Source organism: Plecotus auritus (assembly GCF_963455305.1).
Source record: "Plecotus auritus genome assembly, chromosome: 6".
Classification (NCBI taxonomy): Eukaryota; Metazoa; Chordata; class Mammalia; order Chiroptera; family Vespertilionidae; genus Plecotus; species Plecotus auritus.
In genome coordinates this window covers 76,320,040-76,392,128 of record NC_137773.1, presented here as the reverse complement: position 1 = coordinate 76,392,128, position 72,089 = coordinate 76,320,040, and the positions used below count along the sequence as shown (strand labels likewise).

The 72,089-nt window shown below is 43.7% G+C and overlaps 1 protein-coding gene and 1 long non-coding RNA gene across 2 annotated transcripts; one reads left to right on the top strand and one right to left on the bottom strand.

The window, feature by feature from the left end:
• Positions 1 to 45,989: 45,989 nt before the first annotated feature.
• Positions 45,990 to 55,514, bottom strand: LOC308250252. The gene is made up of 3 exons (XR_013960836.1): positions 55,337 to 55,514; positions 54,824 to 54,935; positions 45,990 to 47,947 (listed from the first exon to the last, which is right to left on the bottom strand). It is a non-coding gene; the product is annotated as an uncharacterized lncRNA (long non-coding RNA).
• A 1,056-nt stretch (positions 55,515 to 56,570) lies between these two features.
• On the top strand, positions 56,571 to 59,370 carry HAND2 (heart and neural crest derivatives expressed 2; the record flags this gene model as incomplete). The annotated part of the gene is made up of 2 exons (XM_080674381.1): positions 56,571 to 57,125; positions 58,472 to 59,370. 2 exons carry the CDS (start codon positions 56,571 to 56,573, stop codon positions 58,568 to 58,570), a joined length of 654 nt encoding a protein of 217 aa, XP_080530507.1. The 3' UTR covers positions 58,571 to 59,370.
• Positions 59,371 to 72,089: the final 12,719 nt, after the last annotated feature.

Here is a 72,089-nt window from a genome sequence, read left to right as displayed (position 1 = left end):
ACGAGAGAATAAAAAAATGTATACATCAAACAAAAGAAATTTGCATCTCAGCATTTTGCAATTATATGATAATTTATTACATCTGTGCTCTTAAGTCTTCTTTGCAGATTGTGTGTTTTTTTTTTAATTTCTTTATTGATTAAGGTATTACATATGTGTCCTTGTTCCCCCATTACCCCTCACTCCCATTCATGCTCCCACCCCCCTGTTGTCTGTGTCCATTGATTAGGCTTACATGCATGCATATAAGTCCTTTGGTTGATCTCTCCCCCTTACCCCCACCCTCCCCTACCTTCCCTGAGGTTTGACGTTCTGATTGATGTTTCTCTGTCTCTGGATCTATTTTTGTTCATCAGTTTATGTTGTTCATTATATTCCACAAATGAGTGAGATCATGTGATATTTATCTTTCTCTGCCTGGCTTATTTCACTTAGCACAATGCTCTCCATCTCAATCCATGTTGTTGCAAATGGTAAGAACTCCTTCTTTTTTACCACAGCGTAGTATTCCATTGTGTAGATGTACCATAGTTTTCTAATCCACTCATCTGCTGATGGGCACTTAGGCTGTTTCCAAATCTTAGCTATGGTGAATTGTGCTGCTATGAACATAGGGGTGCATATATCCTTTCTGATTCATGTTTCTAGTTTCTTGGGATATATTCCTAGAAGTGGGATCACTGGGTCAAATGGGAGTTCCATTTTTAGTTTTTTGAGGAAACTCCATACTGCAGATCAGTGTTTTGATAAACTCATTAAAAATAAATGCACAGTTAAATCAAATATTAGCTGCATAATCTGGTGTGTGCTTATCCCTTCCTGTGCCTGTAAACTCCAAGGTGCCTGTGCTCCTCAGCGAGGCCTAGAGTATAGTGCAATTTACTCCCCAGCCTGCACCCCGCCCTCTGCGTTGTGGGTTTGGGAAATGTCAGAAAAAGATCAGAGCAAAGATCCTGCTACTTTCTATTCCAAGCCTCTGGTCTTAACCTTCAAGGAAACAGGTTAAGGTTAGTTATGACTTGATCGTTCTATGTGATATTTGTCATCAGTGACTGGCTTCACAGAAGCACAGACCCAAAGAGTTTTAGAAATGGACTGGAGGAGTGTCATCCACTGCTGGCGATGTGAGGAATTTATAAATTTTATCAGCCTGGCTTTTAAAAGTCCTGGCAAGTTCAACAGTCAGAGGTAGAGGTTTCCTGTGAGCCCCCTTAATCACCAGAGAGGCTGCAGGACTGCACATCTGAGGAAAGCTATTCAAATCAAAACGTGGCTGTGCCGCGCCAGCACAGCCAAGGGTTTGGCAAGCCTGAGGGAGGGCTGACGAAGGATGAAGAAGACAGACAATGAGAATACGCTGGGTGGATCTTCTGTGCCTGGCTGAGACCACAGAACAGATCCAGACTGCAAGCTGAGCCTTTATTTTATAGTCAGAGGTAAACAAGGTAGTGGTCACCATAGTTACAATGTTCTTGTGAGTTTCACTTGTTTTGGCAGCACTTGTTGCATCTCCCACAGCCCATTAGCTACCCAGGAAAGATCTAGGGAGCATCATAAGGTCAAGCTTAATTATGCTAAAAGGGCTATGCCCTCTAAGCTGGGACTTGTTTGCAGCTTTGCCAGCAGGTCAGTCCGAAACTTAACCCTATAACCGCTCCCTACACGTGGCCACATCACTTTCACACAAAGAAATCTGGGAAACATAAAGGAAAATTGTGGCTTTCATATATATATATATATATATATAATGTAGATATATATATATATCCCTGGAATAACTGATTTGAACCACTTTGGCTACTTGTTCAAGGAAATCCCACTTACACTACCATCTCTTACACTCAGTAAACTTTCCTCACGCTTCCATAATAACCTTTGCTAATTTTACACCATTGTCTTCTCAGCTATCTGAATAAGAAAGCAGGTTTTGCCAAAGCAAACTTGAAGTTACCTCGGTTTTGACCTTTGGCTGGAAAGGCTTAGGAACCAGAATACCTAGGAAGAGTGAGGATCCTTCTTCTCATTCATAATTTACAGTGCTCCGTGGCACTGAACTTGTAGAAACAGTGCAGAGCCTGGTGAGCTATTAAAAGGCTCTCGCGATCACTATCAGCTGCTTTACTCGCCCACCCCTGGGGCCCCCAAGTAAAAATACAACCCGTTTGTTGTGAATAATTTTAAATATGAAATACCAGACCTTTTTGGTAGTTAGTTGTTATTTCTAATTAAAACCGAGCCTCTACGTTGCAAAATATCTTTTTGTAGGTTTTAAACCATAGAACTCTTCTTGCATGAGGACCTTGGGAAGGTTCCACATGGTTTACTGCTCTAAAAGGTATCTAGAAATGCTCAGGGCATTGTACTCTGATAAAACGCTGGGACACACAACTATGAACCTCTGAATGAAAGGTCTTCCTCTGCTTTTTCTTTTGACCCCCTATCCCATAATCCCTTTGCTGTGGTTCTGGCATCCCTTCAAAGACGCTGGGCCCAAGTGGGGCTGCACTTACTCTATTTCCTTCTGCCTCCCCCATTTCTTCCCTTGTGCTCTCTCTTTTTAGCCCCCCACTTTCCTCTTACAACTCTCTTGCCTTTGATAGAAAAATGTCTAATCTCTCTATCTTCCTACAACTTTACAGTTTTCCTGACCATGTGCCTAGGGATTTCACATATCAAATAACAAATTTGCCCGAACCGGTTTGGCTCAGTGGATAGAGCGTCGGCCTGCGGACTCAAGGGTCCCAGGTTCGATTCCGGTCAGGGGCATGTACCTGGGTTGCGGGCACATACCCGGGAGGGAATGTGCAGGAGGCAGCTGGTCGATGTTTCTCTCTCATCGATGTTTCTAACTCTCTATCCTTCTCCCTTCCTCTCTGTAAAAATCAATAAAATATATTTTAAAAAAAAACAAAAACAAATTTATCACCCTTCTTTCCTCTGTTCAAGGGAAAAGTCCCAAATTCACCTGTTGTAATTTAAAATGGCAACCCTCGTCTCAATTTTGGAGCTATCTCCACTTTGCAACTTGGGTTGATAATATTTTAGGCAGACTAAAGGAAACCTCAGATTAGTAGGTAAATCGGAGCATTACTTGTAGCCAAAGCGTTGCTTTCTTTGAATAAAAGAATAGAAGAGCTGGAAAGAATGTTGAAGGTCCACCTTAGCTCCTCTTTGGAAGATCAGAGGCCCACAGATGTTGCTTAATGTGTCCAAGGCCAGGGGCTGTTTGTGACAGAGGCAGTGACTGAGTCCAGCCCTTTCCATTATGACACAGAATTTCCCTGTGTAATGAAAAGACTCAAATCTTTGTCTTGCTTGATGGTCGCTAGTGGGAACAAAAGAAATGTTTGTATTTGTTTTCTCCTTCATCCTGAAGAAGAGAAATAATCAACTTAAAAATATGAACATGCCCTAGTTGGTCTGACTCAGTGGATAGAGCATTGGCCTGAGGTCTGAAGGGTCCCGGGTTCGATTCCAGTCAAGGGTACATGCCAGGGTTGCAGGCTCGATCCCCAATAGGGGGCGTGCAGGAGGCAAGGCAGCCTATCAGTGATTCTTTCTCATCATTGATGCTTCTATCTCTCTCTCCCTCTCCTTTCCTCTCTGAAATCAATAAAAATATTTTTAAAAATAAATACATAAAATAAACATAATTTTAGGACTGTAGAGTTTTATAGCTGATAGGAAGCTTGAACTCCGCAAGTCCATGTTCTTCACATTACATTTGAGGTAAATTGGCTTCAGGCTAGTTAGTTGGTTAGTGAAAAAACTGGGAGCAGAAGTCCAGGTTTATGACTCAACTCTACCAAATCTCCATTCACATATAACTGAGAATATGCATATTATTGGACACTGCTAGTAAACCTTTAATTTACTGTGTGCATGTGCATCTCACCTAATTACTTTGTATTCCAAGCATCTACGATATGTAATAATCAGGATGTCTCATAAATTTACTTTCAATCATTTAATTACTCCTAAAATCATGTATAAAGTCAACTCCTTTTGCTATTCTACAATGATTTCACATATCAAATATCAAATTTATCACCCTTCTGGGCAGTGGCCTAAACATATAAAATTTATTTTGTGCTGTATTTGAAGGAAAATATCCACTTTTAACTTGTTTTTTCCTATGATCACTGTAAGGCAATATTGATTTAGTTTTATATTAAGACATTTTCTGATAAATAGTTTCAACTAAAGGTTTATGAATGTTTAAGGAAAACAGCTTGTCTTCTACTCATGTTTGTTTTCACCTTTAAGAACAAAGTCCCACAAGTCAAAGTTTATAGTCAATCAAAAAAAAGTCACATTACTTTCCCATTTTAACGGTAGAACAGGGGCCTTTAACTTTCCTAGAGGCTTTGCTTTGGGGTTTATGCAGAGCAGAACTTCCTTAACGCTAGTAATCAGACCCGCAGGACACGTGTTAATTGTTCCTGACATGTAAAACTATCTACGATATCTCAGCTAATAACACCATTGCAGACATTTCACTTTTAGAAAACACAGTATTGAAACCAATTACATGTCTGTTGATTTACCTTCCCATACCTCCCCAAGACATTAGTTTAGCTCATTCCAATAATGTCAAATTTTTAATCCCAAAATTGCAGCAAAAACACTAAAATACACAACCAAGTTATCACGTATGCCATCACTGACTAAAAATACATTTGGGCTGCCAAAACCGGTTTGGCTCAGTGGATGGAGCGTCGGCCTGCAGACTGAGGGGTCCCAGGTTCGATTCCGGTCAAGGGCATGTGCCTTGGTTGCGGGCACATCCCCAGTAGGGGGTGTGCAGGAGGCAGCTGATCGATGTTTCTCTCTCATCGATGTTTCTAACTCTCTATCCCTCTCCCTTCCTCTCTGTGGAAGATCAATAAAATATATTTTTAAAAAAATACATTTGGGCAAATTATTATTTGTGCAATCCTATGGAAGCATATAATTGATACAGTTTCACCATAGCTAATAGCTTCAAATAAACATTATTTAAAGGTAAGTCACTCTCGCCCTGACCGGTTTGGCTCAGTGGATAGAGCGTTGGCCTGCGGACTGAAAGGTTCCAGGTTCGATTCCGGTCAAGGGCATGTACCTTGGTTGCGGGCACATCCCCAGTAGGGGGTGTGCAGAAGGCAGCTGATCGATGTTTCTCTCTCATCGATGTTTCTAACTCTCTATCCCTCTCCCTTCCTCTCTGTAAAAAATCAATTAAATATATTTGAAAAAAAAAAAGGTAAGTCACTCTCAAAGGTAGATTACCATTGGGTGCATTGATAATCCAGTGTAAGATGTTAGCATTTATTTCCACCCAGGCTTTGGAAGTTGTTGCATAAATGGAAGTTCTTTTTGCAAGAAATGGAAACCTACTCTGATTATCATAAGACAAAAAGCGGTGAAGAAAATTGAAAAGAAGTCTATGGAGGCCGTGGAATTGGTGGGAGGCTGGAGGATTAGGCTGGGAGAATGGCCAGGAACCCAGGGGTCCAACAGACCTGGGCAGCCAGAACCAGAGCAGTGGGCAGGCTGAGCAGGCTGCTCCAAACCCACTGCCTATGCTGCCAGGGAACACACCCTCCATCCATCCTTGCCCACTTACCCAGTTGCTGAAGATTCAAAGTCCCCGAAGACAATGTCTGATTGCCCAAACCTAAATCACACTACTTCCCTGGGGAAGAGAGGGAGGGTCTGGCCCCTTCAGTAGTTGTGCAGCTTCACCAAAAGGGACCAGGGACTATGAAAAGGGAAGTTAGATAATGGAATCACATACACAGACATACACAAATGACAAAGGCTTGTTATAAATGTGCTGATTTCACATGTGGGGTTTGTTTTTTCTTTTAAGTTTTTGAATTTGGGAAATAGTTTTCTATTCCTGATGAAGTTCACTTTGAGCTTTAGATATTTAATGCCTTGGATGGGAAACCAAATAGTTGTGCCTCACACTCATGTCTTTGCTGCACCAAGTAAGGTGTAGACAGTGCCTGGGAAGGCACATGAGCATTCCTTAATTATTGTCAGCTGAACCCAGTGGCGTTGGCAAAGCCACGCCCAGGGAACACACCTTGCCAAAAGGGCAAGGGTATTGTCAGCTTGACCTTCATTTCAGCCCATGGTGTGGGGAAGTGGTTTTAATATCTAAATCCAGCCTAGCACCAGGAATGCTCAGGGCCTACTCAAGAATGCAAATAATCTCCTTTTGTCTTGACCTTTTGGTGAAACTTCCTGGTATTTGGGATATAAAATAAACTCGCTGGATTGGCTCTAGGTCACTGTCCCTGCCTCTCCATCAGAAGAGGACGGTGGTCCCACCCGGTCCCAGCTTTTCCTTCTATCTCTATGTCTTGTCTCTTTCTTTTATTTCTCAATCCCCAGCCGCCCCTACTCAGGAACTGGACCCACTCTCTAGCCGCGTTGGACATGGAAAGAGAGAAATACCTACATTTGGCGCCCGAACAGGGACTGAGTACAGGTGTACTCATAAAAGTAAAAGTCAGGCAAGGGGATCACTCCAAGAACTGCGTGTGCCACAGATTTAAAGAAGTAAGGTAAGGAGCATATTGTTGCAAGTTGTATTAACTGGGTGTAAAATATGGGTAATTCAGGGTCTCAGGAAAGAGATTTTTACTCTCAAATGCTTAAAACTGCTCAAAGTTCAAGGATGCTCTGTTAAGCATAGTCAGATTCGTGATTTCTTAAGTTTTGTTGATGAAATGTGGGAAAAGGTCAGAAAGCAGTTGCGTGACCGATACACAGCAGAAGGTCCAGAGAAGATTCCTATTCCTACTTTAATTCGTGATGGCCTTGATCCAGCACAGGAGAGTTTAAGCATGTCTAAGCGGGATGTGGCCACGGCCTTACAGCCTACAGTGGAGGGGTGTGAATCTCTAAGAATACCACCTCCCTCCTCCGCCTCCACGTGTCGCTCCTGCGACCGCAGTCAAAAGCCCACCTGATAAAGATTTATCTCATAATTATGAGCAGGAGCTAGAGTTTGAGGCAGAGCGGAACAAGCATCATTGTGAGCAGGATAAGAAAGGTTTTGCTCACAGCTGCCCAGCCTTTACAGCTGGATGCAGGCACTTGGCTGAAAGTGACTTCGTATTTCATTTTGTTGGAGGCTCAAACTAATTGTATTAGCCTGAACCAAGTAGAAAGGATTAAAGGAATTTCTCAGCAACTGCCAATGATTTTTTATCTTAAAAAATCTTTTCCTTTCCTTAAAAAAATAAAAATAAATAAAAATTGAAATAATAATGAAAATAAAAACAGTAGACACCAGACCATCACTGAATTTCCCCCAAAGCAAGAAGGAGGTAGGGGGAGGGAGACACGTGGCGATCCAATATGGACACCCACTCTCCCAGAATGCTAATTTAAAGTTTCCTTTCTCGCCATGAAAAAGTCTTCCCACCTTAAAAATTTAGAAATGTGTCTGGAATTTCTGTGCTCATGGGGAGAGAAGCCCAGCTTAAAAACAAATGTGTGCATGTGTCCACTTTTTGGACATATTAGATAGGGTTTTAAGCTGGAGTCTCTCTGCAAAAGCTACAGAAAAAGAAAAACCCAGAACTGAGTTTTTTTGTTTTTTTTTTCTTAAGAAAAAACTTCAGAAAAAGTCTTCTCAAAAGAAATTCAAGCTAATTCCAGCGTCAGGATTCGCATTTCCATAATAAAGAGTAGTTTTTAAAATGCTAATGAACCTCAGTCAAAGTTAACTTTTAAGGCCTTCAAGAAAATAAGTAAATTTGTCTCTGTTATAGAATTTATCCAAAGTAAATGCTTTAAAATAATTATAATTGACTCTAGAACAGGGGTGGGCAAACTTTTTGACTCAAGGGCCACAATGGGTTCTTAAACTGGACCGGAGGGCCGGAACAAAAGCATGGATGGAGTGTTTGTGTGAACTAATATAAATTCAAAGTAAACATCATTACATAAAAGGGTACGGTCTTTTTTTTTTTAATTTCAATAGTCTTATTCATTTCAAACATTTTAACAAGAAGAATGTAAACACTAATTATTATAATTTGAAACTTCAAAAAATGGAGGAATCATAGCACAATAACATACCTTATATTGAAGATGGCAAAGGCAAAATAAAATTGCCTAACAAAGGAAAGGTACAAAAGCCTTTCAAATTAAACTTAAATATAATAAAATAATTTAAAACTAAAACAAATAGAAAAGAACAAAATGTGTAAACAGTAAATTAAACATTTTCTTTAGTGCAACTTCCAAATTATGCCCGGGACGTAGATGTAGATGGCAATGTAGACTGGGTTGAAAGGTTTTTGGTCTTTAAAACATCAACTTCAGTGGGAACAGTGTTGTTGGTCTCCTTTTTAGCTAATGCTCTGATACTGTGCTCTCCAGGGGCGTGTCTCCCTACATCACCACAATAACGTGTCTACGAATTCCCAGGGTGATGTCAGGGGGAGGAGTCCGCGGGCATTACAAGGAGCCTCTGGAAGATTGAGAGGTTGTTCCTTCTACTGAATGGGCGGATATAAATCTGCCCACTCAGAAGAAGGAGCTGCAGCCGTGTTTCCTGACGTTGCCATGTTAACACTGCTGCTGGTGAAGGAGCGGAGGGGAGAGCAAGAGAACCCTCCGCTCTTTCGGCTCCGCGGGCTGGATAGAACAGCCGATGGGGCCGGATCTGGCCCGCGGGCCGTAGTTTGCCCACAGCTGCTCTAGAATCTCAAAGAAATTATTGAAATGTATTAATTATAAAGATCTAAGTAGCCCAGGTAACTGGCTACACCTTTTGTTGATGGCAGAAGAAGGCTAGCTGCCCTTCCCCCAGCAGGACAGGTTGACCAGTTCCTGCCAATAGCCGTTCTTTAGGACAAGTTTGCATTTGAATACCTGCAGGCTTGCTTCTCAATTCCCCCAGGCAAAGGAAAATCATGGCCGCTTTAAAAGGTCAAGCGGCTAGGCGGGGCCTGTTAACCAAATGATAAAAACTTGTTTAATAATCTGAGCTTGCTTCCTCATGAGAAAAATCTAGAGGACAGAATTGAAGCTATTAATTGATTATGTCTTGCATTTTTCTTAAAAATATATAAGTGTTATTAATCTAGGAACTGCTAAATGTTTGACTTGCCAGCTTTAAAAGTTCAAAGTGCAAATTGAATTGGGAGAAATTATATAATTGTGGTAACTAAATGCCTAGAGTATAGCAATTTATTTTTGAGAAAATAGAATGTTGTGTTTTCTCTGATAATTAGGAATTCAAAATATGTTACTTATTTGTCTAATTAAAAAAATAGGATTAATTCTGTGATCCAGTTTAAACTTGATTGATATTCTTTGAGATAATTTAAGTATATAATCTTTAAATTATATATTTATCTTTCCAAGTATATTTCAAGACTTTGAGGATAACTTTCGGACATTTCATGGGCCCTGAAATGTTTTCAAAAGTCTGTTCTCTCTTAAAAGAAATATTTTTTAATTAAACCGTTTGATACTTGAAATCACATGGAAAGCTTTATCAAATAAAAATTAATCAATATATTTTACTTATATACATATATTAAGTGTTATGAAGGTTTTGGCCTCTAAGGAGGGCAAAATATTTCTTAAAATTCAATAGCAAAATTTTAAGACAGAATTTAAAGTAATAAAAAGCCCGTAGCCGCCTGCATTCTTAATTAAGCTAGAGGTGGGGCAACATTTGAAACTTGTGAATCAGACGTAAACATTTACTAAATTTGCTTTGCTTTTTAAACGAAGATACCTACTTTAATTACTTAAATAAATTAGCTTTTTAAATTATAATCAAGGTTTTCAGCTAAATGAAAAGCCAATATTTTTATAAACAATTCTAATAAAGACCAGAAACAGCTAGTGAGATTTTTGTTTGTCTGCAATATAAATTTGACTGTCTTTTAAAAGAATGGATTAGACAGCTGCCATGATGGCCTCATGGCTTGCCGCTCCCATGGGGGCCGCCATCTTGAAATAACAAAGGCTAACCCCATTCCTTTGAATAAGCAAATGTCTTTGTAAGCAATTTAAATAAGTCTTCTAAGAAAGTTACTGAAGGCTTCCCATAATCCTTCTGTGTATGCAAATAAGCCAAAGGGGATACTTTTTAAGAATATAATTATAAATTTAACAAAAAAAGAAATTTTAAAAATTTTAAAATCTCTTTCACTAATATTTACAGTGTAAACTAAGATTGTTGTTAAAATGTTAAATCTGACAGTAAATTAGTAGTAAACCTTACTGTAAAAGTGCTTGTAATATAGCTAGCTATTTGGCTGTACAAGCCAATATTAAGCAGCAGCCCTGCAGGTTGCTTGTTGTAAAATAAAGACAAATGTTTTTAAATAAAACTCTCTGTAGACTGAAAGTTATTTTAGAAGGAAATAAAGAGAGGTTTTCTTCAAACATCTGAAGAACTATAATTAAAAGTCTATATATTTGGCCTCTTAAACTAAAGTAAATAATTTGTGTATTTGCTTCTCTGAGAAAATATATGTAAAGTTAAAGATTAATAGCAGCAACTTAATGTCATTTACAGTTCATAACCTAGGACAAACAAAGTTAAAGTTAATAACTAAATTAACCTTATTTCAGACTAACTTAAATTGGCTAATTGAAATAAGTGAATATTCAAGAAAATTTAATTGTACTGGACAAAAAACCTGTTTCTGAAGTATTAACAAAAATTTTTATTGATAGTTCATCTCATAATAAAATTGCTTAACATGCAATGAATCCAAAGCAGTCATATTTCTGTGCAAAATTTAAAATTACCTCAGGCATTAACCATTTTTACAAATGGATCCAGTTCTGGAAAGGCTGGATCTACTGTAGCAGGGGAACAAAGGTCCTTCAAACCCCTTATATTTCAGTAGAAATACAAGTTCTTATTTATCCTTAACTGATTTTGCTACAGAGCCCATCAACCTATAGTGATAGTGCTTATGTGGTAAGTATGACCAAAATTATTGAAACAGCTACTATAGGGTACACTAATTCAGAGGAACTTTTTAATTTATTTTTCAGCCTTCAAAATGTTATTCGAGAATGACAATTTCCATGTTTTATTGAAAGCAATGTCCTCAGTGTGTTATCCACCTCCCTGTGCCAACTTTATGAGTAAATCCCTGAGGACTTAAACCTAATCAAATCTGGCAAAATGGATGTCACTCAACAGTGGAAAGAGCCAATCCTACTCTTAAAATCAATTACTAATACAAAAAGGGGGAGACGGATGTTATGTGTCACCTCAAAATAAACTCAGTCACACTCTTTGTACTTTAAAAATTTTTGAATTGTGATGCAGAGGATCGTACAGCAGGCGAAAGGCATCAGGCCTCCGGTACAATAGCCTCCACCGAGTTAGGTAGGTGGAAGGAATCATAAACCAGACAAGAGTTTTATCAGATTCAGTAATAATGTGGGGAAGAGTTAGTGTTTTATATCTTTCCAGAAGGAGCAGTGCAGCCAATTTGGGTGCCAGAGCGTTGCATGCGTCACCGCAATGGACCCAGAGAAGCACCTGTGTTCCTTCACTCAAAAGGACTGAGAGTTGCCCCATGACAGCAAAGCGGAAGAAGAAGAAAACTGAAAGCTACGCAAGGGACTGAGGTGCCAATATGGGGTCAGCTGAAGAAGTTAACGACTGAAGTGCAGCTGATAAGTAGAAAAGTGGGAAGTTGAGGCTGCTTCTTCAACCATGTTCCTGCTCATGTTAGCATCTGTTAGCTGCCAGTCTTCTGCAAAGTCTTGCACAGTCAAGTCCGAGGACTCTGAGTAAATATACACCAGAAGCAGAAGAAACTTTCTTTCATTTAGTAGCTAAAAATGTTAACATGTCTATAGTTTTGTTTTCTCTCTAATTGCTGTTTTGCATTGGCATTGTTTTGTTATTATTTAATAGCCAGAGTTTTGCTCTTGATGTTCAAGTTTTAAAATGATAACATGTATGTAGTTTGGTTTTTGCATTGGCATTGTTTGCAATTGCTTTAATATTAGAGCTTTTTCCTTGATGTTTAAATTTTACTTTTATTATAGTAGCTTAAAAACAAAAGAAGGGTGAGATGTAGACAGAGCCTGGGAAGGCACATGGGCATTCCTTAATTATTGTCAGCTGAACCCAGTGTTGTCGGCAAAGCCACACCCAGGGAACACACCTTGCCAAAAGGGCAAGGGTGTTGTCAGCTTGACCTTCATTTCAGCCCATGGTGTGGGGAAGTGGTTTTGATATCTAAATCCAGCCTAGCACCAGGAATGCTCAGGGCCTACTCAAGAATGCAAATAATCTCCTTTTGTCTTGACCTTTTGGTGAAACTTCCTGGTATTTGGGATATAAAATAAACTCGCTGGATTGGCTCTGGGTCACTGTCCCTGTCTCTCCATCAGAAGAGGACGGTGGTCCCACCTGGTCCCAGCTTTTTCCTTCTATCTCTGTGTCTTGTCTCTTACTTTTATTTCTCAATCCCCAGCCACCCCTACTCAGGAACTGGATCCGCTCTCTAACCGCACTGGACACGGAAAGAAAGAAATACCTACAGTAAAGTTCCTGGGATTTGCCTGACTTTGATCATAGAGAGAGAGAGACCTAACTGACTGTAATAGCAAAATAATCTATTCTGAGATTGTTGACCTTTTTGCTAAAAAACAAGAATCAGCCACTCTCTCAATTAGAAAGAATGTTTCCAAATTAAATTGCAGTTTTTAGTGAGATTGAATCAGATCTTTCTCATTTTTTACTCTAAGTGACTCCTGTCAGCTCATAGCTGTATTTTCTCTGTACAAATATTAAATGTAAAAGCAGTATTTTCACATAACAGTTTCACTAAATGGTGGTAAAAATGAAATCCAACATGGAACTTTACTTTTTGGGATGTTTACCACTTGCATAAAATAAAGATCAACTTTTTAAAAGGTAAAAAAATACTTAATGCATATTTGCTACCTTTTAAATTTTTTTAAAAAGTGTTCATACTAAGAATTTTACCAGATATGAGCACATTTTCATGAGATTTTTAACTATTCAAAAACTGACCCTCAGCATGGGGAATGAAGCAGGGAGAATCTGTAATCAGGTTTACTTCCTTAAAGAATTGTTTTTCTGGAAGGTGGCAGAAATGAGGAGATACTGATCAAAGGGTATAAGTTTTCAGTTAAAAGATGAATAAGTTCTGGGAATCTAATATATAGCATAGTGAGTATAGTTAATAATACTGTATTATATTTGGACATTTGCTAAGAGAGTAGATATTATATATTTGCACCACAGAAAATATGCTAACTATGTGAGGTAATGGATGTGTTAATTAACTTGATTGTGGTCATCATTTCACAATTTACTAGTATATGCATATTAAATATCATGCTGTAGTACAACTTTTTAAAAATCACACTGTACAATCAGTAAAATAAAACAATTGTTCCCCATATAAGATAATTAGAGGCTCAGTACACAAAATTTGTGCACTCGTGGGGGAGGGGTCCCTCAGCCCGGCCTGCACCCTCTCGCAGTCCAGGAGTCCTTGGACATCCTTAGCGCTGCCACAGAGGCAGGAGAGGCTCCTGCCACCGCCACTGCACTCCCCAGCCCTGAGCCCAGCTTCTGGCTGAGCGGTGCTCCCCCTGTGGGAGAGCACTGACCCCCAGGGGGCAGATCCTGCATTGAGCATCTGCCCCCTGGTGGTCAGTGTGCATCATAGCAACTGGTCATTTTGCTGTTCAGTCGACTTGCATATTAGCCTTTTATTATATAAGATAATAATATAAAGTTGATTCATATCAATAGATGCTAAATAATAAAAGCTCAATAAATATTTACTGACTAAATAAATAATAATTACATTCATATCACACTAACTGTGCCAGACATCATTCTGATTGCTTCACATATGTTCCTTCATTTCATTCCTCCAACAGCCCAATGAACTAGGTATTATATTTATAACCATGTTACAGATGAGAACACGTAGGGGTAGGACAATTAAGTAACTTGCCTTAAGATTTCTTAGGTAACCCAATAAATCTGGCTCCAGAGTCTATGCTCTAAATTGTTAAATTATAATTCCTCTCTGGATACAGATTTTTCAAGAAAGGTGATGGAAGTCCTTCCATTAATGTAATTTAAAGATAAAATATGCCCCTGGATGGGATCATTGAAACAATCCTCTACCTATCTCCAATTTTGGATCAAACGGTGTTACAATTTCATACTCTTATAGTAGAGCTCATAATTCTAGAATACAGGACCCCTTCTCCAAAAAAGTAAATATATTTAGACAATTCTCTTCAAGGTAGTTGCACATCTCTTTCACCATAACTAAGTGTGTATATTTCCTCCAATATTACTCTTGTCAAGATATGACTCTTGTCAAGGTTTTGGGGGTACAGAGATTGATCTATACAACATAGAGTTACAGCTACATAAATACATAAGAAAATTCAAAGCACTAATAATGTCATGCTTTTGATTGCCAGGTGTACTCTTAGTGGTCTGAGACAATGAAACATCTAAAGAGATATCTAATCAGAAGAGCTTAATGAGTGAAGAAATCAAATCCCTGATGGTACATTGAATTGTACATTAAAGTCCTAGTGGAGGGAGTATCAAACAGCCAACCTTTATGGCAACAAATGTCTGTATTTTGAGAAGTAGACTGAACAGTATTGAAGAAAACAGCAATTACTAAAAAGGTTTCCAGACACACTAGAATTATTGGACCCTGTTACAAACTCTAACTTCCACCATCAGTTATTACGTTCATTTGTGCCATTGACGCCTACACTCAGAGCAACTGGAACAAAAATGTTTACATTTTACCAGTGTTTTATTTTCAATTAAACATCTCAGCTGCTATTTACATAGTTGAATGGCATGGCATTTATACCATGCAATTTGATGTTATTTCTTTGTAAATATTTCTCCAACAAGAGACCTAAGTTCAAATTCGTTGTGAAAATGTCACCAAAAGTAAAATAAACTTTAATTTAACCTTGATCACAAATTATTGTTAAGCTAAAGCTGAAAACCTATAAAAATTAAAAATGGAAGGCCCAAAGGAATTAACTGGGATGCCCTTCCTGTGTCCCAGAAAGTGAATTGCTTTTGCGCTGCCTGGGCCTTTGAGACTAAGGTTGAGCTAACTCAACCAAGGTCAAGTTAATGTGGACCACAAAGCTACAGAGGGCATGGCATAGACAGTGAGGCTGTGTTCTGTGCTCTCACCTCTCAGGCCTGCAGCTCCATTCTGGAATAAGTCACAACTGGAATGTTTCACATTTCTTACTAACAGTTGCTGTTATCTGACCAAGGTCATTCATCATGGCTGGAAATCTCCTCTCCATCTGGGTCTGAAACTCCCAGGGCTAGGCAGGTCAGCATCAAATTCAGAATGGGAATAAAAACATGAAGAGGGTGTGCTGAGCTTTCTCTGTGTTGCTACCTCAGAAGACTCTCTTCCCAATCTCTCTTTAATACAAAGAGAAGCCTAAGTAAATAAACAATGTTTTAGGCTTACTTTTTAACATTTGCTTGTTGATGTCTTCCAGTTTTCCAGATGGTGATATAGAAACCTGAATTTAGGAAAAACAGGCTTTGAGGTAGAACTGGCCTTATACCCCACGATGTAAAAGCCAATAATCACAACTATGTAATGTGACTTGACAGATTCCAATCATGACATTATGTAAACCCCTCCCCCCTCCAAAAAAAAATCCACTGGCTTGGCAGACACCAGAGATGAAGATGTGGTTACCATTGTCTTTTAAATTCCCTGTAACACTAGAGGGATGAAATATCCAGCTGATGTCAGTCATTTACAATTCAGTGTGGAGTCCTTTATTACATTACTTTCCTGAGAATGCTAAATGAAATTTAAAATAAGAATTTGACAGCGGGAGAGATAATTTTTGGATAGGGGAGACATGATGTCAAAGAAACTCAAAAATTTACCAATTTTGCCTATTTACCAATTTTGCCTTGGTTTGGGGAAATGAGCTAATGCTTCCCTCCTCCATTTAGTCAGTAAACTCAAATGCTTTCAGCAGTTAGCCGGGTAACATAAATTACACAGAACCGACTATATAACGCAGAAAAGATGAGAGGGTCTGTGATGCTCTAAGGAGCACAAACCTCATCACAAGAATTACAAATCCAAACAAGGGGATGGGGGGTACAAATTGGCCAGCCCATGTGATATATGTGCAGCTGCTAGTTTCTGATCCCTAATTTAGTCCAAGCTAAAGGAAGTTCTATGCAAGAATTATATTATTCGGGAATTATATTAAACACGATTCAGTACTTTGTGATTGCTTGTTAAATCAAGAGGCCCTAGAGAGAACCCAACTGAAGGGCAAGCACTAATTGAGTTTTCTCTGATTTGTATACATTTTTCTGATGATGTGAATGGTGACTAATTTAGTTACTTGAAGAAGTCTCATGTTATGCAAAATGAATTGGCAGCATCTGAAAGGGATGTGCAGGGAAAGGCACAGAGGTAAGGGACCAGTTTAAAATTTGGAAGCTCAGAACCAGCAAGCAACGTGTTCATCAGCATTCAAATAAATGCCACTTTAAATTCTTTTCTTTTACTTCCATATCTGCCAAAAGAACACAGAATGTCCAGTGCCTCCCTCAGAATGGTATTATGAATATTAATCATGTTAGTGCCTTCCAGGTACTTTGAAGATAAAAAGGACTAATTAGTATCAAGGCATGAAGTGGCAGCCAAGACATCCATAACAATTAGAGCAAACAGGAAGGAGACACCACCGAGAAACTTGGAACCAATACAGCAATGTATTTATTTCTGCGTAAACCTTTTAATAATGAAAGCCTCTGAACTCCTCTTTAGATGAAAAGAGGCTCAACTGTGTCTTTAATTAGATCATCCCATTGGAGCACAATATAGTGATAAAGAAGATTTAATAAAGCATTTTGTCTTTTTATTACTTTGATTTGATGCAACATATCTGCTCATCCAAGCAAGATGTTTAACTTCAAAAGAAGTTCTGTCCACCCTCCCCTCTGTCCAATAAATAACTCCCAGGGGGGAAAAATACCATATATTTGGAGCATCCCCATGCTGCTGAGTGATGAAAAGATTCATCATTTTTTTCTTAACTGTGAACATGGGTCTATAATGAGTCCTACTCTTTCCTCCTATAACTGGTAGAATTTATAAGACTTTAAATGTTACTAGTTATTGATTAAAACACATGGCAAAGTAATTTTGAAAACAATATCTAACTGCTTAACAACCATAGTAAAACTTCCTGATGTGACATGATCCTGGATATGCCCATAAGATTGGAAATTTGTGGAATAAACAAAATTAAGCCATAAAACTGCTGGCATAGAATTTTCTGTATCATGACAGACTTATTCTAAACATATTTTTATGCATAGATCTATAATTAGCTTCATTGTTGAATTTAAAATTATGGCCAGGCTAAGGCTGGAAACATAAAAATAAAAGGTTTAGGAGGTCAAGGAATTGATATTTGGAATTTGTTTACTTTTTTTTTAAGTCATCTCAACAATAATATTAGCATAGATGATCAGATTAGCCAGACAACCATCCTGGGTCTATACATAAGAAAACTTCAGACAAACGTATCCAAATAAATTAGTTAACATTGATCAAGTAGTCTGGATAAAAATGAGAAGATGGACAAACCACAGAGAGGAAACCAAAAGAATATCAACAAGGACAGAAGGGGAGTGAGCAATCCAGTTAATTAATTGTCTTAACTACACTATACCTTAAAGCCATTTTGACTTTTTTTTACCTTCTTAAAAAATAGGTGGTATTAATGAATCAACAGAGAATCATGGAAGATGGCTTAAATCCTCAGATAAGCAGAAAGAAAAAAGATGTCTCAGATAAGCCTATAGGCTATAATTATTAAGTAACATAACAGAATTTCTAAGTGATTCTTATTACCTTTTTATTTTGCATAACACACACTGATTTTTTTAAAAGTCATTCCCAACATTTCTCTTCTATAAGAAAACCACTGGCTTCTATATGTGCCAACTTGAGTTCCTTACTACCTCCCTCATACCTTTGGAATCAGAGAGACCTGAATTCATAATTCAACTTCACCATTGACGGTGGCTGTAGTTTTCTTATCTGTAAAAATGGAAATAATAATACCTACGACCTGTGGTTATAGTGCAGATTGAATGAGAAAACATACATAAAATTCTTGGAAAGTAGCAGGTTCATACTCACTCACATCCCATATCCACTCACATACATGCAGACATACTCTAATCCACAAATCTGAGCTGGCATCTTGATATTCACTTGAGTGTTCTCCTACCAGTTTTCCTGAATGTGCATTTTTAGAATGTGCATTCAAGCTTACATCTAATAACTGCACATGTTCAGGTGAAAATTTGTTTTCTTATCCATTGTACATAAAGTTTCCCAATGCAATAATCCATTTATTTGGGGAGTTTTACCTGGATGTTTGGAAGCATGTAGACATAGCTTTTAACTGCAAATTTCTAGAGAATAGAGCACCTCACATGGAACGACATGACCTGAATGGTCCTGTTCCTTACAACTAAAAGGAGATAGGGTCCACCGCTAACATTGGACAGCTCCTGGGAGTCACTCCCCACCTGCAAGTGATAAAGGAAGTGTCCTGCTGACAGGCAAGATGTGGCATCCAGCAGTAGATTCTATCCCTGCACTGCCAGTCAGTGCACTCAAGAACAAAGCCAGACTTGAGGCAAATAAGGCACCAGGAGTTCAGGAAAGTTACCAAAAGGGGGATTTGAAAGATGGCATCTTAGTCAAGATCCTGTGGTTACACAGAAGAGAAGCCAACTCAATCCAGCCTAAGCAAACAAGAGACTTTCTTGGAAGGCACTGAGGTATCTAATGGAACCCAGAGATCTTTTCCAGAGAAGGGTTTTTCTTTTATATGGTGTGTGTGTGGAGGGGGGAGGGGGGTTAAATATATTTTTATTGATTTCAGAAAGGAAGGGAGAGGGAGAGAGAGAGATTAATATCGATGATGAGAGAGAATCATTGATTGGCTGCCTCCTGCATGCCCCCTACTGGGGATCAAGCCCTCAACCCAGGCATGTGCCCTTGACTGGAATAGAACCTGGGCCCCTTGAGTCCACAGGCCAACGCTCTATCCACTGAGCCAAACCTGTTAGGGCTGGTATGTGTTTTTTTAATATATTTTTATTTCTTTCATAGAGGAAGGGGGAGAGAGAGAGAGAGAGAGAGAGAGAGAGAGAGAGAGAGAGAGAGAGAGAGAGAGAGAAACATCAATGATGAGAGAGAATCATTGATCAGCCACCTCCTGCATGCTCCACACTGGGGATGGAGCCCACAACCCGGGCATGTGCCCTGACCAAGAATCGAACTGTGACCTCCTGGTTCACAGGTTGACACTCAACCATTGAGCCACACCAGTTGGGCAGAGAAGGGTTTTTCAACCTCAGGACTATTGACACTTTGCACGGGTAAATCTTTGTTGTAGAGGAAGGAGGAGGTTTTCCTGTATGCTACAGGGTGTTCAGCAGCATCACTAGCCTCTGTCTACTAAATGCAAGCAGCATTGCCCCTCCCCCAAAGTAGTAACAACCAAAACAGTCTCCTGACATTGCAAAATGTCTTCTTGGGGACAAAAATCATTCCCAGTTTAGAACCACTGGCCAAGAAGGGGAAGGCTTGCTCTGTGACACGTGGCAGAGCTGTAAGAGGGCCAGAATGGGGCGAAGGGCTCCCTAAAGCATGGGGAGCAGAACAGGGGCTAAGGTGTGCCAGGCTCTGTGTTAGTAATCTTCCCAGAATTATTTTCCCTAATCCTCCCAACAACTCAGCAAGGTAAGGACTATTAACCGATTTTATCAATGAGGAAACCAAGGATTCTGAAGTTAAGCATCTCGCTGAATTTCACACAAACAGAAATTGCCAAAACCCAGCTTAGCTCTATCAGTTGCCAATCAGGCTGGAACCAAATTAACAGAAAACCAAACTCAAATCTCAGGCCTTGAAATACCCTGATACTAAACTGACCTTACTCGATTCCTCATCAGATGTGGAGCAGATTTGTTGATGCTCATAAAATGGTATGCGATGATAAAGAATATCACAGGAAGCATTTTCTTCTGTTTAGGAAAATATTGAAGAGATTAAGAAGTTACCCCTGGCTTTAACACCAACCCTGCCTTTACAAATATCATATCTGAGTGGAAAACATCCATAGCCTCCTGTCTCCAATTCATTAGTTAACATGACTTGAATTAAATGGGAATCAGCTCTTTTGAAACCAGCGGAGATTTTGCCCATGCAGGGGAGCAAAGACTAAGGTCAGGTGCACATAAATTAAGGTGCAGAACTATGTGTGCAAGACCATAAAATCACATAGTTCTTTAATGGCAGAGTCCACATCTCCCTTATTTTGAATCTAACACTGTATGTAATACATAAAAAGCACTTAAGAAATTTTGTTGAATGAATCAATGGCTTTGAATTTCTCTAGATAATTTTAGTTAAAGAAATATACTTTCTTCCACCCATGGGAAGGATTCTGGATAATTGCCTAAACTTTTTGCTTAACTTTAACTCTATAAAAACAATCTAAGAGAGAGAGAGAGCCTTAGAATGTGTCACATTCAAATGTTTTAAAATAAATTTTGTGTTTGATGCAGTGCAGTTCACATAAAGCAATGTATCCAGCAAAACCAAAAGTAAGCATGTGTCACCAGAAAGCTGAAATGCATTAATAAATACATTGCATGCACTGGACCAAGGGTAATAGTACACAAGAGCAAAGGTCAGACAGTTGGAGACCCTGGTTTAATAGCAGGCCTTAACTGCTATTTAAATGTCACAAATGTCAGTGTTTGTCTTCAAATAGTATTACAGTAGGATTAGTGTCCTAAGCCTTGTCCCAATTTATGGAGAATCAGGGAGAATGATTCTCATCAACTTGGTCCAAAGCAAAAGAAGATTGATTTTCCTTTACCCTTGAGTCTGCTTTTATGAGTTTTCCAGACCTCACCTTTCCCAGGCTGCATCATGGATGCAAACTATCGGACTGGTTGGAGGCCATATGTCAGCAGTGAATCTGCAAGAGTTATGGCTCATTGAGAAACCAGCGAAGAAACTCCTGCCCTTCTCAGCCACCTCCTCCCGACCAGAGCTCCCTGCAAGTGTTGAAACCAGTAGCGACTCAAACACGGAACAGGTGTAGGTAGGACCCACCATGCAGAAGGCAGCAAGCAGCAGAACCGGGATGCGGAGCTCATTCTGAGTCTCCATCAGCATCGTTGGTCTTTGCTTAACTAGGAGAGGGGACATGATTCTGCAGCGCTTCCAGTCCTTATCAGAACTTACCTTTGTGGTTAATCACAGTAGCACTCATGTATTTGAGCACCTGCAAGTGCAATAGACACAACATCTCATCTCACTTAAAGCTCACAGCGCTATGTGGGTAAGTGTCACTATTGTGCCCATTCTAAATAACAAAGATATGACTAAAGGTTTCATAACATGGAAGGGCTACCTAATTCCAGGCACCTCCCTCGTAACAATTATGTAAATGGAGTGGCTTGCATAGAGGGATAAGGCAAAAAACCTCAAAGCCACAAAGCTTTATCCCTTGAAGTATTGCCCACCGGGGACTTGGAGTTCTATAGCTCAAGGGGCTGTAGTATGTGAGGCCCCAGCCTCAACTAGGACATCCAGTGGCATTCAATACCTTGAACAACCTCCAAATGAGAACAGCATCTGTCCTTGACATAGCCCTTTCCTCTTTAGAGCTTTGGACAAACCACAGGGTGATTTTCAAATAGAAGGTGGAGACTTTCCTACTACAAAGGAACAAGGGGATGTCAGAGAAGGTCATGGAAAGAGTGCTGTTGGCCTCTTCAAGCTCTCTGAGGGGAAGGCCAGGTGAACTGAGGGAAGCAGCCATCTCTCTACTCTAACCCTCTCCGTTTCCCAGGCCTTTGATAGTTACTATAATTTTAGAAAATAAATGAACTTCTAGTTGTTCTGCAGAGTGTGTGGATGTGTCATGTATGGGAAGGCTGCATGAGGCCCCAGAGGGACCACAATAAAAAAATTTGAGCAGAAGAGCCAATCAGAAAGGATATATGCATCCCTATGTTCATAGCAGCACAATTTACAATAGCTAAGATTTGGAAACAGCTTAAGTGCCCATCAGCAGATGAGTGGATTAGAAAACTGTGGTACATCTACACAATGGAATACTATGCTGCTGTAAAAAAGAAGGAATTTTTACCATTTGCAACAGCATGGATGGAACTAGAGGACATTATGCTAAGTGAAATAAGCCAGTCAGAGAAAGATAAATATCACATGATCTCACTCATTTGTGGAATATAATGAACAACATAAACTGATGGAACAAAAATAGAACCAGAGTCATAGAAGCATCAGATATACTGTCCAACCTATGAGGAAAGGTGGGGGTCAGGGGGTAAGAAGTCAACCAAAGGACTGTATGCATGCATATGAGTACAACCAATGGACACAGACAGTAGGGTGGTGAGGGCATGTGGTGGGGGGGTGGGGGGGGGGCGGCCGGAGAGAGGTCAATAGGGGGAAAAGGAGACTTATGTAATACTTTAAACAATAAAGAATTTAAATTAAATTTAAAAAGATTATCTCTTTGTCTTTAACCTTTGGCATTAATATATATATATATATATATATATATATATATTTGAACAAATAACACTACAAGGCAAGAAATTATACCCATATTAAGATCTCCAGAAAGAAAACACTCAGGGCAGCCACTAAGTTCTAAAAGAGATGTACTATTTGTTATTTCTTTCCTCATGTGAGCATGACCAGATAACACAAATAAATGATAATATAGATGCCCATTGTTGGACTACATTGACTATTAATGAAATGACCCCAAAATACTATAAGATTGATGCCACCTTGTGAAATATAGATAAATGTTTAATCAATCATAACTAGTATTTCATATACTGTGAACATAAAAATGTACAGAGCACCTACTATGTATTAGGTACATTATTAGGCACTTTTACGTAATCAGTGCTTTTCCTCACAACAGCCTTAGAAGAAACAACTGTGTCTCAGAGAAGCTATATGACTTTCTCAAAGTTCCACCACTATTTGGCTCTAAATCGGGGTCCTTAGATTCTAAAACTCTTACTCCTTTCATTTCCTCATGCTGACAGCTCAACAAGGCAAGCAGCCCAGGTGGGCAGTTGCAAAGAAGGGACTTTATGAAAAGGTCATTAAGTATAGAATTTTGTTCTGACAAAACCTTGCCTAGGTAGGTTCGGGTTGCTAATACTGGTAGTGTCCTATGTCTAGACACTTTAAGTTAGCTCTACATAGATGAAGTAAAGACTTATGTTCGAATTCTAAAATTTGCTATTGAAGAAATCAAAATTTGGTATCCAAATCAACCATCATGTCATTCTATAGAGTCTAAATTCAGCTGATAATTATTAAATGACCTCTACTTTGCTTGTGTAGAAAAGGTATTCTTCACCATTGCCATTCCTTTCCTTAAACTATCTTGTTTTTAATAGTTGATGCGTACTAATAACCCCTCTCCCTGCACACACACAAACACACACCAAGTGAAATTTTAGAAAAAGCAAGGAAGAACAACAGAATCCAAACAACTCTTATTTTATGTTTTTAAGATGAATTCATCCATACCAGGTGTTTTTTTGTTGTTGTTGTTGTTAGTTTGTTTACCATTTTTGAAAAATTTGTTTAAACTTTGCTACAATTTTTATACAAAAAGAAGACAGAAAAAAATACATCCCCAGACATGATTTTTTTAATGTAATCTTTTGTTCTGGACTTTCATGCTAAATTAGGAAAGAACTTACTACGTATTATCATCTCAAAATGATTTTTCAGGAAAAAAAAAAAGAATATAAAAGTCTTTGGAGCTTGAGTTCAAATTTATGTTGTAAAGTGACCAGACTTTTATGCTGCTATCCATGGCAGAAAACTGTATGTTCTCATCACTTCTTCTCCTCTTCTATCATAGCACACATGGACAATCTTCCTAAAAATGTTTGGGAATCAGTAGGTTCTAAAGAGTGGGTACATACTATCTGACGGAGGAGCTGCTTTACTGAAGAGAAAGAGAATGAGGAAGCCTCGTTTGAGGGCAGAGGGAGAACAGAAGAGTGGTGGCAGGGAAAATCAGGGTCCTGGAAAACTAATGTTCTTGGACTACACAAAGGCTTTTCAGTTTGTAACAAAAATCCGATTCAACTTACAAATTAACTTTTTTTTAGTTCACTAATAATCTGAAAATAATGTCTACATTAAGCAAGGAAGTAAAACCATTCAATTAAGGAATTAAAAATATCAACATGAACTAAAGAACTTTCTGATGGTAAATGTATAATAGCTCTTTTGTTAGTGTGTAAAATAAGTCCAGGGAATATTTTGATAGATTAATACTCAAATGAACAGCAAGTTAAATTTTTCCAGCACAGTAATACAGTCTGCTTTATTGAGCACCAAACAGAAAGTTGCAAACGTACCCACCGAATAACAATCTCTACACTGTTCAATTTTAGCAGGTGGAATTCCAGCTTGCCAAAAACTCAAAATTAGGAAACTGCTCTTCTAGCCATCTCCAGATTGCCAACTCTTTATTTGGTTGAACTGAAAACTGTAGGAAGATTGTCCTTAAATATGGGATCAGATCCTGAACCAAACTTTTGTTTTCTATTACATTCCAAAGAGGTCTTTATGCCAGGCAAATAATTCAACGGTGCATTATAAAATGGGTAAAGAAGGGGGATGTACTAGTAAATGCTGATCATGAGATTTCTGAAGACTGACTCTTGCTTCTGCATATTCATCTAGTTTACCCAGAAGGCAATAACGAGAATTATTAGATACATCAAAGAAAGGAGGCCCCTTTACTGGATAGAATAAAATAAAGCAACTAAGCTACATATTGAAATTTACTCCACTGTGATATTTTCTTCTTCTAAGATGCCTTGAAATGTTTTAATTTATTTTATATAGAGCTATTTGATCCCTCCTGAACACAAATATAGTCATAAGTGTTATATTAATTCAGCGAGCCATGAAGAGATGAGCTGTAAAACATTTAATATAGGACCATGGTGGTTATTCATAACTGAATAATGAATAGCATGTCACACAATGCATGATAGTTATCTGTGTTGCTGAAGTTATAGCTAAGGAATTATTGGTCTCCCTTATCTAAAAGACCAAATGTTGAGTGAGATCAAAGGAGGCAATAATTGTACAGGAAACAACATCTTTAAAAAAATTCCTCTGAGGATGAGAAACTGATTTATAAAGTTCAAGATTAGTAAGTAACGAGTATCATTTTAGCTACTCAACTTGCATCAAACATGTTTAGCAATTTTTCTAATACATCATTTGCAGCAAGAACAAAAACACTAAAAAATTACCAAATTGCCAAATCAAGGACTGAATAAAACAGCCTGTAAAGTTATTTTCAGTCACTGACATGACATAGAAAAAGTCCATATATGTCCAGCTGGGCATGGTTCAATGGTTGAGCATCCACCTATGAACCAGGAGGTTGTGGTTTGACTCCCAGTCGAATCAGGGCACATGCCCAGATTGTCTGCTCAATCCCCAGTGTGGGGGGTGTAGGATGCAGTCAATCAATGATCCTCTCTCATCATTGATGTTTCTATCTCTCTCTCCCTCTCCCTTCCTCTCTGAAATCAATTAAAATATAGATACATATATCATATTAAAATATATCTATATATATCATCCTTCTCTTAGTGGTATATCAACAAATCCAATTAACTTTAATTAAATACATTACTCTCATTTAAGTGTCAATTTTAATATTCATAATTCATACATTACAAATGTAATATGTACATTTTAAATAGTTACTTACAAATTCACATATGTATATATAGAGAGTATCTCCAAAAATGTATACACACACTCTGAATAATTATAAAGGCAGTGTTTATTAAAATACATTTCATTTTCAAAATTAAGCTATCAGCTGTTAAAGTGTGTATACATTTTGGGGGGACACCCTGTTTATACATGGGTCATGATTAGAGCAGCAAGCTGAAAACAGGAGCCCAAGATCCACCATTCCCATTCAAATTCCCTAGCTCAGCTACACTGAGCTCTGTCCCCCACCCCTCACCACTTGGCAATTTCCTGTGTGCACACCTTTGTTTGCCCTGTTTCTTTCACTTAGACTGATTTTTATTTTTTCCTATGCCCCATCCTAGGTCCAAATTCATCAAAATCCTTCCCACAGTGCCCTGGCATGTGTGGCTCAGTTGGTTGAAGCATCATCCCTATTCACCAAACAGTTGTGGTTTCAATTCCAAGTCAGGGCACATGCCCAGGTTTCAGGTTCCATCCCTGGTAAGGATGTGTATGGGAGGCAACCAATCAATGTTTCTTTCTCTCCCCCACCCCCCACCCCCCGCTCTCTGAAATTAATAAAACTAATTAATTAATTAAAAATCCCTTTCCACAGTTATCCTGTGGCAGGACAACTCTTCCCAGTGCAGCCATGATGACTTAGCAATAAGGGTCAGAACAGATATCGTAAAGAGGCTGCATAAAGGTCATGCCTAGGCAGCCCAGTACTGCGCTGCCTGCCTCAACTTGTACCTGTCAAATATGCTAAAGCCACTCAGTGAATTAGCTAAGGCTGGGACTGCTGAGAAGGTGGTAGCTAACCTCACCAAAATACATGCTAAAAATGAGAGAATAAAAAATAACCATGGGCCCTGGCAGAGTAGCTCAGTTGGTTAGAGCATCAACCCTATATGTCAAGGTTGGGGGTTCAATCCTCAATCAGGGCACATACAAGAATCAACCAATGAATACATACATAAATAGAACAAAAAAGAGATATTTCTTTCTTTCTCTCCCTCCCTCCCTTCCCTCTCTCTCTCTCTCTCTTTATCAATCAATCAATTAAAAAAAATCTTAATCAACCATGAAATAAAGAGCCTTTGGATCATGAGCTATAGCTGAGGCAGTCCGCCTCTTGTGCATCTGGAGAAATGCCAAAATCCTCTGCCCATCAGCCTACCGAGCCCCAGTGGACAACATGGAACCAGGCTACGCAAGTGTATGAGGCACCACCCCTATCCCTAAGGGAAAGGTGGGCATCTGGCAGGGCCAGCAGTTTATTTCAACAGTGTCTGACAATTGAACCAGTCAATGTAGATTTTTAATAAACTTTCAGTAAAATCTATTATGCTAGGTTCTTGCTACTCCAATTATCTTATCCTTCAGGACTGTCACTCTCTCTTTCCTATTGAAAGTAATTTCCTCCGCTGTGGAGCTGCAATAGCACTTTATATCATTCTTGAGGTGCTCACCATGAATTTCTTAATCTCCTTACAAGACTGTTAATGTATGATCCATACTTTGTACTTCTTATATTTTCAGGAGTTTTAACACAATAATTAGCACACTAGAAGCCAAGTAAATATGAAATCTGGCAAGGAATGGATGAGTCAGAGTTGAATAAATGGATTTATGAATGAATGAATGAATGAATGAAGAATGAGTGAACACTCCATAGTGAGTCCCATTGCTACAGCCCCCAAATAATCCAGGTCTTAATGTGTCCCACCTTAACCCAGATTTCCATCTGTGACTCACTTAAATGTCCTTTCTTTAAAGGGAAATGCCTATTCTTCACACATAACAAGAGATGTCCAACAACAATGTTAACTACAACATTATGCTGTCAATGTATAAAGCAGGTTGACAACTACTAAAGAAAGTGCTCTCTGGTGACGTTCTCTAAATTTTAACCTTATTTTCTACTTATTGCTTCCATAAATTGCTTCTTCATTTAAAATAACTGTTAGAATTCTTTGTATTGTTCTTAATTGGGTATAAATAAAATTACTGGTGTATAATAAATTTTTCAAATTGTTCATGCTAGTATTAATCATTATTAGCATTAACTTGTGTTCTCATAAAATATCTAACTCAGTGACAGAAGGGTTTTCCTTACTTTTTTTCTCAAACCTAATAGTACCTGAAAATTATTCACACTGAAAAATATTACTCATAACTAAACATTCCACTCATGCAGTTATGATGGGCTCACACTTCTCATGTAAGTCATTTTCTATAATATTAAGTCAGCTTCCCAGGCTTTCCTAACTTCAATATATATATATATATATATATATATATATATATATTCGTGCACCGATGGGGTCCCTCAGCCTGGCCTGTGGGGATTGGGCAGAAACCAGCTCTCTGACATCCCCCAAGGGGTCCCAGATTGCAAGAGGGTGCAGGCCAGGCCAAGGAACCCCACCAGTGCACAATCGAGGCCAGGGAGGGACCATAGGAGGGCTCCAGGGCATGTCCGGCCCATCTCACCCAGTCCCGATCGGCTGGACCCCAGCAGCAAGCTAACCTACTGGTTGGAGCATCTTCCCCCTAGTGGTCAGTGTGCATCATAGTGACTGGTTGAACGGTCGAACAAATGGTTGGACACTTAGCATATTAGGCTTTTATTATATAGGATATTTTCCAGAGAGGAAGGGAGAGGAAGAATGAGATAGAAAGATCAATGATTGGAGAGAATCATTGATCAGCTGCCTCCTGCACACCCCCTACTGGGGATCAAACCCACAACTGGGGCATGCGCCCTTGACTGGAATCGAACCCAGGAACCTTCAGTCCACAGGCCGACACTCTATCCACTGAGCCAAACCAGCTAGGGCTGGGCTTTCCTAACTTTAAATGTGTTCTATGGCTCTGGCAGTGCCTAAGGACATTAATAACCCCCATCACACTTCACTAAAGCTGCTTCTTTGTCAGATTTCCCTCAGATTTTTAATCCTTGCTATAGCTGAAGAATCCATATCCTTTGAAGTCTATATTATATCAAGTGTAAAAAATAAAATAATGTGTATTCTACATCTAGACAAATGACTAACTCATAAAGGTAACCTGGAAAATGAAAATATTTAATTGTATAATGTGATGATACATTTTTATGACTTTTATTTCATTAAAATTTTTACTTTTACTAAAAACCTGACTTTTTGGTATTAATTCTACATATTTACTTGCACATGTATAAGATAATACACATAGTAAGGTTATTCATTACAACATTGTCTATAAAAATAAAACAGTGGAAACTCAATGTATACCAAAAGGGATCTGGGTAAATAATGATATATTCATTTAATGGCATGATATGTGTTTAAAAGAGAATGAGAATGCTTTCTATGTAAGACACTAGAGGCCCGGTGCATGAAATTCATGCACTGGAGGGGGGGTCCCTCAGCCTGGCCTGCCCCCTTTCACAGTCCGAGAGCAACTCAGGGGTGGGAGGCAACTGGGCAATCAGGGGAAGGCAATGCCCTCATCACACCTCTGCTGCTGCCACTGCTGGCAGCGCAAGCCTGAGCCGGCCCTGGTTACCTGAGCTTCGGGCAGCCCTGGGCAGCTGGGCAGCTGCCATCCAAGACTTGCCTGCACCTCAGGAATCCCTGGGCAGCTGGGGGTCTGAGGGGACTGTGGGACTCCAGAGGTAGGTGCACAGAGTGGCTGGGCCTGCCTGGGGGCAGGCCTGGCCTGGTCGTGCACCTGCCGCCCCAGCAGGGCTGAAGGGACTGGGTGCCGCCATTTTGTGGCTGTGGGCACCACCATCTTTGAGGGTGTGGCAGTCAATTAGCATATTCCCTCCTTTTGGCTGTGGGTGCCACCATCTTTGAGGGCATGGCAGTCAATTAGCATAGTCCCTCCTTATTGGCTGTGGGCACTGCCATCTTTGCGATGGTGTGAGGGTCAATTAGCATATTCCCTCTTTATTAGATAGGATTCCCCAATATAATTTATTACTTTGTTTCTGTAATAGAAAATATTAGAAACTCTATCAAGGACCACCAATAGGTAATTGGATAAATAAATTATAGGACATCTATTCAGTGGAATAATACACAATTATGGGGGAAATAAGGCTACTCTTCATATATATGGAAAGGGCTCTCAAACATACTGTTAAAAAAGGCAAGATTAATAACAATGTTTATAATGTGTTAATTTTTGCATAAAAAGAGGGGAGAGTTTAAGATATATTTGCATAAAGAAATTCCATATAAGTACATAAGAAACTAATAAAAATGGCCATACAAGGGAGATAGAATTGGTTACATAAAAGACAAGGGAAGTAGAAAAACTTTTCATACTATATCATTTTATATCTTTGTTTTTAACCTTGTAAATGTATTACCTAGTCAAAAAATATATTTTATATGTCAATGTATTTTATATCTTATATAATAAAGAGGAAATATGCAAATTGACCGTCATGCCCTCACACAAGATGGCCAACCCCATGTGATCACAAGATGGCCGCCACAAGATGGCTGGCAGGGGAGGGCACTTGTGGGCGATCAGGCCAGCAGGGGAGGGCAGTTAGGGGCAACCGGGCCAGCAGGGGAGGGCAGTTGGGGGTGACCAGGCCAGCAGGGGAGGGCAGTTGGGGGCGACTGGGCCTGCAGGGGAGGGAGGGCAGTTGTGGGGGGGCTAGGCCAGCAGGGGAGGGCAGTTAGTGGCAACCAGGCTGGCAGGGGAGGGCAGTTAGGAGTGACCAGGCTGGCAGGGGAGAGCAGTTGGGGGGAACCAGGCCAGTAGGGGAGGGCAGTTGGGGGCAATCAGGCTGGCAGGGGAGTGATTAGGGAGTGATCAGGCTGGCAGGCAGAGGCAGTTGGGGCAATCAGGCAGGCAGGCAGGCGAACGATTGGGAGCCAGCAGTCCCGGATTGTGAGAGGGATGTCCCAGATTGGAGAGGGTGCAGGCTGGGCTGTGGGACACCCCTCCACCCCCAGTACACGAATTTCATGTACCAGGCCTCTAGTTTTAATATAATATTGCATTATCACAGTTGTAATGTTTATTTAATAAGTAGATTTTAAAAGAATTCCCAATATATCATTCTCTATCCTTCTCTTGCCAAATTTCCCTTCAGTGCTCTGCCCTCCCCTCTTCTGTATCAAATGCCTTTTCAAGGCTCACAAAGACCCAGCTATAGCAGAGCACTTTGGAATGGAATGGATTTTTTATCCAGTTTTAAATCTAACAAGACACGATGTTAAATAATGAAGTAATTTGAGGGACATGTTTACCTAGAAATGAAAGATGGGATGGGTGATGGCCAAAAAGTTGAATAACACAGAATTAATTTTACCTGCTTTTTGCTAACATTTTAATGGCCTAATTATCAGGAAGTTTAATAACAATGCTTTCTTAAATGAAGGCGATGATTATCAATCACTCTCTGAGGAATTGATTATTTTCTTATTTCACTAGCTTAAACAAATTTTAAGAAAAAGAGAAGGTAACTGAATAGCCATACTGAAATTTCCTTTTTCATTCTAAGTCAACTTTTTAAATGTTAAATCATTACTCTAGATTTGGAAATCTGTAATCATCTGAGATCTTGAACAGCCTTCCATTTAGTAGAAATGAATTCACACCAAAAAAAAGCAACTATGTTTAAACTTGGTGTTCAAAAGACCCTCTCAGCCAAAGGTATTAAAATGTCAACCTCATTTAAATGAGACATTATTGACCCCCATTAGTAGGACACGTGCTTGGCTTGGCTTTCTCTAATGGTGGTGATGGATTTGCTCTTGTCCATCCACACACTCCTGCTATGTCCTCTTATGACCTGGGGCAGACATATGCTAGACAGCTGGCTGGACCAGGTCTGTCTGTGACCACTGAACAAAGCAGACCTTGCTGGCCCACACAAAGATTGAACCTGTGACCTTGTTCTCATTAGCTCAATACCCTGACCACCTGAGCTAAACAGCCACACACACAAAAAGTATAGATTGAATGATATGTAGATAGATGTCTGTGTGTGGCTGTCAAAGCCAGGTATAAAATAATGTGTAACAATGGGCATAAAGCTGGTGCTTAAGTATTAAAGGAGGGTGTTAGCAGTTATATACTTGGTATATCTTGTATCCTATGTCCCAGTGAGCTTTCCAAGCTGAGTACCAACCATGATCACCTCAAAAGGAATTTTATTTCAGTTTGGTAGCAAATTTCAATATTGTATCAACCCCAAAATAAAGAAATTAGCCATTTAAATTAGTAGTTAAACAGAATATATTAGAAGATTCCAGCAACATATTTCATATCTCATTTGATCTGTATTCTACTGAGCCTTGGGCTAAAAAGGTAAGTAGAGATAAGAATAGCAGTTGATAGAGGAAGAGGTGAGAATAAGACCCAAGAATTTGTAACTAGAAGATATAGAAGCTGTTTATCTAAGCAAAGCTTCATGAAAAAAAAAAAGTCAATCTACGACCTTTGGTTAGGTATTCAGGTTTGGGGTTTTTTTGCTTTGGGATTTTTTTTTGTTTTGCTTTGTTTTGTTTTGTTTTGTGTGTGTGTTGTTGTTGTTGTTTTGTCACAGGATCTTTGGTTACAGAGATTATTAACAGGAAGGAGACTTCCACTCATAGGACACTCAATCATGGAGAAAGTCACTAAAGTCTAGTTTCTTAAATTTCTCCTTAGCCTTGAATAAACAGTTATTCTGGTGTCAACTTCTAAGGGTTACATGACCGTGTGCCTAATACAATACTCACTAAATGTAGAAAATCCCAGATTAGGTGAGAAGTTTAAACACAAGTGGGTTATGAGCAGTTTCAGTGCTAGGTTTTATTTCTAGGGATGAGATGAAGTTCCACCAATAAACTCTTCCTCTTCACTCATTTGAGTGGACTCTCCATCATAGGAATGAGCTATAATAGAATCCTGGTCAACAGGATCGCAGGCACTAGGAAATGACAACTATACTCATATCTTGGGTCAGGATAAATATATTTTAGTTAACCATCCAAAAATACCAGTTTCAAGCTCCTCTCTTCTTGAAAAATACAATTTCCCTCTGCATAAAGTTGCAGCTCCTTATTTGGCATCCAACAGAAATTCAAGGCTATTAGCAAATCTTTGTCTTTGTATCCCCATGCCTAGGAGAGGACTTCCCACATAAAAGGAACTCAATAAACTATTGAATGAGAAAATAAGTGAGTGACTCTGATTCTAATGTATCTTTTCACATTATCTCACTTTTCTTACTAAATCATTCATGTCAAGACTCATAATAATCTTCTCATTGCCCCATAGACATGGTTAGCTCTCTCCTTATTCCATGTTTGTCTAGGATGTTCTCTCCAACTAAGGGTATTAGCATTTATTGAGTGATTACCATGTTTTACGTTATATACGTTATTTTATTTAATCCTGAAAAATAATAAAGTAGGCATTATTATACCCATTTTCCACATAATGCTCAGAAAAGCTGAATAACCTCCCAATATTATAGGGCAATGGAATCAAGATTTGAACCCAGATCTGTCTGGCTCCAAAATAGAATTCTTCTCCCTTCCAGGGTAATTCTTCTGTTTTCAAGTACCCAAATTTTGCATTTCCAAAATTGGTCTGTCTCTCAAAATTTAGTGTAAGTTGTAAGGAGAGGCACTCTTTATTATTCATCCCATAATGATCTCTCTTTTAACTTAATGTTATTAACACAGTGTCTCAGGTAACAATCATGGACTACCTCAACATTCCTGCTATTATTCCTTCTATACTTTCCTTTTAACTTTTCATTAATCCATTCCCTCTCAGCCTAATTGATAATAATAAAAGCCTAATATGCTAATTAGACTGGACAGCCGAACAACCTTCTGGACAAAGCCACTGCATTGGTGGCTGAGGCAGAGGCGGTTAGGGCAGGGGTGGGCAAACTTTTTGACTCGAGGGCCACAATGGGTTCTTAAACTGGACTGGAGGGCCGGAACAAAAGCATGGATGGAGTGTTTGTGTGAACTAATATAAATTCAAAGTAAAGGAGCAGAGGGGAGAGCAAGAGAACCAGATAGAACAGCCGGATCCGGCCCGCGGGCCGTAGTTTGCCCAAGGCTGGGTTAGGGGCTATCAGGCAGGCAGGTGAGCAGTTAGAGGTGATCAGGCAGGCAGGCAAGTGATTAGGGGTGATCAGGTAGGCAGGCGAGCAGTTAGGGGCAATCAGGCAGGCAGGCAGAGTGGTTAGGGGCAATCAGGCAGGCAGGCAAGTGGTTAGGGGCAATCAGGCAGGAAGGCAGAGTGGTTAGGGGTGATCAGGCAGGCAGGTGAGCAGTTAAGGGTGATCAGGCAGGCAGGTGAGCAGTTAGGGGCATCAGGCAGATAGGCAGAGTGGTTAGGGGAGATCAGGCAGTCAGGCAGAGGAGGTTAGGGGTGAGCAGGCAGGCAAGCGAGCAGTTAGGGATGATCAAGCAGGCAGGCAAGTGGTTAGGGGAGATCAGACAGGCAGGCAGAAGGATTAGGGAAGATCAGGCAGGCAGGTGAGTGGTTAGGGGCTATGAGGCAGGCAGGCAGAGTGGTTAGGGGCAATCAGGTAGGCAGGCAGGTGAGCAGTTAGGAGCCAGCGATCCCAGATTGCAAAAGGGATGTCCCAGATTGCGAGAGGGTGCAGGCCATGCTGAGGGACCCCTCACCCCCACCCCATGCACGAATTTCGTGCACCGGACCTCTAGTTAAATTATAAGCTTAAAAGGCAGATTGTACATGTTATAATTTGCTGTATCCCTTTACAAGCATTGAAGTGACTTCCACACATGGTAAGCACCCAACAAACATGACTATTTAAAAAATGAGTAATTAATGTTGGCACCTCCATTCTCCCACCAAAAATGTTTTTGCCAATTCCCACTGTGACAAAGAAACACTTTTTAAAGTATTTATCCCCTAAGATTATCATAATAAAGAGAGAAATCATATTTGTAAAATATTTCAGTCTTTCATTACTAGCCTTCTGGAGCATCTCTGCTCTGACAAGCCCACCAAACCAATGTTAATGAAATCATCTTAAGATTTTCCTTGTTTCCTTCAAATACCCTCACTTTCAAAGGTTAATTACCTGGTTGTAAAAGTGCACTCCAGAATGAAATTTAACCTACAAGTTCTCCATCTTGGGGTGAAATATTCTTAGCCTTTTTTTTTCTTCAAAAAATAGAAAGCCATCTGTTTAACCAATTTGAATACATTCCTATAGAAGAATTTAAAAAAAAAGGAATACAGAGGTTCATGGATTTTAAGTACTTTTGAGTATTTGTAAAACACATTATGACTTTGATGCTTGCAAAAAAATATGAAGTGATGCTTTCAGCTATAAATCAGCACCAGCAAATAAAGCTGAGCTAAAAGTGGGGATATCTTTAGGACAAACTTTTTTTGATCATCCAAAATGTTGATCACTTGTGGGCCATAAGAAAGAAAGATTTATTATTTTTGAATGGTTCAATTTTTAGTAAGATAAAGCACATATAATTTGAGAGAACATCAAACAGAATGTGGTTCTTATTAATATCACATAACTTTTCCTACCAAACTTTTCCTTTCTCCAGCCTAGCTCCCATTAGAACCAAACTAAACATGTTGACAGCTACAACTTAGGAAGGTGTTAGGCCAATAGTCTCCCCTTTTGAGAAACTGGATCATTAATTCCATATCATGTTACTAGTTTTCTATAAACCAAATGCATGGGGACAGACTCTATTCTGTAGGGTTTAATCACATACAAGTGGCAAAAACCACAGAACACAGTTCCTCATCAGCTGGGCCTTCAACCACAGACTCCCTCTATGCACATATGTCACTCCCATTATAATTAGTATGAATAAAATTCTTATTTTATGAATTCAAAAGAGGCTGGATCTCAGTGTTCATGGTTATATATGTTCTCATAAAAATTATACTGTCTCATTACCAAATGTGTTTACAGATATCAGTATGTTTTAGAATTCAGTATTCTCCTCCAGAGCACAATAAATCATTGTTTCTTGAACAATCTATGACTTACTTCCTTTTTATCCTAAAAACTCATGAATCTGAAGTTTAAAATTTTAAGAAAATCAAAGTTTGATTTATTCTGTCTTGCATGTACTAGTCACTCAATAAACGTTTACCAAAGAATGAATGACTGAATCACCTGAACTTGGGAACTCAACCCATAATCACAAAGGGTTGTACCTAGGGGAGATCCCAAATGGAATTCAAGATAAAAATCTCAAAAACTAGGCTCAGCCTTTTGCCTCCTTGCATCTGAGAGAGCAAGATGAGTCATCAGCAGATCTATAGGAGCCATTGAGAAAATTCGCCCAAGGTTCTTGCTCTTGGGCTGGAAATACTGTCTCAATATGTGCCACCTGTGTTTCCCTCAGTACAGGAAGGATTTAGGCTTCATTAAATTGGACTAAGTGAACTTCCTTGAATGAGTCATTCAAGGTATCTACATTACCACAGCAACAATGTTAGCTCTTTGTACTTAAAAATTTTAAAAGATAGACTCAGATCTACCTCATGAGTTGATGCCACTTAATTTTGAGCTTGAATCCCAGGAGGAATAGTCTTAAGGTTCCCAAAAGATTCAGGCAGAATTGGTTAGGCAGAGATCAAAGATAGTAGATGTGACTATATCTTTAGAAGAACTAGTTTAGACTTTCCTTTGTATGGGGCTATCTCCTAACTCCCCTTTGGAGGCCATCCCTGAGTTGGTGAACCCAGAATCATATTCCAGAGTTGTATGGCTGTACATCAAAACAAAGCAAACATCAATGCATTCTAAGATACCCTGGGCCCAACTCCCACCCCTACTGCCACTGTTACTGGCACAATCATATCCAGGTAGAGAGCCTGCCCACCTAGCCTGTGACCTGAGGAGCCTGACATTGAAGTGAGCCAACCTTTCTACCCACTTGGATGGGGAGCAGAAGGAAGAAGACAACCAAAGCTGTGTGAGAAGGAGTCAGGCTACCCACTTTTATTAAGGAGCTATATCAAAATCAACATGCCATACAAACATGGACTAATACCCTCTCACAACCACTAGCTCTTCCCACAGTAAGTCATCAGCCTTTATGCTCATTAGGCCGTAAGCTCAAAGAAGGCAGAGACATATACCTAGATTCACTAAAGTATTGCCTACATAAAGCCTAAAGCCTGTTGTATACCAGATGCTCAATAAATATGTGGCAAATGACTGAACAATAATGGATAAGAGAATAAATCCAGGGATCAGTCTGAATGGGTTTCATCAGGTGTGTGATGCTGGTAACTTCTTGGGGCTTCAGTTTCTTGTCCATAAAATAGGAATAATAACTATATCTTAGTCAGTAATTATGAAAAATAAATGAGCTAATATGGGAAATGTACTTAGATCAGTGTTTGTCACAGAATACGTACCAGTATTTATTATTATTATTATTATTATTATTATTATTATTATCACCTTTAATTCCTGGTGTAGAGTAAAGCAGAGTCTTGACCAACTTTTAGCACCATCCTAGAGGTCTGTGAAAATGCTCATCGCCCTGTGAAAATGCTCACTCCTATAATAAATCGTGCTCCTTTTGTGAATGAAAAGACAAAGCATACCACTCAATAAAGTGAATTATTGCAATGTTCAAAAGGATCCTCCAGAGTGAAAAGCTTATCTCCACTCTTGCCCTTACGTATTAAGTAAGTGGTGTCCAAGGTATTATAACAAGGTCTGTAGATATTAAACATAAAAAATAACTTTCCCACACGTTCAAAATGCCATCAGTGCAATTTTGACAGGTACAAGGAGACTCCCGATAGTGCTCGCTGTTCACTGGGCTTAACCTCAGACAATGATTCAGCTAAAGGCTAGATTGGATTTCATCATTTCCATTTGCACTGCCCCTGCAGGAACTCTCTGAGGGGTTACGGTTATCTAGAATGGTTCGAGTGCCTGGCTGTGTGCCTGCCGTCAATGTGGAGGGTTGTGTGAGGGGAACGGGGACTGGAACATCTTAAAATGAAACAGCTGCATCAGAAATGGTCAAGGCTTGGGCGCAATATGATAGCTCCTATTAAACTCCACTTTGAGCTTCTCTTGGCTTTGATGATTTCTTTCTTCCTCTCAAAAGTTTATCATTCTTTTCCTGACCTCCAGTCAACCTCATAAAAGCCCAATTTTTGTTTGGATTCGTATTAAAGTTTTTGTTGTATTGTTGTTAGTTTAGGGAGTTTGTTTTGTTGTTGTTACTGGTTTTTCTTTGTCTACTAGGTCTGGAAAAACTATAAAGGGAGACAGACCAGTCATACTAAATTCTCCTAAGTAGACATGGGACTGGAGATTTTTGTTCCCCAGTGTTCACCTGTTTCACAGCCTCTGCCCTCCATGGCAAGTCCTTCTGGTAAGCAGCTGGAAATGCCCGCGTGTGCTACAAATTGTTTTCAGGCTGTCTGTTACCAATGGCCTGTCCTGACATCTCTCATTCTGCTGTGAGAGAGCCAGTTGAGTTAAAAGGCTTCATTTTAACATCCAACAATGGTACTCTTAAATAAAGTTTATTGCTCACTATTTTAAGAGAATAAGAGCTTAAATGCATTATTAGAATAAAAATTATTTTTTCATTCTGACATAAAAAGTTAATGCACTTTAAGTTCCTTGTGTTATAGTAACACAAACAGTGATAGGAATGGGAAAGGTTATAAAGAAGCAGTTTTGGGGCCTTCTAACCCTACTATGAGGGAAATCATTTAAATAAACTACAAACAATATTTCTTAGATGAACATACCTTAATGCCACCATTGTATGTAGCATAATCTTTTCTTAAGGAGATAATTAATAAGTCATCACTTATAGATTATTTAATGATGCTGAAATGAAGCCTAGACTTAAGTCAGCCAACTCATTCAGACTTTTCCCAGCTCCCAACGGCCACCTGGCATTCATCTCAATTCTCTGATTCTGTGTTTCAAATCAGCCACTCAAAGATACTATTTGCTGTCAGCAAGTCCCCTGATTTATTTAATCCTTCCCAAAAATATGTCCTAAAATTCTCACAATCTAACCCCTATTCGTCATGACAGCAGCTCCTCTGCAGTGACTAAATCACTCTCCGGCGCTGTCAGGTGTGTGCGGAGGGCCCTGTGACTGTGCCGGTGGCCTGGAAAAGCGAGACCAACCCTCTGTAATATTGCTGTGGCTTTATCTTCTCAACAGTTCATCAATAGATGTGTTTAATTCCACTTGTTAGCCAAGCATTCTGCAAGTGTGTGGTACTGTGTGGAGAATCACTATAACTTTCTATCCCTCATTTTAAGAATAACATTAGTAATTTTGTCTACAAAATGCACCCTTAGTGGGTTGTGGTTTTCTTTTTTTTTAGATTAAACAGTGGAATATGGGGACATATGGGTTCAAATAGCATAAGGACAAAGAAAAGGAAAATAAAGAAAAAGACAAGGATAATAAAAACTCTTCTCCAATTGACTTTAAGAACAGATTGCGATGCAATCTAGTTTTATCTTCCGACATATAAAGCCATCAGCCGATGAATCGAAAAATCCTTATGGTTTGCAAACTGGTGAAGTCCTATGACAGAGATGTGGGAATTTTTGAATTCCCAAAATCCACAGTAAATATGCATTACAGTTCATAATAACAATCAGAAGGAAGACATTCAGAAGAGTTTGAGTGGTGTGCTGAAAATCATTCTCAAGGTTTATGACTCCTATTCTCAATCCGGTCCTGCCTCTGTTTTCCTGACAGTTCTGGAAGTCACTGCGGGTCAGTGACTGGTCCATTAAGCGTTTTATGTTGAGGTAATTGTAGATTCTCATGCAGTTGTTAGAAATAGCAGAGATTCCATGCACCCTTTACCTAGTTTCTCCCAACAATAACATCTTGCAAAATTACAGTACAATATCACAATCAGGATATTGACATTAATACAGGTTAAGATACAGAACATTTCTGCAACCGCAAGGATCCCTCTTGTTGCCCGTGTGTGTGTGTGTGTGTGTGTGTGTGTGTGTGTGTGTGTACTCTTCCTTTTTTATTGTTGACTCTACTACAGGTGTCCCCCATCCCCACCCCCCTTTGCCTCCCTCCACCCTACTCCCATCCTCCCTAGGCCTTCACATTATGTCTGTGTCCATGGGTTATGCATATATTCTTTGGTTCATCTCTTCCCATCCTCCTCACCCTCTCTTATTGCCCTTTTATAGCCACACTCACTTCCCTTCCACCCCCACTGATCCTTAACCTCTAGTAACCATTTTCTCCATTTCTGTAATTTTGCCATTTCAAGAATTGTATACACATGTATCCTTTCGGGGTTAGCTTTTCCACCCAGCATATTTCTCTGGAGATTTATTCAGGTTATTGTGTTTATTAATAATTTATTCATTTTTATTGTTGGGTATATTCCATGGTACAAATGTACTCTGATTAACAGTTCCTGCTTAACTGTTAGCAGAGCGGTTAACAGTTTGTTTATCCATTGAAGGACATCTGAGTTGTTTCCAGATGGGGGCTATTATGAATAAAGCTGTTATAAATATTGATACACATTTCTGTGTGAACTTAAGTCTTCATTTATCTAAATAAATGCTCGGGAGTTCAATTGCTGAGTCATAAGGTAGTTGCATATTTATTTCTTTTAGAAACTGTTGCCCTGGCTGCTGTGGTTCAGTTGGTTGAGCATTGTCCCATGCACCGAAGGGTCACAGTTCATTCCCAGTCAGAGCACATGTCTAGGTTGCGGATTTGATCCCAATGTTTCTCTCTTACATCGATGTTTCTCTCTCTCTTTCCTTCTCCCTTTCTCTCTCTCTAAAAGATTAATAAAAACATTTTTAAACATATATATTTTTTAAAAAGAAAGAAACTGTCAAACTGTCTTCCAGACTAGCTGTCCCCTTGTACATTCCCACCAGCCAAATATGATTGATCCAGTTCATCTACATCTTTGACTGCATTTGGTATTGTCATGGTTGGTTTTTAGCCAAAGCCAGAGATCCAATTTGGGACAAAAACTGGCAGCAAGACTTTCAAATTTAATATGTTTTGTTATTTTAACATTATTTTAAAATATGTATTTTTTACATTATATATGTAATCTGTCTCCCCTCATTTCAGACAAAAATAAATATAGTTTTAAAAGTAAGTTAAGCCTGGCTGGTGTTGCTCAGTGGCTGAGGGTTTACCCAGAAACCAAGTGGTCACAGGTTCAATTCCCGGTCAGGGCAACTGCCAGGTTTTCGGGCTTGATCCCTGGTGGGGAGCATGCAGGAGGCAGACAATCAATGATTCTCTCTCATTACTGATGTTTCTATCTCTCTCTCCCTCTCCCTTCCTCTCTGAAATCAATAAAAAATATATTTTAAAAGTAGTGTAACCTGCTTTAAAAAAAAAAGAATCACAATGGAATACTATGCTATGGTAAGAAGAAGAAGAAGAAGAAGAAGAAGAAGAAGAAGAAGAAGAAGAAGAGGAGGAGGAGGAGGAGGAGGAGGAGGAGGAGGAGGAGGAGGAGGAGGAGGAGGAGGAGGAGGAGGAAGAAGAAGAAGAAGAAGAAGAAGAAGAAGAAGAAGAAGGAGGAGGAGAAGAAGGAATTCTTACCATTTGCAACAGCATGGATGGAACTGGAGAGCATTATGCTAAGTGAAATAAGCCAGTCAGAAAAAGATAAATATCACATGATCTCACTCATTTATGGAATATAATGAACAACACAAACTGATGAACAAAAACAGATCCAGAGACAGAGAAGCATTGATCAGACTGTCAAACCTCAGAGGGAAGGTAGGGGAGGGTGGGGGTAAAGGGGAGAGATCAACCAAAAGACTTGTATGCATGCATATAAGCCTAACCAATGGACACAGACAACAGGGGGGTGAGGGCATGAGTGGGGGGTTGGGGGGGAAGGGGGGGATGAGGACACATATGTAATACCTTAATCAATAAAGAAATTTAAAAAAAATAATCAACTAATGAATGCATAAATAAGTGAAACAACAAATTGATGTTTCTCACTTTCTCTCTCTCACTCCCTTTGTTTCTTTCTAAAAATCAATAAATAATTGTTTAAAAAGAGCAAGATATTAAAAAAAGAATATATAAGGATCAAATGGAGAGACATGGAGGAAAGGAATTGGAATTTATTGAGTATTTATTTTATCCTATGCTCTTTATAAACATTATTCCTTTAATCCAGTTCTTTACTTGGAAGGGTAGATTTTACATGTAAAAGTTGTTTAAAGTGCACATCTTTTCAGCTGTGGCATTTAAATTTAGAAAGATCTGACATTAAAAACATGTTTTTCCTCTCTTTAAAGGCTCATAATATTTGAAGTTGCTTGACTGTGGGGCACTCCGGCATGAAAATCCCTTGAACTTCTAGTGGTGGCCATGGCCAGATAAGCCACCTTCTTAGTAAGTATAAATCACATCTGACAGTTAGTATTCAGAAAAGAAAAAAAAACCTTATGCACCATTGACCTAGGATATTCCGTTTATTTAAAGCATCATTTCCCCCAGTTTAGACCTTTGCATCAGGCGCCAACTGACCATACCACACGTGGAAAAGATGGCATGAGCCTCAGGCAGCCTGATGGGTTGCTATCTCTAGGACCATTTCCACATACCTTTCTAGAGCCTCTGAAGACAGCCAGAAGCCATCGCCTTCACCTTGTCAGCCTTGAGGGCTGGGTGCCAATGCAGACTCCACATACGGAGCTCCATGCCCGTAGGCTGTCAACATCCCCACCCTTACTTAATGGCTCTCGGGAAGGTCACCGGCGTGCCACTCTTAACCTGGCAGAGCAATGCCAAAGAGAGGAGCTAGTGCTTACTGAGCACTTACTCGTTGCCAGATCCTCTCCTAAGAGCCTCAGGTGAATCATCTCACCAAGTGTTCAGCATACACTGTGACAGAGTCTAAAATTATTATCCACCTTTTGCAGATGTGGTAAGTGAAGCAGAAAATGGTTAAATAATTTTCCCAAGACCACATGCTGATAAGTGTTGTAGTCAAGACGCAAAACTGTGTCTTTGACCCCAGTGACTTTGCCCTTAATCACTATATTATGCTGCTTTCCATGCATAATAGTTTCATTTCTGTGTATCATTGAAATGTCTTTACAACATGCTCAAAATTAACTTCAAAAATGTGTCGCATTCCAAATGTGATTTTGCTTCATCTTGGGATAAAAATTTTTACCAAAATACATCATTGATCTCGTGATAAACATCAAAATAAATTGCAAAATTACATTTACAAGAATTATTGTTTTACAAACAAATTTGGAAAAATGATCTTAATTCTTCAAACAACTACTTTCAACCCTTACTGACATGAAGCAGGGCCTTATTAATAATCCAATAAAATGTATATGGCTTACTATTTACTCAGATGAATCTGGGGTTGTAAGTTAAAACTCCGGGGCAATGAGAAAAATTCAGTTCATGATCCAATTATTGCCACATATTAAGACAATTAACAAGGAGAACATAAATCGCAAGGACAACTGAGTGAAGTCTTCAGTCATCTAATAGTAAGGTGTTTAAGGAGAGAAAAGCCCAGTGGGTTGCAGCCACTCTTCATTCTGGGATGTTTTAGTAAAATACAAATAGCGGAAGTTTGGGGAGGAGGGTGAGAGATGGCATTTTCTTTTTTCTTTCTTTTTTTTTTTAATTGATTTCAGAGAGGAAGGGAGAGGGAGAGAGACAGAAACATCAATGATGAGAGAGAATCATTGATCGGCTGCCTCCTGCAGACCCCCACAGGGGATTGAGCCTGCAATTCAGGCATGTGCCCTTGACCAGAATCAAACCTGCAACTCCTCAGTCCACAGGCCAACACTCTATCCACTGAGCCAAACCGGCTAGGGCGAGAGATGGCATTTTCAATAGAGAAATGCTTCTAAGGCAAGTTCCCCCATGTGATGAGGTGTCCTCGCCTGTATACGTTGAGGACCCTTGAGTTTCTCTTCTCGGATGTCCTCATTACCAATACCTAGGTCATGGTTTTAAAAGCACTTACAATTTACAGAGCACAGCTCACACCACACAGATTCAAATGCCCCTTGGTTACCATGACTATGGTATCTTTGATGAACCTTCAGATTGATATTTATAAACACTCCATTAAATATCACTATCTGAAAAAAGAAATATTCAACAAATAACTAAGCCCCAATATAATGTACATATATGTATATTGTAATAAAGCAGATATATTATAATAGAGCAAAAATAGTTATGTGAATAGATTCTGTAATTGTATTGCTGACATTTTTACTTGAATGGCACAGGAAGCAAAAAACTTAACAATGTCGGAAAAACAAAATTACTAGGAATGTAAGGGGCCAGTTTCTTGCTTTTTGTGTCCCAGATTCCTAACCAGTTGCCTAGTTTCTTCCTGAAAAAGTTTTTCCCCACACTTGTTTCTCAGCTAATTGGAGTTTATGAAAGCCATCTCATGGATACCGTACATATTATTCCAATTTAACACAAGTTTGAAAAAAGTCAAGACTTTCGACACCAACTGTTACTACATTCATTCATTTAGAAAGAACAATGGCATGGTGGACCCAATATTGAAAATCAAGGAAGCTATGTAAGAATTCACATATATTTCCTCAATTGCACTTCTTCGGTGAAAAATCTATTTTAAAATCACTGAATTGAAGAAAATAACAACAACAACAACAAAAAAAACAATTTATTCCCTGATGTGGCTGCAACTCATCAATCTCCTACGTATGGACAAAGAGCCAGATCCTGCCTGAGAAAACTTTCTTTTTCAGATTTTTTTTTTTTTTGCCTCTACATTCCTCCTCTCTTATATTTTACATCCCTCTCTAAGCCATCATTTCATAAATATAGTTAGAAAAGGCACTCACTTATATTCTCTGAATATATTCTCTGAAACAGATTTTTTTAGATGAACCCCAAGCAGTCTTACAGAAAACTCCAATTTCTTGTAGATTCTGCAAAGAGTAGGCAGTCTGTCCAGTGCACTGTCCATTTGTCACCCAGCACAAACAGGGAATCCTATTACCTACAAAGGTATTAGGAAAGTGCTCACAGCTGAAAGCATTTATCCAATTCCAATTGTTGTTTGGAAGTCTAAAATACTAAGGGTGGTACTGTTCCAGGAGCTACTGTTTAAAACAATGCAATGCCTGTTTAGAGTGGAAAATCAGAACTTGAAAATCTCAGTTGGCTTTAAAAATAATAACTGTGCATCCAAAAAAAAGAAGTCTTAAAGAAACATTTATATGCCAAGCACATGTTTTTAATTTTAATAACATTGGTTTAGCTTAATAAATATGTAGACCTAATAATTATTCTCTACATTTTGATATTTTTGTATGTTATTCTATTTTAGTGAGTTTGCAAAGAGGCTAATTAATAACAATGTAGGAAAAATCTGTATCTGTCAGTACAAAGTTGCTGTGGTTTATAGGCTTTGCAAATGCTGTTTTAAAGGGGAAAAAAAATCTGTTAAAAAATAATTGAAAACTGCCCCGATTTTAAAAGAAATAAATGTAGCCATATCCTTATAGGATAATGTCAGATAAAAAGTAATCGTGTTCCCTTTACAATTGTATTTGCTGGCATTTATATAAGAATAATAATGCTTTAAGGTTATTTTCATAGTTGTTCACTTAACGTGGGATTAACATCAAAATCTTCATAATTATCTGAGATCACCCATTTGAAAGCAGTGTAGTAAAACATGTTAGTGGTTAAGACACTCGAGCAGTTTTAATACTAAACAGATTAACACACATGAAACTAATATTATAATTTGTGCATGGAATAATATGCCAGACCAAGGTTTTTTTGTAAAGAGAGAATTTTTAGGAAATGGTACCCTTTCTAGCTACTGTTTCCTATTTCTTGAAATACTAAAGCCATCAGCTAGAAACTCTATGGGAGATGTACACTGGTATGCATGACTTCTGGACTTGAAATATTATTCTGTGGCTTTGTCATTGCACAGTTTTAGGAAACCATCATCTCTGAGGTTTACTATAAATAAAATTGAGAACCAAAATATTTCAATAGGAGGGTCATCCAGGAGAATGAAGATACAGTCCAAGAGGATTTATTTATTTATTTTATTTTAAGCATAAAAAAGATTGTTAATTAGCAAGAATGGCTATGAATTTATTTTATGACCACCAACAAACAAATACAGGTCCATACTGTATGCATTTTTTTAAATAATAAAGAAACATTTTAATATGTACCCCAGAGTTTCATGAAACTATTTCTTTGCCTCAACTTTCCCACCCCTTCAGAAGCCCACATGAGAGGAAAATGGGTAGCCATTTAGAAAGTTACATGAAATTACAAATTAATTACCCAAGTCATGCCATCTTTTTTGAATCCGTGTGAAAATAGACTTCACATCCCAGAGCTAATTAATTCATAATCCTTGCTGCATGCGGCTCTGTGGGTCAGGGTGGGGTGTGAACGTTTGGAAACTAAATTGAATGTAACAAATGTGGGTGCCTCCCCCCAGACATGTAGAATGCGTGTTAAAAGACAGTATCTGTATAACTTCAGCTGTGCCTGAAAGGGGAGGGCGGTGGAGGGGGGAGAGTGTCGAGGATTTAAATCACGTTGTTTCCATTTATGCAGAGAGAATCCATAAAAAGAGATTTATTGTCATATTTTCTTTTTTGAAATGTAGTATTTGTTTTCGACTTTAAAAGTGCTCCTCGGTGTAGAACAGAGTAAATATTACGTTTTTGTTAAACAGCCGCCAAGAAGTAATTGTCTGTGAAATATAAGGCTTAGGACCTGATTGGAGCGAACTACTGTTCCGCGGCAAGCACCCGGCTGGCCTGCGCGGGGACCGAACGCGTCCAGCGGCGGATTGACGCGCAAGAGCCGCCGCGTGGCTTCCAGGAGGGCTGGGGCAGCCACGCGCCTGCGGGAGCCCTTCCAAGGGGCTTGGAGCTTCATTCTCCTGCCGAGGATTTAAAGTGACTTTGTACCCAAAGTCAAGCAAGAATAAGCAGCGATGGAAAATATCACAAATCATGCTAGCAGTTTAACAGCGAGAGAGGGGGGGTGGGGGCGGGGGAGGGAAATCCAGGAACCGCTAACAAATACCGGAGAAGCGTGTCCCGGGGGCAGAAGAGAGGGGAGAGGAGAGAACGGGTAAGGAAGGATGCAACACGGTCGCCACGTGCGTACTGCTTATTTTATTGTTAGTGTAGATACCTCCGTGGCTCGGTCGGGAACCTGAAGGCTCCGATTCCTTTACCAGCGCCCTGAGCGCCCTTTGCACGCGGGGCAGGAGAGGCCCGGCCGCCCGCGCCCCCTCGCGGCCCCTCCCCCGGAGCCACCCCGTTCCGCAGCGGGGGCTCCGCGGATCGCCGGCCTCCTGCACCCGCCCGGGGAGCCGAGGAGAACCCGGGCGGCTGCAGATTTGCCCCGGTGGCACCGCTGCCACAAGCCAACCCGTAATTGCAAAGCAAACAAGGCTGAAATATTGGGATTGGTCTCAATCGTGACAAGATCTACGCTTTTGCCGCCAATTTATTTGTGCAGCTCTATTTAAAGGCACTTGATTGAGGAAATGTTGAAAATAGCGGTGGGGGTTTCCCTAATGAGACCTCGGGAGGGAGGCGGCGGCCTTCGCCCGGCACGGAGGGCGCGGTGGGGGAGGGACGCGGTTAACCCCTCGCTGCCCGCCTCCACCGAAAAGTCCTCCGAGATCCGCCGGGGGAAGCTGGGGGCGGTCCCTCCCGCCCCGCAGCGGTGACCCGCCTGGGCCTGAGTGGCGGGGAACCGGCCTCCTTGGCGGCGGTGGGATCAAAATGAGAATGTAACCGGGAGCGGCCCCGCAGCCAACGCGGAGGCCTGAGTGTGGGGTGGCGCCCCCTGTCCCCTAACAGTCCCGGGCTGTGGCTGCAGCCCCGCATATCAGTCCGGGGCGCACACTGTCCTTCGAGGGCTGAGGCCTTGCGATCCCCGGGGAGGCGCGGTGGTGCCCCCGACGCGACCCGGCCCGGCCCGTAGTTGTCTGGCTGGGTCCTCGGGCTCCTGGAAGAGAGGGCAAGAAGCCGGAGAGGCAGAGAAGATACATAAATACTTACTACGCGCAACCAGAAATCGTTTAATCTTCCCTGAACACCCTCGAGGTCGGGCTCATTACCCCCATTGTTCAGATGGGGAGACTAAGGCTCGGAAAGACCGAGGCGCTCCTCCGTGGGGAGCCCAGAGTCCTCCGTGCCCGCTCTGACTCCGGAGCCCCGGGAGGTCGAGAAAGGGTACCTGGAGGCCGGACTGGGTCTCCCCCTCCCGGAACCAAAGCTGGCTGCCGCAGACCCAGTGCCAGTGCGATCGATGGAAGGAAGGCTTCCCTGGTTCTCCCGAGGGCTGAGAGAAAGGTCGGTTCCCTAGTGGACCACGATCACCTTCTCCACGAGCTCGAGTCGCTTTCAAAATAAAAACCAATCCGACTGCTACCGGGATAGGCGCAATTCACCTTATTGCTCTAAGTCACCCCTTTTACGCAAGCTGTTTAAGCACCTACTGGGTTCAAGGCATTGATTGGGCTCCCCACGAACCCATAGTCACAGGAAGTGCTAGAGATCTACTAGACTTAAAAGAGACCAAAGCAGGAGCACCAGAAAGGAGTTCAAAAGAAAAAAAGACTGAGTTGGTGGAAGAGAAAGAAGGGAAGCTATACCTGGAAAGGATTCCTGGAGGGAACGCCATTTCAAGCGGGGCGGCGGGAGGGGGGGTTGCTAGAAGAAACACAGAAGTGGGGGGGGAGAGGGGAGTTGTTTGCTAGCTATGCTGGCGAGGCAGGGGGTGCCAGACCCACAGTTGGGCACCTGCTGCCATCTCCTGCCTGCTCCTCTAACTTGAGAACTGAGTTGATCAAACCCTCAGCCTAAATTCCAGGCTCTCTGCAGATTAGGGCTTGGGGACAGCACCCTTAGGGCTAGACTTAGACCCTTCCAGAGTCCTGGATGGGGGCCAAGGGAGACTGTCAAGGGCAGGGGTGGGAACATGGCACTGGGGGCGCTCTCCCCAGAACTCCTATTAGAGCCACACAAGCCAGTGCCTCCCAGAGGGATCTGGTCAGAAATGTAGCTTGGCCAATCTGACGTTTGTCTTTCTGGAGTCAGAGGCAGATGTAGACTGGAAGAAGGAAGACTCCCGAAGGGGGGTTGGGGAGGGGATAGGGGAGGCCTGGTTTCGGTTGGACTTCCCCAAGAGTGATCTGTGCCTTCTGTTAGCAAAACAAAAAAGCATCCGTCACACCGATTTAGAGAAGCCTCCAAACGTGTTCTGAATGGAATTCTGCTTTTCTTCTTTGAAGTTGGATGCTTTGCAAGCAGAATGCAGTTCCACGTTTAGTTCCTCGAGGTTTTGGCCTGTGTTAATGCAAGTGGGCATTCACACAAGTATTAAAAGAAAACCATTCTCTTCTGGAAAATGGAACAAAGTCGCCCCTCTCCAATCATGGGGCAGATATATAATCTCTAACAACAAATTAGCCTCCCAGTGCTGCGCATTTCCCGCAAGCATCCTGCCTTCTCTGTTTATAACTTTCCTGCCTGCAATTATTTTTATTTTAATTTTCTGTCACTTGAACAAAAACCAGAGCCTTTCCTTTTCATGTTTTGTACACAACATGTTCATTTTGATAAGATGTTCTTTCCTATCCTCTTTTAGTTTGCCTTTCCTTGTTTAGAGTTCTGTATCAGGCATTTCTAATACTTCTCTCTCTCTCTTCTCTCTCTCTCTCTTCTCTCTCTCTCTCTCTCTCTCTCTCTCTCTCTCTCCCCTCTCTCTCAAGAACTTGTCCCTGTCTTGCTTTATTTGTGTGAAATTTAGTTTGAAAGGAGATCAGAGAGAGCAGGAGGGGTTTGTAATAAGAGAATGACCGAATGACCCAAAGGCTGATTATCTATCATTAACTGGAGACTCGGTGTACCCAAATTACCAGGGAGACCTCAGTCTGCCGGATCCTTACCCGGCCAGAAAGGCGAGTGTGGAATGCACACACTGAAACAGGCTCCTGACATTGCAAATGAAGACACTCTGCTCACACACTTTAAGGAGGTTTCCTTCAAAACTCAACTAAGGTTCAGCGGGCAAATTTATTAGATTCTGACATGGTGTGCACAGGTAAAAATTTCTGCTGAAAGACTAACTGTAACATTTCTGTAACTAACTTTTTTGTGTGTTGTTTCGTTTGGAGCAAAATTGCAGTTAATTGTCTAAGCTCCAGAGAATATTGAGAAATCAAGCCAAGCTGCTTTTGATCTGCTCACGCTGCTAAACCCAAGCCTTGTAAAAATCGAGGTTTGCCATTAATATTGACAATAAAAGTGTTTCTTTTTGTTAACCTGAAACCTAACCATCCTGGCTCACGTTCCTCGACTAGAAGCAAAGGCCCTAGGAGAAAGTAGAAAAGGTTTGGAAGAAACTTCCAGGGCAAAAGAAATCCCTCTATGCGAGTTTGCAAAGGAGGTTTCAGAACAGGACTTCCAGGAATGCGAGCAACACTGCAGTTAGAACTGGGAATGGCCTGGCCCTCCAGTCACAAGCAGACCCTTCAGTCACATAAATGGTGTGTCCAAAGCCCCACATTTTAAGTTGCTGTTTGCTTTTGTATTTTATTCTGGACCCCAGACTGTATTGAGGACTAGTTGAAGTCAATTACTTACTGTTTCCACAGAGCATGTATGCAAACTTGCAATTACTTCCTCATCTGAATGTTGAATGATTTCCTCCCAGCTTGGAAGAAAATATTGCTGGCATGTATACAATTTGCTTGGAACAAGAATGTGGATGAGTAGTTAACATAAATCCTGTGGGGTGTAAACTATATTTTACTGCAAAGTAGCAAAGATCAGATTTACAGGACCTCTTAGGACCCCTGTAGTAACATTAATAACACCTCCCATGTATACTTTACACTCGTCCTGTGAGGCCCTTTCATGTACACTACCTTTTGTCCCCGTTAGTCTGAATAAGTATTTTAGCTTTACACACTTGGATACCTAGCAAAGTACCTAGCTCTCCCTTATCAGTGCAAATCCCCCAGACCAGCTGACTGTCTTCCAGTTAGCATGGAGATCTAATCATTGATTATTTGGAGGAAATGGAAAGTCCCAATGCCAGTAATCTTGAATATTAATATTTTGCATACATGTTGTATACCTTAAACTTACAACAATGTTGCATGTCAGTTATATCTCAATTTTTTTAAAAAAAGGTTTTTCTTAGAGGAGTTTAGGATGAACCGGTCAGTAACACCAAAAACCTTGTAAACCCAAACATCGCTAGAGGGCAAATTAGAAGGGTGGGAAGGAGACAGGGGAGAAGAGGAACAAAGTGGAGGGGAGTCGGGGGCAAGAGAGGGGGGAAGGGAAGATATACAGGCAACAGGCAAGTCCCAATTGTGTCCACTGACTGAGATGTTTCTTAATCATCATTGGACTGAAGGAGTCATAAGCAATCAGCCCCTTCACAGTCATCACTGCAGCTGATCAGCCTCTCCCCGCCCCCATCACCACAGAACCGCTCTGGATGGGGAAAAGGGGAGAACAGGGCTCACTCTTCAAATACAAAAAAAGAAAATGCTCAGAAGAAATAAAACCTCATAAGAGCCCAAGGGAAGCTTTCCCCGCCCTTCGTGTCTGAAACAGATAAAAAAGTCCGATGGAATCTGATTCTGCTTTGTAGACGTGTACTGCAAGTGGCACTTGGTCGCTGGAGCCACTGTCACTTGCCAGGTATGTAGACAACTGTTTCCGAAAAGGAAAACAAGGAAGTGAGCGCCTACAAAACCCCAGTTGGAGAGAAACCCTTGCCGGCACTCAGGCAATGTGTCTTGTTCTAGATGTCCTAAGGGTTCTGAAACTAAGTGGTTAGCATGTACGATGACTCCATCCCACCCTAGGACAGACAGGAATGCAGAGCCATCCGGGTGTCACAGGAAGCAGGGTCCTTGGAGCAGGTGGGACTGGGTTACATCTTCAAGAACACGTTGCTTCTTGTGCCACCTTCTGGGTGTGGTGGGTTTCTTGGGGTCACTTTATACAAGCTCATGGTGGATATATAAGGGAATGCTCAATGACTTCTATGGTAGTTAGGGAAATAAGGTAAAACGATATCTGAAAAAAACGACGAAGGGAATTGAGCCATCATTCCCGTAAACATAAAATGTGTGTTTATGGCCCTTTGGCCTGGTTCCTTTCGGGTCCAGTTTATTTTGAGTTCTCATGAGCAAAACACAAGATACAAACTGCCCTTGCCTTCGGAATCATAAAGGCCTCAAAAATATCTGTATTTTCCCTAAAACGCACTGAGGTTTAAAAAAAATTTTTTTCGGTTTAAACCAGATTGACTTTTTAAAGTATCTCACAAGACCAACATGTTTGCAAGGGAGTGCTCAGCCTCTCTCATGCTCTTTGAATCTCTTCCAGGGGAAGGGGTGGGAGTGAAGGGAGAGAGACAGGGACATGGGCGCAAAATAAATGTTTGAACCCGGTTCTGTCTGTTTAGTTGGAGGCAGATGTCATGAGCAGCACAGTGAGTACACCATCAGCTACGACAAAGACCATGGACACGGAATCACAAACATCCCCCCAAACCAGGCGGCCCCCTTGTGAAGGGGTCTCCAAACTGACCCCAGTAAGACAAGTTGCAGCCCCCCAGCCTAGGAAAAGGAGAAGTAGGAAGTAATTCCCTTGCCAGGATTCCTCCTGTAAACACCCACCCTAGGGCTGCCCCCCCAAGCCAGCATCATCTCAGCAGCTGGGACCCTCTGAGTACTCAGAAAATAATCCCTTTGGGGAGCAGTGCACCAGAGGCCACACTAGTTCAGCCCTGGGGAGGGCTCACCGGGCTGACATTTAAGCCTGGAAATACACCCTCCTTCCCTTTTTCCCCTCTACTTTCCCCCTCCATCACTGCCACTACCATCACTTTCATCACTACCGCCTCTGGAAGGCACAGGGTACCTAAACTGGGGGCAAAGATGGCACTTTTGCCTCGCAGCATTCCAAAACAGCAAGCTAACCCAGCATCCCACTGTGCCTGGAGCAAAATGTGCCAAAGAGAACACCCAGGGGGAAACATGGCTGCCTTTGAGTAACTACAGTTTGAGACAGCAGAGTTCACCCATCTGTCCCCTGCCTCCAAGCCGCCTTTCTAAGGCTGGAGCCTCTGGGTTTGGCTTTCTGAGATAAATGAAGCCCTAGACCCTTGGACCACATTAATTAACTGATAATGACACTGTCAGTAAGAAATGATGCTCAGATTAGCATCTTTTACGACTTTTTTCTGTCCCATGTTGTCCGTCTTTTTTTATCACTTGCCATGCTATCTGGGACCATGAAGGGACTCGCTCATTTTTGTTGGTGTTGTTTCAATTAAAGATCATGAGAAAGGCAAGGCAAGTTCTGAAGCCTCCGCCAGCCACCGAGGCCACTTGCCTCTGATGGACACAGCATCCCAATCTCCAACTCAGCCCTCTCCTGGGCCCCTTCATCCTCTGTTCAATTCCCAAAATTCCCTTTGGGTCTGAAAGCAGACTACCAACTACTCTCCGTGAATTTTATCTGTTCCCAGCCGGGGTGCAACCATCTTACTTTGTCTACATACTCCCAAGGCCTAGATGTGTTTTTATAAACAGACTTTTTTAAATGTATCAAATGTCAGGGGATTGAACTACCAATATTTACACATTCAGGGTTTGCCTCCTGGTGAAAATGTAAACAGAACCCAGACCACACTACCTATATTCTTTCCTAGAAGAACAACGTCTTAAAAGGACTCTCCTTATGTTCAAAATTGCAAACCCACCAAAGTTGCAGCTTCTGAGTTCTAGATCCCTATTTTGTTTCCAGCCCAAACCCAAACCCCTGGCACTTACCAATGAATCTGGCTTCAGCTGCTCTCCACTCCCTGTTCTCTGCCTTAAGACGTTCTGACCAGGGCCAGGCCGCCAGGGAAACTGACCTCCTACGGAGGGAACTGAATGGGCCTCGCATGGACTCCCAGCCTACATTTCTACATCCCTCTGAGTTCCTTCCCCTCTCCTACCGCCCTGCCGCAGCCAACCTAAAAATTATTTCTCAGTGCTGTTGCCCAGGGCTCTGGGCCTCAAATCCCTGGCAGCAACGGAGTTGGACAAGCCCCCAACCCTGCTCTCCTTTTGCCCTGACCATGCCTTCCATCCCCGAATTATGTACCCCACAGAACGCACCCAGCGGGTGAGGAGAGGATTGTCCTCCGGAGTCCTTGGGACTCACGTTGCGGCCTCCCTCCAAGGACGGTGGATGATCCGGGTGGAGTCATTGGTCTCCCTGGGCGACCCTGGTTAGGACCAGCACCGTGTCCCGCTCCATTTTCTGCACACTCTGCCCTCTGGTCCCTCTAATTGATGGCCAGAGGGCTTCTGTTGACACCCTTTCCCAAACTGAACTCCATCGAATAGAATCCTCATCTACCACCCTCATCTATATATATCAGCCTCCCCTGGTCGCTCTGGGCAAAGCTGATGGAAGATTTCAGCTCCCACCACTGTCCAATCCCACCGCCCCTCACCCCACTAGCCTCCTGCGATCCTTCTGATCCTTCTCAGAGACGCTCACGCCACAGGGGCGCCCTGGCCTGGGTACCCCCGCAGCCGGTGACTTCCAAGTGGAGATCCATTTTCCGTTATAATGCGTTCAAGATCACCACGGCCAGCAATCTAAACATCCACGAGCCGTCCTTCTGGCCCGCCTCTTAAACTGGTGTTTAATGGTTCCCCTCCGAGAACTAAACCTGCCTTCCACAGATGCCCGCTTTTATGGGAGAGGCAGGAATGTAGAGATATATTTATATGTTTGTTCATAAAAACTGGAAAATAAGCTCTGAACACGCTGTAAAAAATATTCAGTTACTTACCAAACAGGCTAGTTAAAACAGGGGAACACCGGTACCCGCCACACCACAAATTCGGGGAATCGAGGTGCCTGCGCTTTGAAATCGCCCAAGGTCTTCGTAGGGGCTGGTGTCCCTGAAGAATATGGAAATAGGATTTACAATAGGCTGGACCGTTCCTCCGGGGGTCTCAGTCGTGATCTCCAAAAGCAGCCACAATCACAGGAGCCACACCGAACGGCCCGCGCCAGGGTTAAGGTGGTGGGTAAGTGAAGGGACCCCAGCCAGGAGTGTCCAGCCTGTGCCCAGGTCCAAGCATCAGCCTTCCCCGCCGCGCCCCGCGTCCGCCTGGGCTCAGCCGCCCCTGCGGGGCCCCCGCAGCCCGCCGCCTCTGCTCTCGGCCCGGCACAATACTGCACCCATCGGCCTGCGGAATTTCTTGCCTCGATTACCTACCAAACACTTCGAAAAGCAATATCTGCGTACCTTAAAAAAAAAAAAAAAGGCAGAAAAGAAAAAAGCGGAGAGATACTGTACCTGGTTTGAGATTCTTCAATATTTGAGAGTTGGGGAAAAAATATTTTAATAAGGAAGCATCTGTTAAACACTTGCATTAACCTCTGGCTGATAAAAAAGTTTTTTTAACCCTGCCCCCCCTCGTTTTAATTATCTTATGGTTATGAAGGGGCAGCCAATCCTAGAAGAGGACCTCGGCAATTAGCAAGAAGAACATCAAAAAGTTTTATTGCGGAGAGCGCGAGGCGCCGCCCCCGCCGCCCCGGGATTGGCGTGAGGAGCCTCTGACGACATATATTAACCCGAGCGGCCCTAAAGATGTAGCTGTACATGGAGATCTTGCTGGGAAAATCCGCTTACTCCCCTTACGGCGTCCAGCCCAGAACGGCCGCCGCCGCCACCCGGGAGCTCCCTCGGCCACCGCGCAACCCCTCTGAGAGCCTGAGCCGAAGGCCTTCCCGCTCCAAGGCGACCGCAGGGCCCCAGATCTTTCCCCCGAAAGAAGGAGAGGGTCTGAGAAAATGGATGCAATGAGACCTCTCTGAAAACCCTCCGAGGGAGCCCGAGAGGAGCGAGGACACGTAACTCGCAGCTAAAATCACATTCAGGACCAAAACAACCACCATCCAAACTTTCATTAAAACAATAAGCGCCCAAGAACCCAGATCCGGCTGGTGGGGGGAGGGGAAGGGGCGGGAAGGGGAGGGTCGCACGGAGGTAGCTTCGCACTGAGCAGTCGACCCCGCCGCCTCCCCGCAGAGCCGGGCCGGCTCCTCCATCGGCGGCTCGGACTCGTCCCCGGACTCCAAGTTAACTTCTGTGCCAGGAGCGCGGCCGGGGCGCGGAGCCCGGCGACTCCGCGGAGCAGCCTCGCGGGAGCCCGGGCACTTTTGCATGAGCACCGGAAGATTCGGCGTCTCCGCAGCAGCTCGGGAAGCAGAAGCGGGCGCGCGGGCCGTGGAGCAAGGCGGGAGCCGGCGGCGGCGGCCAAGGGCGCACGGTGCCGGGACCAGCTCGCCGCGCCCCATGGGGAGCCGGCGGCCGCAGCGCTGCTGAGGCGGGCCCGGCCGGCCAGGCGGGGGGCCGGGGCCCGGGCTGCAGCACCCCCCTCTGCGGCTGCCGGGCCGGCCCGGGCACCCGGGGGTTGGGGGGTGGGGGGTGGGGGAGGCCGCCAAGCGCCGAAGCAGGGGCCCGGGTCGAGGGCGCTGCGGGGCTGCGCGCACGCTGGGGCGCGTGGAGGGGCGCGGAGGGCGAGATGAGTCTGGTAGGGGGCTTTCCCCACCACCCGGTGGTGCACCATGAAGGCTATCCGTTCGCCGCTGCCGCCGCCGCCGCTGCCGCCGCCGCCGCCAGCCGCTGCAGCCACGAGGAGAACCCCTACTTCCATGGCTGGCTCATCGGCCACCCCGAGATGTCGCCCCCCGACTACAGCATGGCCCTGTCCTACAGCCCGGAGTATGCCAGCGGCGCCGCCGGCCTGGACCACTCCCATTACGGGGGGGTACCGCCGGGCGCCGGGCCCCCGGGCCTGGGGGGGCCGCGCCCGGTGAAGCGCCGGGGCACCGCCAACCGCAAGGAGCGGCGCAGGACTCAGAGCATCAACAGCGCCTTCGCCGAACTGCGCGAGTGTATCCCCAACGTGCCCGCGGACACCAAACTCTCCAAGATCAAGACGCTGCGCCTGGCCACCAGCTACATCGCCTACCTCATGGACCTGCTGGCCAAGGACGACCAGAACGGCGAGGCGGAGGCCTTCAAGGCGGAGATCAAGAAGACAGATGTGAAAGAAGAGAAGAGGAAGAAGGAGCTGGTTAGTACCAGGGGGCAGGGGGCAGTGAGGGTGCGGGTTTCCGGGGAACCGGTGCCCCCCGTCTCTTTCCTAATGGGCTGAGCAATGGCATCCCGCTTTCTTCGGCTGCGTCCTGAGCCTAGGTTGTTTGCACTGGGCTGTGTTTAGGCTGGTTTCCCAAAGAGGCAGAGCGGGGGGAGGGTGTCAGCCCCAGGAGGAGGTTAAGAGGGGTGCTTGGCGCTGGTGATCTTCCCTCCAGGTTATCGTTGCTCCCCCGAGCACTTAGGACCGACCTCGCAGACTCAGGGTCGCGATTGATCTTCCGATCGCCCTGGCCCAGACCCCTCATTTTGTGTCCTTTAGAATCTTCATTTGGCCTCCAATTCGGTGCTTTCAGATATTTTTTTTTTAAAAAAAAGGTCGCCCCAAAATTCTCAATTCCAATTATTTCACTATTGATTCCATTTCCACCTCTTGAGAAGGAGGATGCCACTGATTCTAAGAGAGTTTTATGGTCGTTCTTACTGTGCTCCGGAAGATGTCAAGGTAAACATACAATAAGTACTTTTAACTTCAAAATGCAGCTCCAATTTCTCTTCTGCAATGAGGTTAAAACGTAATTTATCAGATGAATACACTGCATGGGTATTTCTTGTTTTATTTGCATTGCCCTGCACATTTTAAAACAAATAGTAAATATTACTATGATCATTGTTATTATTGTTAACAGTAACACACAATTATAACTGAAAATTAATTTTCTCAAGTTCCTACCAAGTGCCCTTAGGGTGGTAGTGTTCAGAGCGCGGCTTTTGCCAAAAAAGGGGCCTGGAAAATAGAGTGTTTCTTCTTTGGGGCCCGTGAAGCTCTAGTTGCTGCATAAAGGAGTGACCTATAGGATAACCAGGGATTTCAGAGGCCTGGAGGAAGGCACAGCTGAGGGGGGCGGGGGGCGCTAGAAAACCTCCGGCCCACAGGCCCAAGCCAGGGTGAGGGAACTTCTCCCCATCTTCCTGAGAGCACGGATCTGGGATTGCAATTGAAGACAGGGAAACCATATTTAGCCAACCCCCGCTAAGGGCCCCCAGCTCCTCCAAACGGGTTGTTGTTTATAAATGTGCGGATTCAGTAGTTGAGTATTGCTGGCGTTTGGAGGCCTGTGCGGTAGCTAGGGCGGTAGCTAGGGCAGCGCCAGTCTTCCTAGCTCTTGTGCAGGGACTAGGACTTAAAACCATCTTACTTCCCATCTCTTCCTCGGTCTCACTGTCTCTCTGAGCCCAGGGAGCGCGGGGGTGATGTGGAACCAGGTCTCCTGTCTCAACTTCTCTTTCCACTTCTTTTCTCCCCCTCGCCTCCCCTCTGTCCAGAACGAAATCTTGAAAAGCACAGTGAGCAGCAACGACAAGAAAACCAAAGGCCGGACAGGCTGGCCGCAGCACGTCTGGGCCCTGGAACTCAAGCAGTGAGGAGGAGGAGGAGGAGGAGAAGGAGGAGGAGGAGGAGGAGAGCGCGAGTGAGCTGGGGCCCAGGAGCCAGATGCAGACCCAGGACTCGGGGCCAGCTCTCCGTGCTCTGCTCCGAGGACTACTTGCATTTGGAATCATCCGGTTTATTTATGTGCAATTTGCCTCCCCACTCTTTGCCCCCCTCTGAGGCATCCGCTCCCCACCTCCCCCTCCAAAAAATAGTGGATATTTGAGAAAAAAAAACATTCCAGATTTTAATATGAAGAGGACACTCCCGCGTGGTAAGGGATCCCGTCGTCTCCTAGATTCTCTGTGTTTGAATGTTCCCTCCTGGCTGTATAAACACCAGCGTGGCCCCCTCCCCACCTACCCAACCGCTTCCAGATAAAAGACAGCGGACCTTGGTGTGTATGTGAAGTGTATCTTTAATACTTGGCCTTTGGATATAAATATTCCTGGGGATTATAAAGCTTTATTTCGAAGCAGAAAATGGGGCCGCTAACATTTCCGTTGGGGTCGGTATCTAGTGCTGTCTCGTTTCATCCGTGGTTGTTCCCTGTTCCAAGATGTTTCCAACAGCTACTTGTTTTGTGCACTTCCGTCCTCTAAAACTAAGTGGAATTTAATTAATATTGAAGGTGTAAACGTTGTAAGTATTCAATAAACCACTGTGTGTTTTTTTACAAAACCCCCAATCTTTTAATAGTTGATACCTCAAAAGAGTTTTGAAAACAAAACTGTTATATTTGTTTTCATAATATTTAAAATATTCAGAAGTAAACTAAATTATGATTGCCTCTAACTTTATTTGAAAGAGTCAGTGGTTTCGACCCATCATTAACGTGAACATCCCTCCTCCCCAGGGCATGGAGGTTCCTTCAAGAGAGGGTCCTTGATGAAATCCAGCCAAAGTGCCTGGGCTCTGTCCCCCCAACCTCCCGGAGAACGCTGAGTGGTCTGTAGGAGGAGGGTCTGGGCTGGAGAAAGGTCTGTGGTTCCCCCAGAAGGTGGAAAGGGGTCCTTGTTTTCCTGAAATCAACCAGAAGCCATTCGGTGGGGGTGGGGGGGGGCTTCGGTTTTGGTGTGGGGAGCACGTTTTCGGTGCACTGGGTTTGAGGAGAATCCCAGGCGTTAAAGCCTTTCATTCAAAATATAGGGCTTTCATCTAAGAAAGAAAAAAAAGAGAGAGAGAACGAGGAAAAGAGGAGGTTTTGCGTGGTATGGAGGGGGCGGGGGGAGTGTATTCTCATCTGAGCTGGCCAGGGAGAGGGAGGGCCTTGGGGGGTGGGGGAAGTCCGTGATCAGGAACTTAGGTAACATCAAGTAAGAAATCTTCAGCACGACCAAGGAGTTAAAAGGGGTGCGTAGTGAGGGCTAGATTTACAATGAGCTACAGGGAATTAAATATTAACTGCGCGGTGTCTGCCCAGCAAGCCCAGCAAGCGGCTCCCTCTCCGGACTACCAGCCCCCTTCCCCCCGTCCCCGCCCCCCCACGTTGTCCGAGGTTTGGTCTCCCCAAGTCCCAGCACGACCCGGAAGGAAGTCCCTGAGGCCTCCTTTGCCCGTGGGCTTGGCTAGATCTCGAATCTCTGCTTTAGGAACCAGAGAGACTGGTGTGCCTACAAGGACTCGGCAGGCCTGGGAGGGGGAGAGGGGAGGGATTCAGGAGTGAAGGGGGGGAGGGAAGGAAGGTGAAACGTATTAAAAAGTGGTTTGTTTCATGCAACGCCACTTATATAAATCTGGTGTTAGGGAGGCTTGCCAGAGGCTTTCCATCTTGGAACCCATCCTCGAGGTGGTACTCGCACCTCGGCTTCGGGCACAGACGCTCCCCTGATCTCCCCTCGTTCCCACGCCCGGCCGGTGCCCACGCAGAGCCCGCCGCTTGCAGCGGGCGAATTCGCAAGTGCCGGGAGAGGCGGCGAGTGCCTCCGCGGGTCTCTCCTGCGGGCAGCTGACGACGCGAGGGCGAGGGGTTAGAACAACTCGGCCAAAGCGATCTGAACTTTCTCCCCTCGGGTCAGCCGGCGCTGGGCCGCCGCGGTGGGCGCGGGGCTGTGTTTACAGACACTTGCCTTTGTTTATAGCACCGGGGGGCGGAGGGAGGCGCGCCCTTATTTTCTATTACTCTCGGGATCCCTGTCCGTTTGACCGAGTGGCGCCCTCCCTCTCCTGCTTCCTGCCGCCTTTCGCGTCTTTACTTTAATCCCTTCAAGAGAAAGACACCAACCAGATCCTAGGGGTCAGTGGAAGACGTCTACCAACGCAGTGGAGAGGCGTTGAGGTTTTCAAAACAGGAGCCAGAGAGAAGTTATCTTCACCATGCATGCGTGCCTGCGCTTGGGTAGCTGGTCTGCTTCGCCATCTGGGCCTTAACGCGTTTCTGCTGGTTTCACACTTCTTCTGGTTTATTAAACACCAGCAGAGGAGAACCAGAAGACCATGGCAGCACCAGCGCTACGGGGCAGCTGCCTACTACACAAGCTTGTAAACCCGCTCTCCAGAAACCGGTCTTTGTCTGGCCTGGGCCAGGCGCTGCCCGCCTTCTCTCTCCTGCCTGCCTGCCGCGCCGCTTCCTCGCCAGCAGCACCAGACCCCACACCTCAGCCACCTCGACATTCCTACCCTCCAGGAACCCCAAAGCCAGACATCCAGCAGAACCGACATCACGGGGACCCAAAACCCCTAACCGGATGCACACCCTAACTGGCCGGACACTCCCGCAGGCAAGACACTCAGATTATCCGTCACTCCAGCCTCCCAACATCCCTGCCCCACGTTGTCAAGTCCCAGGAAAGTGACCGGTGTGCCGGGCCAACGTTTCTTGAGCGCTTCCATGCTTTTCTCCTCAACACATTTCTATCTCTTTAACTCCTTTTCTTTTTCCTTAAAAAAAAAAAAAAAAAAAAGTTTCCAAGCTCCTGCCTGGTGAAACGGCTAAAAGGTCTGTTTTAATTGCTCGGATAATGTGGTTGCTGCCATTTTGTTAAAAGCAATCACTCCTGCAGCGAAATCACAAGCTCTCTAGACAGGCCGGAGCCGACAAAAATGCAGGATTTGACGTTAAAAGCTAAATGGGAAGCTGGGGCGGCGGAAGGTAAATTGATGGTAGATCTGGCTGTCAGGGTTCGGCCCCAGACCGCCACGCAGTCCCAGCGCCTGATAACCCTGGAGCACCAGCGTGGCTCTGGCCTGGCTGCTGTGTGTGTGTGTGTGTGTGTGTGTGTGTGTGTGTGTGTGTGTGTTTCTTCCTACAAACCCATTCTCAACTTCTTGAGAAGTAATTTGAAAAACATAACAGAGTGGGACCTAAACACACTCCCTGCTCCCAATCTCAGTTTTCCAGGACTTTTGTCCCCAGTGAAGACAGTGACGGCAGCTTTAAGAGCTTTTTCAGGTCAAGACATGAAGGTGACAGCAAGATCACCTGGGATTCTTCTTGCCTTCTAAATTGGGGGTGGGGGAGCGGCTTCTCTGGGGACCAATGGGAGGTTCCAGCCTCCAAGTGGAATAGCCAGTAGGTCTGGCATCTAGGAAGGGTGGGCCTAGGCTGCCCTCCTCAGGTGTGGCAGGACCAGGCAGCCTGGTCAACTCTACAATAAGGTGGGTGTAGTAGTGGCCCTGGCAGCCTCCCAGGCCCTAGGAAAGCAAATGTGTGAGATTTGGGGATGGTTCAATCCCTTCCTCTCACCTATGCCTTTGTGGCTGTCCCCTGGGGTGGTGAGGGTCGCAAAGCTGGTATCTCACCCAGGTGTTAAGGTACCAGGAGTGTGAGTATGTTGTGTGCACACATATTTTGCAGGAAGGGGTGCTGAGGGTAAGAGTGAGCAAAGCCACAGGGATCAGAGAGGGGCCTGTGAGCTGCTTCTGAGATTACCTTTGAAGAGAGAACTGAGCCCCTTGTGGGAGATTGAGGTGTGTGTGTGTGTGTGTGTCCCCGCGCGCGGGGACAGTAAACTGGGCAAAGGATACCACAACAGCACAATAGCCTGGACTGCATTTGCACTGCAGGTCTGCAAATTTCGGGAAACTTCTCAGTTATTCATGTGGCTTTAAGGAAACACTGTGTCTGCCGCACCTGCGGTTGGCGATTCTCTTTCACAGTTACCAGGCGTCCTCCCTGCCCGCCTGTTCCACCCACCTGCCTGGATTTGGAAAAGGGACTGGTGGTGGATCAACCGGAGATAATCTAGAAGGGAGGCTTGTGACTATGCCCGTAGAAGAATGAACTTGGGCACTGCTTGTCTTTTCTGGATCTTTTGGCCTGGGAACCCATTCACTCCAGGAGACCCAACTCCTGACGGCCAGATCGCAGTGAATGGAGGGGGCGCTGCAGAGTCTTCGGGCCTGTCGGAGCCCACGGATCCCTAAGAGAGAAAGACTCTGGAGTCACCCTCAAGGAGAAAGGGGGACAAATTATTTTTTAACTGTTTATAAAGGGGAGGAGGAGTAGGGGGGCAACTCCAGGAGAGGAAAAGAATCCCACATTTCCGGGGTCCAGACAGCTCTGAACTCGCCACTTGACCATCCAGCCGCTGCGCAAGGCGCACTTCGCTCACAGCAACTGCCTGCCGCGGTCTCATTGGCCTGTCACAGCCCGGCGGCCGCGGCAGCGGGGCTCACGGAAGTTAGAGTGCACTGCCTATCTGCCTACACGCGCACAGAAGTTGGACTTCTCTCCCGGGCCTCTCGCTCCACCCCGGCCAAGTCAGTTCCCTCCGAGGGGCACGCCCCCTCCTCTCCCCTAAACACGACCCCCCCCCCTCCCCACTACACACACATTCTCTTCAAATTCTCCCGGCATTGGGGCCGCTTTGATGATCAGATGGTAGAACCCTGATTACAAATTTATTCCCGGCCGCTCCGTCCGTCTTTATCTCCGCTATTAGGGACATCTGGGAGTGATTAGCGCCGCGCCCGGCCGCGCAGCCTATCTGGCCGCGGCGGGGCCGAGCCTCGCTGACGTCAGGGCAGACGGCTCGGAGCCATCTCGGCCGAGCTGGGTGTAAGCGGCGGCCGCGCGGCCAAGTCTTCCCCGGGCCAGGCCGGCAGCTGGAACTCGCCGCTTGCCTGCGCACAGGGACTTTCTACGTTTGTATTTTTAGCCCAGAAGCGGTTTTTGTTTTCTTTGTTTACGGTGAGACAGGGCCGGTTAGCTTCTCTGCTGTCCTCCCCGCAACTTTAAATTTTCCAACTCGCTGGTCTGCTGCATTCCTCCTGGAAAAGCCTCCCACATCCGGCCCTGACCTGCGGGCGTTCGTCTGCTCTCCATGTGCCAGGGTGCTGCCCTCCTACAAGGCTGCGGCCATTGCTGAGGTGCCCAAGCCACCGGGGGCGGGGAAGGAGGCGGCTCTTAGGGGTCCAGGCTGCTTTTAAGGGTCCAGCCCTCCCCGCACTGGCGCCCGCTTGGTCCCGACAGCCCTTGAGGCCAACATAATGAGGGTTTCTGCCTAGTGGGGTGGAGGGCTAATTACCCAACGGGACTTCTCTCCACCCCAGTCTTTGCACCTGCTATGAACACCTGATGGATCTAAGGAGCAGAGGCGCTCTGCCTCTCCTGCCTCCCTGGCCCTTCCCCCTCCAGAGTTGTCCTTGACGCAAACACTGACACCTGGAAGGGAAAGGCTGAGTGGTGGCAGCTTTGTCCCCTACTATATATCTCAAAGCCCAGCGCAGCCACTAGGTGTATTTGTCTACCAGTAATTCCTGGATGGAAGGATGACCCCCAGATCTCCAACACTGGCACCCTGGGGCACTGCCCTCGTCGCTGGGAGGAATCCAACCCCAGAACCCTTTACATTGGAGCTTCCCACAACTATCTAGTTATCCCAAAGACCTTGAAGCCATTATAAATTCAGCCCTCATTTCACTCCACCTTCACCAGAAGTTCTGATTCAGCACATCAGGGAGGAGACCCAAAGTCTGCAATTTTGAAAAATTCCCCCAGAGTGTTTGGGAACCACAGGCTGAGGCTACACACTGCAGCCCGTTTCTCACCTTGGGTGCTTTCTACACCCCAATGTGAAACACTGGACGACTTGGGGTGGCTTTATCAAGGATGGAGGGGGGAAGGCAAGGCCTGTATTATTTAAAGTCTCTACAAGGCTCAGTCCTATACTTGATTCAATTGGGCAATGCAGGGACTCAAAGCAAATCCAGAAGATGCTATTCATTTGCACACAGGCTGCAAAGTCTAAGCTGAATATTTAGTCAGAGGCTACAGTGAATTTAACTAGAGTGAAAAGAAGACATAGCCCATGATTTGAGCGTAGTAACAGGAAGATCTATTGGGGGGGGGGCAAGGTTATCAAACATAAACAGGAAATCCAGTTGAGAAAAAGTTCCCAAATGTTCACCTCTCCTCAATTCTTCAAGGCACTCAATACACCAAACTCCAAAGTGTCTTCATGTAATCTGGAACGGAAGAGGATCATTTCCTCTTAAGTCAGTGAAAATGCCACATTTGAGAGAGTTTGGCTCCCCCTTCCACCGACCCCTATCTCCAGCCGAGGGTGAAGGAAATAGTGAGCTGGGGGGGAGGGGGTGGCAAGTCTTTTAGGGGACAGGAATAGAGAGTGAGGCTTTTGGACAACTGAATCCTTACTGATTGGAGGAGGAGGAACCTATCTGTGCTTCTAGAGGGGGAAGGGCAGGCAATAGCTTCACAAAGAAGTTTCTCACAGTGCTGGCAAGTGGCTGCTCCAGGATCTTCCTTAATGATGGTATCTGCTCAGGCAAAGAGGCAGTTTTCTGAATCATTCAGACCACTCAAAAAAACACTAACAACAACAAAACACCCTCATTGCTTTTGCCCCCAATACTTTCTTGTGTGAAGCATAAATCCCCTTTACTTGAATTAGTTGGAATGAATCGACATGGACCAGGGGCTCAGAGAAATCCAAGCAAAGGTATCAGGCTTGCAGGCAGCTAGATCATTAATATAAAGAATAACAGGGTACTCACCAGCCCTCCCCATTAACAATCCAGTGTTGGCAAATAGTATATTTAATGCACAACTAATCATGAGCCAACTAGACCCAACCTGATGCTTCCCTGTGACCAGGTGGAGTGTTTCCAGATAGCATGCCTTGTTGTAGCACCAAATCACCTTTCCGCCCATCGCCCATCGGTGAGCAAGAACTAAAGAGTTAGGGAGACCTGCAGATTCTTCTGTGAGGGGCAGAATCATTTGCTGGTGCTTGTTTGCTGCTCCACCAGCTGAAAGGATTTAGAACAAACAGTGGACTTAGCGGCAGAGGAAATTTTCAACCTTCATCAAGTACAGTGTTGAGAAGATGCCAAAAAAAGGACATCATTCTAAATCAAGATGGCAATAAATGAATGCCTCCTTGGTGAAAAGATGGAGGCCAATGGCCACTGAGGCCAGGGCATGGTTGCGGTCTATTTAAAGTGGATTGTTGTTGTTGCCTTGAGCTGACATTTTTGTCTGTAAGATCAGGCAGAAACACGTGTGTGTATGGGGGAGGGGGATGTTTGTTGCTTTTATTTTTAAAGAAGAAAATGCAACCTAAGTCTGCAACTAGAACTTGGCCCTGAGGGAAAGCTGGTGCGGTTTTAATGGGAAAGTGGCTTCCAGGCCGCCTGACCATCGTCTTTGCTTTGCAAATCTGGTTTTCATATTCTCGCTCAGTAATCACCCAAAGCCATAACTGTCTCTGAAATTATTCATTAAAGTCATTTTCAGGGATTCTCACAGGATGACTCTTACGTTTATGACCTTCTGAGAGCAATGACATCAGCCGCCGTCCCTTTTCCGCTTTTAATTAATGTGCTGGGAAATCGAGAGGGGCCGAGGCTGTGTCCGTGGGGAGGGGGCGGGCCGGGGCTGGAATTCGCCGGCGCGTTCCGGCGTTCCGCTGAGATCGGGCGCGCAGACATCCTTTGATTAAGGAGGGTATTTCGGGGAGTGCAGGCTGTGCAGAAGATCACTGCTGTGCCCTGTGGTGCTGTCAGCAGTGACAGATCCCAGATGTGGCCGCTACTGTATGGCAGATTGAGTTTCTCAGCAGAAAACTCACCCTCCCTCCTAAACGTCTTCAAAAACCTTCTCCAGATACTCCAGGTCGCTTCGTGTGAAATTGAAAAGGTCCAACCCCAAAGTTGGTTTTCCGTGCGCTACGTTAGGTTTTGTTTTTTTGGTTTTTTTCCCCTTCCTCTTCTTTTTTTCTCTGCACTTCCTCCTCCTCTGAGCATCTTCGACCCGCAGGGCTACCCGGCTGCTAAGAGCGCAGACCTGGCGGGCCTGGCGGTTCCTGTTCGCCCGACCACAATGCCACGCCGTGGACACAGCACCGAGGGGCCCCCCCCGAAGGCAATCCGGTGGGTAGGGGCGCGGCGTCCGGGACTTGGGAACAACTTGGAGCTCCCCCGGCAGTTGGGGTGGACCTTAACACTCCAAACACTCCTGTAGGGAGAGCTGGTGGTGGTGGTGATGGGGTGCAGGGTGCGGAAACAAACTACCCGGGCCTGGCTTCCGCTTACCTTCCTTGTTTTCCCCAGCGGAGCGCCGTCCCGCCCGCCCGGGCAACTTCGAGGGGCTGCACCGAGCCCAAGAGGGGGGTAGGGGCTGTCTGCTGAGATCGCTTCGCCCGTAGAGGCCCATCCTGATCAGGGAAGGCGACGGGGTGGGGTAGGTGGCGGGCTGCGGAGGAGGTCCCTGCTGAGGCCCAAGCCTGGAAGCTGGACTGGGGCAGATCCAAGGTGAGGGGGGCGGGGGGGGGCGCAGCGAGATCCAGCTTTCTACAGAATAAACATTTGCCAGTTTGGGTCCCAAGTTTCCCATTCCTGGACACACATCAGGTTGGAAACTCCTTTGCAGAAACTCTTGGGCTTATTTTAAACCTTTATTTTTAAAAAAATAAACAAAAGTCTCGCTTCCCTGCCTCCTTGGAAGCTACGGATATTTCTCCCTCCTTCCCTCACCTCCCAAGGGTGCCCAGGAAGCAGCATGGCCTGGAGAGAAGGGCTGAAAGGCAGAAAGGAAGGCGCACGGCACCCAGATCTGTTCCGATTTCTAGACCCTACCCCTCGGTCCTCTTAACTGTAGAACTTGGCGTGTTCCCACTGGCGGGTGGGGGGGGGCGAGTTTTGTTTTAACGTAAAGATAAGCCATTTTTCCATCAAAATATCCTTGCAGCCGCCTCTACCTACTTCCCACACCCACCCTGTGAGGGAGGGCAGCTTAGAGAGCCCCTTTGGACTTACGAAAGAGCCTCTAGGGAACCCAAAGAGGCGCTACTAATACTGCAGACCCGAGGCCCTGGATCTGGGAAGACCTAGCGCCTCCCCATCCATGCCACTGAGTTAAGGGGGCCGCCGCCTGCTCCATCTGGTGGGCCCGGCCGTTTCTCGGACCCTTCCTTGAAGACCAGGCGAGTTTCGCCTGTCTTTGCGCCCTAACCCGCGTTTTTTGTACCCATGCCGGTTACTTTTAGAGAAGTCCCAATCTCTGGCAAAATCAGATGCCACACTTTGGACGCTTTCCCTTCTGCCCTCTCCGCAGACTCAGTTTTAAAGACTTGGTTTTATCAAGAAAAGAGGTGGGACCACTAGATCCTATTTGATGTCAATATAATCAGGCCGCGCCCGTTTTCTCCCCCTGATGTATAATGATCTACACGGATATGTGTAGCTGCTTGCAGGCCTGGGACACAAGCTGATGTGGGACAAACCTGTGTACCCTTATGGCAGCCCTCCCCCCCCCCAAAAAAAAAGTTATTTCCCTGACAATTTCCTCCTAGGTTATCAGATAAAACCACTAAACCATGTACAAGTAAAACACACACTGAATTTCAAAACTCCCGCTCACCCCCTCTAAAAGGCAGCTTTTATTTTCACGGCCCACGCTGGATGAAAGTGGCTTATTTTGATTTTTTTTCCTTGTACCCACATGCCTTGTAAAAAAGGTTCCTGTGCACGGGCCGGACCCCCTCTGATGACCGCAGGGCCTTGCTTCCAGACTGCCGTCCCCGCCACTTGGTTTTTAAGTCATTGCCTGGAGCCGAGGTGTAATTGTGACCCCGCCCGAGTGCGAGCCTCCCGGGGGGACGTTTGGCCGGGCCTGGGTTGGGGCCGGGACCTCCCAAGTAGTGGACCTGGGAGCCGGGAGCCGCGCGGTCCTCTCCCTCCCTCTCTTCCTCTTCCCTCCCTCCCGCCCCTTCGGACTGTGCGCGTTTTCTCCCTTGTCCTCCAGATCGCCCGCGCCAGGGCGCACATTTCTCTTTCCTTCCACTTTTTGTTTGTTTGTTTTCTCTTGCCCTTTTCCTCTCTAGCACTTGAAAAAAAAAACAAAAAAACCGCTCTCTCCGTTGCCTTCACGTTTAAATTTCAGGCCCTAGAGAAGCGAAGTGTGGGGCTTTGGAGGAATCAGGGGGAAAGAACTGGGAGCCTCCGGCCCCCTCGGCGCCGCGGCGGAGTCGCCATCGGGCGCGCTTCTGCGTAACGTCAGCGCGCGGGGTAATTTACCTTCCCCCGGCGTCTGTCAATATGACTAATTTCCACAGGGGTCAAAAAGCCTTTCTCCGGCAGTCCATCTTGGAGCGCTCTCGCACACAGCCGACCGGGTTCGTTGTTTTGTTTCCAAAAGCCCTGGAAATAAATACTCCTGGGGGCGTCCCTGCCTGGGCAGCGCGAGAGGAGCAGAGGAATAATACACGGTGTCAATTAAAGGCAGTTTTCCTTGAACTACGAACTGTGATTGGGCTTAAACGACAGCGTCCTGCTTGCCTTTTAGCTCACGTTACCTAACTCGTCCTTGATGCCAATGCTCGCAGTAGAAACAGGAAATCCAAAGAGGGAAATAATTATTGCTCCAGTTTTGCTCTGTCGCGTGTAGATCCCTATTGAAATATTTTCTCCGCATTTCAGGGTGTGATTTAAACAGAGAGTATGCGCGCGTGTCCTGCTAATCTGGCCTAGACAGACGATATATCATCGGGGTGGTGTTTTACAGTATTTTCAAAACTGCTACCGGCTCCTAAGTGTGAAATCAGTGCTGCGGATTTAAACAATCTCCGGGACGCGATTCAGGGGGCTAATTGATGCCGGTTGCGTAACTCCCGACTCGCTCAGAAAAATGCGCTAAAAGAAACAGACGTGGCTCGCGGTGACAGGGCGATTCTCTGTCTGCAAAGACTTCTCCTGCCTGGGACAGGGCACCTCTGAGGGCACCAAGTCGCACTGCTTGGGAGTTGGCTAAATGAGCAGCTCTGGTTCAGGAATCGAGGTCCAAGGGGAAGTGAAAGGACACAGACAACCCTTTTCCAACTGCTACCTAGGCTTAGGCATTGAGGCCCCAACTAATAAACTTCCTGAGTTAAATTTTTAACAAACCCTCTTGGAAAAACACGTTTCTCCCACCCCACTCCACTTCTCCTTGTGGCCTTTGGGCAAGTAAATGCTTTGACTCTGGGCAGTTAGGAACTTTTTGGAACCCATAGATAGAAACTAAGGAAGCAAAGCGGAAGTCCTAGGAAGCCTCGCCCGCGCCCAGGACTGCCTCCTCTTGCCTGTCCCTGACCTCTGCCCGGGGTACAAGTACCTAGGCGCTTCCCACCCCCCCCCTCCAACCCCCGCAGCCAAACCCACCTACCGGCTTCTCGGTTCCAGCACTCCAGCGTGCATGTGTACACACACATACATACACACACACACACACCACTCACCTCTCTTTCCCTCTCATCTGTTGGTGCATTTATGACCTAATGAAAGTATATCCTTTAGGGAAAAGACTCTCTATAAAACGTGAAATATGAAGAACCCGTTTGGATATCCCCACTCCAGGCCAGGCCCGATGTTGGAGTTTTTTTTAGCACAAACACCTTGACCCCTTCTGTTGCTTCCACAATCAACTCTGTTATTTTTACTAAAAGATGAGAATTGGTTCTAAGTGAGCTCCACTCATTCCCTGTGAAAGATATATCTTCATTTGGGGGAAGGTATTGCTGGGGGGGGGGGAATAATTTACTGTCTATCCCTCGTCATTTTTTGAAAACCCTGCCACCATATGTTCCAGCCTCGGCAAACAGCTGGGGAAACCAAGGGCTTTTCATCTCCCTTCCCCTTTCCCTTTCCTCCTGCCCCACCATTTCTTCCTGATCTACCTTTTTGAATCTTGAAAACATTGGCCTGTTCTTCCTCCTGTTCCCTCTTCTGAAATCTCTCCATTTCCAACATAACCGAGTACCTCCTTAGAAGTCTCATAACCACCTGCTTTCATGGGGAGAGGCGATCTGATTTTTTGTTCTGGGGAGGATTTGTTTATTAACACAAGTAGATAGAGCATAGGTTATTCCCCATGTGGTTTTTCTATGCATCATACCTTTAAACAAGAGTTTTAACGGTCTTTCATTTTGCAATTTGACCTTTGCCATGAGAGTGGTTTCATTTGTTTACTAGCAGGGACTATGCAACAGGAAAAGCTGCAGGAGGCATAAACACTAGTGTGAGCTGAAGAGCTGCGTCCCCTAGTGGGGTGGAGTTGTTTATTTGCATATTTTTGAAAGAGCTCAGCAGTTCTAACTTAAAGCCTTTTTTTTTTTTTTTCCAATCCGGGGGCCATACAGTAACCTGGGACAGAGTGAGTCTATTGTTCAACTCTCTGCTTAGTTGATCTCTCATCTCCTTTGTTTCCCAGTTAACATCACTAAGAGAATTTTTAATATTTATCTCTCTCTCTCTCTGATTTAGCCTTAAAACATTAAGTTTCCTGAGTAAAATTTGCCTAACAAGAACTTTTGCACCTGGCTAAAGCCTAAGGGAAAAGGCAGACACCCAAGGGCCTAGGGCAGAGTGTTCAGCCCTCCCTGAGAGGGTAAGATAGCAAGGAGGTGGAGTGGGCTGAGAGGCGGCCATTTCTAAGGAAGGGCCTGTCTTCCTTGTACAAGAAATTGTTCATTTTCAAACATCCATTAGAAAACATCAATCCTTCTTTTTCAGTTGTGTTCCACTTAGACTTTCCCCTTAGGACCGAAGGCTCGGCCAGTCTTGGAAGTCTGTTCCCACTGACCTGACTGAACTGGAGGAGCAAATGGCTTTAAACTGACAAATAGCCCCATCTGGGAAATAGGAGAAGAGTATTTGAGTAGCGTGCATTTTGCCTTACCTACGGTTTTATACTTCTGCATAAAAATATTATTCTCTAGTAAGATTACCAACTTATGACCCATTGAGTAACACAGAAAGTTTATTACTTATTTCCAATCCCATATTCTTAGTAGATGTCCTCTAGTTCCTCCTCCTCCACAAGTGATGTTATGCCTAAACTAGTTAGCATCTAGCAGCTCTCATATAGATCTTGATTACATTAATTTCTAATCAATAGGCAGTACATTCTCATGGTTCAAAAATATATGAAATGTATATGTGAATAGTTTGTCTTTCAGTTTCTATCCATTTGCTTCTCCTGTTGTTGTTTATTTCTTGCACATCCTTCCAGAGCTTCCTGGTGCATGGAAAAGCCAATAGGAATATAATCCCTATGGATCTAGAAGGATGCAA